The sequence below is a fragment of the Dama dama genome, chromosome 20, assembly GCF_033118175.1.
Source record: "Dama dama isolate Ldn47 chromosome 20, ASM3311817v1, whole genome shotgun sequence".
Lineage (NCBI taxonomy): Eukaryota > Metazoa > Chordata > Mammalia > Artiodactyla > Cervidae > Dama > Dama dama.
Window position 1 is genome coordinate 16,072,901 of NC_083700.1, and position 67,753 is coordinate 16,140,653.

At 49.4% G+C, this 67,753-nt stretch overlaps 5 protein-coding genes across 6 annotated transcripts in view; 3 read left to right on the forward strand and 2 right to left on the reverse strand.

The window, feature by feature from the left end:
* The first annotated feature begins 4,652 nt into the window (after nucleotides 1-4,652).
* Nucleotides 4,653-9,871, forward strand: MEX3A (mex-3 RNA binding family member A). The gene is made up of 2 exons (XM_061119854.1): nucleotides 4,653-5,106; nucleotides 8,706-9,871. Exons 1-2 carry the CDS (start codon nucleotides 4,653-4,655, stop codon nucleotides 9,812-9,814), a joined length of 1,563 nt encoding a protein of 520 aa, XP_060975837.1. The 3' UTR covers nucleotides 9,815-9,871.
* A 5,223-nt stretch (nucleotides 9,872-15,094) lies between these two features.
* RAB25 (RAB25, member RAS oncogene family) lies at nucleotides 15,095-21,744 on the reverse strand. Its single transcript, XM_061120577.1, has 5 exons — nucleotides 21,444-21,744; nucleotides 18,033-18,228; nucleotides 16,544-16,737; nucleotides 15,827-15,907; nucleotides 15,095-15,441 (listed from the first exon to the last, which is right to left on the reverse strand). The coding sequence occupies exons 1-5, from the start codon at nucleotides 21,484-21,486 to the stop codon at nucleotides 15,314-15,316; spliced, it is 642 nt and encodes a 213-aa protein (XP_060976560.1). The 5' UTR covers nucleotides 21,487-21,744; the 3' UTR covers nucleotides 15,095-15,313.
* Nucleotides 21,745-22,706: 962 nt separating this feature from the next.
* On the reverse strand, nucleotides 22,707-26,416 carry LAMTOR2 (late endosomal/lysosomal adaptor, MAPK and MTOR activator 2). Its single transcript, XM_061120578.1, has 4 exons — nucleotides 25,626-26,416; nucleotides 25,181-25,343; nucleotides 23,141-23,230; nucleotides 22,707-22,905 (listed from the first exon to the last, which is right to left on the reverse strand). The coding sequence occupies exons 1-4, from the start codon at nucleotides 25,691-25,693 to the stop codon at nucleotides 22,849-22,851; spliced, it is 378 nt and encodes a 125-aa protein (XP_060976561.1). The 5' UTR covers nucleotides 25,694-26,416; the 3' UTR covers nucleotides 22,707-22,848.
* Nucleotides 26,417-26,790: 374 nt separating this feature from the next.
* Nucleotides 26,791-42,335, forward strand: UBQLN4 (ubiquilin 4). Its single transcript, XM_061120579.1, has 11 exons — nucleotides 26,791-26,944; nucleotides 28,524-28,675; nucleotides 29,082-29,299; nucleotides 29,873-30,135; nucleotides 32,294-32,452; nucleotides 36,305-36,530; nucleotides 37,609-37,748; nucleotides 38,245-38,328; nucleotides 38,496-38,611; nucleotides 38,809-38,995; nucleotides 40,508-42,335. The coding sequence occupies exons 1-11, from the start codon at nucleotides 26,837-26,839 to the stop codon at nucleotides 40,658-40,660; spliced, it is 1,806 nt and encodes a 601-aa protein (XP_060976562.1). The 5' UTR covers nucleotides 26,791-26,836; the 3' UTR covers nucleotides 40,661-42,335.
* A 24,024-nt stretch (nucleotides 42,336-66,359) lies between these two features.
* SSR2 (signal sequence receptor subunit 2) overlaps nucleotides 66,360-67,753 on the forward strand; it is a 6,731-nt gene continuing 5,337 nt past the window's right edge. The window contains exons 1-2 of one of the 2 annotated variants that reach the window (XM_061120580.1): nucleotides 66,360-66,442; nucleotides 67,038-67,192. In XM_061120580.1, coding sequence (XP_060976563.1) covers nucleotides 66,434-66,442; nucleotides 67,038-67,192 — 164 coding nt within the window. In that variant the 5' untranslated portion in view covers nucleotides 66,360-66,433. Of the gene's footprint in view, nucleotides 66,443-66,469; nucleotides 66,517-67,037; nucleotides 67,193-67,753 lie in introns of those variants that run through there. The other variant, XM_061120581.1, reaches the window with a different exon arrangement.

The window sequence follows — 67,753 nt, forward strand, 5'->3', positions numbered from 1 at the left end:
AACATTGATTGAACATCTAAAATGAGCCAGACACTGTGCTAGGAACTTGGCTTATTATTTCCACTTGAAAGATGAGGAAATCGAAGAGCAGCAGTAATTGACTGCTCAAGAAGCATAACAGGGACTTCCCTGGTGGTGCAGTGGATAAGAATTCACCTGCCAATGCAGGGGACATGGGTTCGACCTCTGGTCCGTAAAGATTCCACATGCCATGGAGCATCTAAGCCCGTGTGCAGCCCCTACTGAGCCTGCACTCTTAAGCCCTCGAGCCACAACTACGGAGCCTGAGTGCTGCAATTACTGTGCTCCACAACAAGAGAAGCCACTGCAGTGAGAAGCCCGCAGACTGCAAGTAGAGTAGCCCCCACTCACTGCAACTGGAAAAAGCCCGTGTGCAGCAACGAAGACCCAGTGCAGCCAAAACCCAACAAATAAATAAAGAAGAAGCAGAACTAACAAGCAGCATGTTTGGCTCCAGAGGCCACCTCCTTCCTCTTACACCAGGATGCTTGGGATGTGCAGCTTCACTGACCACACCCTTACAGAGTTTCTGCTCTGAGCAGGGCTGTGTGCTGGACCCTGGGGGACCAGGGTGGGATACACTGACAAAGGGGAGACACACAGTCCTGTCCTCCAAGGTCCTGAAGGGGAGACACGCCGCCTCCCCACCTTTCCGGTCATAGGCAGAGCGAAGGGTGGGGAGGGGTGGGCGTAGCTATCTATTTCTAAGCAACATGTTTAAGTAAGGTCTTCAGTCCTCATGGCCATAATTCTAGATTGAGTAGGCAGGGACTTCCCTAGTGGCATAGTGGGTAAGAATCCACCTGCCAACGCAGGGGACACGGGTTTGACTCCTGGTCTGGGAAGATTCCACATCCACAGAGCAACTATGGCCATGGCCATGCTCGCGCTCTAAGACTACAAATACCAAGCCTGCGAGCTGCACCTACTGAAACCTGCTGGTGCTCCCCAACATGAGAAGTCACTGCAATGAGAAGCTTGGGCACTGCAATGAAGAGCAGCCCCCGCTTATCACAACCAGAGAGAGCCCATGAGCAGCAATGAAGATCCAGCGCAGCCCCCACCCGACCTGAAAATAATAATAATATAATAAATAGACTGGGTAGGCAGAGGGAGAAGAAAATGAGAGCTTGGCCAACGTGTCAGCGGATGAGGGGAGTCCCCTGAATAAAGGAAGCCACCCACTTCTGGAAGTGAGGAAAGAAAGAAAGTGGAAGTTTTAGTCTCTCAGTCACATCCAACTCTTTGCAACCCCATGGACTGTAGCTCGCCAGGCTTCTCTGTCCATGGACTTCTCCAGGCAAGAATACTGGAGTGGGTTGCCATTTCAAAAGTGAAGTCGCTCAGTCGTGTCCGACTCTTTGCGACCTCATGGATTGTATGTAGCTCACCAGGGTCCTCCATCCATGGGGTTCTCCAGGCAAGAACACTGGAGTAGGTTGCCATTTCCTTCTCCAGGGGATCTTCCCAACCCAGGGATTGAACCCGGGTCTCCCGCATTATAGGTAGACACTTTACCATCTAAGCCACCAAAGGACTCATCAAATAAGTTATTTAAAGGCTTCAGAATAGGGAACCCCCTGGCGGTCCACTGGTTAGGACTTGAGCTTTCACTGCCAAGGGCACAGGTTTGATCCCTAGTCAGGGAACTAAGTTCTCACAAGCCCCTCAGCCAAACAACAACAAAGCCCTCCCTCCTCAATGTGCACACCCCACCCCCTTCTGCTGCTGGGCACTCTGGCAGGTCCCCTGTAGGTGAATGTACCCCCACACAATTTGGAGGCGCACACCTCTGGTTGTACACCCGTGCCCCAGACCTAAGTGTGTTCACACACAGCCTGCCCTCCAGGTGCCAAGTGCCTCTCTTGCCTTGGATATTTGGAGTCAATGGGACCCTGAGGGTGGACCCATGGCACATGAATACACCCTGGGGGACTGATTAGTCCTTGTTGGATCAGTGAGAGGGGGTCCAGCAGGGACTGCCCCTTCCTCTACCCCCCATCCTTTAGTCCACCCCTTTGCATTCAGCAGCTGTCCCCTCCCCGCTCACATACCCTTGTTACTGTTCTTTGTTTTCCTCCCTGGCCAAATCCCCAAGGGCTTCTTTGGTCATTAACCTCCTGCTTTAGTTAGCTTAGTGGGGAGAAAAGTGGAAGCAGGGAAAATTCAGGAGTGGGTGTCTAGGGGGAATCTCATTTTAGTGGGGACAGGAAGGCTTCAACCAGCTGGTGACAAAAATGCTTGGCACACAGTCAGACCTACACAACTGTCTGCGATTTCTGACAGTGAAAAACAGTCCCCTGGTCCACGGAGCAGGAGGCATCCCCCACGGCTCCCAGGTCCCCCAACCTGGGTTCCCGGGGTAGGAGAGTGGACAAGAGCAGGGAACAGCCACTCTCAAAAGCTCTCATCTCTCCAATTCTTCCTCTCTCACTCTTGCCTAGAGGCGGGAGCACTCAATCCCACAAAAAGGTTTGTTGCTAACTTTGTTAAGTCCTTGGTCCAGAGGGCATCTCATCCCCAATTCTGGGGCCTTCCAGGGTTTCTCTGTCATGGCTTCCCTTCCCTGGATCTTCGCCCGGCAAAGCAAGAGACCCACGGTAAGCCAACTCCCATGCCCTCCTGAGATCCTCCACCCCGTCTCCCACCCTCCCCTTGGTGTGCAAATTTACTCTTTCCAAGAATCAATTTAGGGAACTGGGCTTCGCAGCTCAGCCCTCACGGCCTCACAGTGCCTGGTCTATGAGGTCATCTCCTCCGTCCTCCCATTCCCCCGCCTCCAAGCAGGACGTTACCTCACAAACTAGCTCAGATTTTTGGTTTCCAAGGCACTCCAGAAAAGAACACCCACCCATTCTTATCAAACTCTTTCGGGAAGTTCTTCTTAAAAGTCTGTCCTCAAGCCCTCAGGTTGCGGCGCCATCCTTTCTCCTCCCGGGAAAGACCCAGGCATAAAAAGAGTGACAAAAGAAATGCCAAAGCTACGGGATAAGGGGAGAAGAAAAGATTGCATTACACCCCAACTTCCACAAACTCCCCTAAAAATACCCAGCTCTCCAATTCATGGCTTAAAAACTGATTTGTACTTTCACCAAATTTCCAGAGTCAAAGGAGCTGAATCAGTGGGTTTTCAGTGCGGGGGAGGTGGGTGAGGCAAAGTGGAATGATGGTGACGGCTAAGGAACAGGGCACCCCCAAGCTAAACGGATGGCCCGGGCCTGAGGAAGTCTGGGTCTCCATTCCACCCGGTGTCTTCTTTCCTCCTTCCGTCGCACCCAAAGCTCGTGGCTCTCACCCGAAGCTGTTAACTCCTATCATGCCTTTAAGACTTCCCTGGCCGCCCCTCTCTCGGTCCCCTACCTCTCCCCACCCCTTCAGCCTCCTCACCTCATTTCCCCACAGCCCTCCCAGCTCCCCTCCACTGATCAGAAGGACGTTAACTAACTCACCTCCCAGTCGCTGCTGCTCTGATCTCCGGGACTGGGGGGAGGGAAGGGAGGAAGGGGGATGGCTTGCCGCTTGGGGAAGAGGGGACCCCGTCTTTTGCCAGGGGGTCCCACCCTCCAACCCGGCACCCCATCCCGGCCCCCCACCCCCGCCCCCCAGCGCGCAGAGCCGCGTTCTCCACGCATCGCCGCTGCGGGCTTTGTCTGCTCTGCGGAGAACCTCTGCCCGCGGCCGGGAGCCGGGATCGACTCTGGGAGAACGGGAGGGGGGAGCGGAGAGCGGAGAGGGAGCGCGGCAGGGAGGGGGAAGAGGGGAGAGAAAGCGAGAGAAAGCCGCAGTGACCCAGCCGGGACAGCTCCCCGCCCTCTCCCCCCGCCTCATTACCATAAGAAAGAGGGACCTAAGACTGGCCGGGATCGCGAAGGAGCCCGTTTTGGGAGGGGGACACACTCCATTAGCCTGTTTTCCACCCGTTCCGTTTCTGTACACTGACTCGTTTCCTCTTTAAAAATGAGGGACCTCGATCGCCTTCCCGCCCCCAGCTTCGCCTCCCAGCAGCGGGTAAAGACCGAAGGCACATCCCTATCTTCCTCGGGTCAAGGAATTCGTCCCCGCGCCCCCGAGGGCGGGAAACTACAACTCCCGGCATGCCCCGGGCGCCCCCGGCGCGCCCCCCTCCCGTCAGTTCCATGCTGCTCCATCCAGTTCATTTAAAACAAAAGAGTTTGAGCGCTGGAAGGGGCTGGGCTCTATTGGGGGCCACTGAGCGCCGCTCCTGGACTGGGGCTCGGTGCGGGAGCCTAAGGGGGGCGTCTGGACGGTGGGGTCTGGAGACTCCCGGGACCGAGGCGGGAGGGGTGGGGGCAGAGATCCCGCAGCCCCCCGCCCCCCCCCGTCACCCCCGGAGAGGAGAGGAGATCTGCTTTCTCGGTTTTGCTTCTCTATCCCCCCACCCCCACCCCGGGGGCTGGGGCGAGGGGAGTCGGGTTACAGGGTGTTTGGGGAGGGGGGCTTAGAGGGAGGGTCTATCTTTCTATCTCGCTTTCTTCCCCCCTCCCCAGTTCTTTGTTCCCCCCTCCCCACACACCCCCCTCCCCTCCTCTCCCCTCCCCTCCTCTCTCCCCTTTTCCCTTCCACCACCTCTCTCTCTCCCTCTCTCTCTCTCCCCCAGCTTTTGTTTCGCCATGCCTAGTCTAGTGGTATCTGGAATAATGGAAAGAAATGGGGGCTTTGGAGAACTAGGATGTTTCGGGGGAAGCGCTAAGGACCGAGGGCTGCTGGAAGACGAGCGCGCCCTTCAGCTGGCTCTCGATCAACTCTGCCTCCTGGGTTTGGGGGAGCCCCCCGCCCCCACGGCGGGCGAGGACGGGGGAGGTGGGGGGGGCGGCGCCCCCGCGCAGCCGGCCGCCCCCCCGCAGCCGGCCCCGCCGCCGCCGCCCGCGGCGCCCCCGGCCGCCCCGACGGCGGCCCCCGCGGCGCAGACGCCCCAGCCCCCCACCGCCCCCAAAGGGGCCAGCGACGCCAAGCTCTGCGCTCTCTACAAAGAGGCCGAGCTGCGCCTGAAGGGCAGCAGCAACACCACCGAGTGTGTACCAGTGCCCACCTCCGAGCACGTGGCAGAGATCGTGGGCAGGCAAGGTAAGCGGGCGCCGGGACCACGGAGAGGGACTGGAGTTGGGGGGCACCCCATCCCTAGCACGGAAAGTTCACTTCCTCCCTCCTTGCCCGCCTCTGGCTCAGTCCCTTCCCCACAAAGGGGGACCCGCCCCCTACCCTGATTTCGAAGTGCCTCAAAGTTCCCTGCTACCCCCCTAGTTGGAACTGTCCTCCAGATCCTTCCTTCCCTAGGGCTCTGCCCTTAGACAAAGAAATATCCTCTCTCCGAGAGAGGGAAAAGGGAGGGGGATCGGTTTTCCAATCCGGGGAGGCTGTCCGGAGGGGGTGTCCACTCGTAGCCGGAAAAACTGGCCGAATGTGTAAAAGAGTTACTCAGGAGCCCCAACTATGGCATCTGCTAGTGGTTTGGGGAGGGGGCACCCCTGGGACCCCCAGCCACCTGGAGTTACAGACTTTGGGGGAGACCTGGCCCGGGAAGGCAGACTGAGTATCTGTCTCTTTGTTGGGCTGAGTGTAGGAATGGAAGGGGGTGTGGCTCATGGGAGGGTCCCAGCCTGGGGGTGAGGTGGGGAAGGGGGGCTGCTGGGAGGAGGGAGTCCTGTGGTCACCCACACACCAAAGTTGGATGGTCTATGGGATTTTGGAAGGGGTGCCTCCAACGAAGTGCCACGTCCCGGTGTGGACCTCTTCTCCTCCCTCTCAAGCTTTTGTTCTGGGCTGGCCACGGCAAGGGGCCAGAGGCCTGGAGAGGGGTCTCTGGTAGTGAGAGAGTAGAACAGGGTGGGAAGGGGCGTGCTGAGGGGTGAGGAATCTTCACCTGGAGATTTGGTGGAGGGCATGGGTCTGGGTGTGTTGTTGGGGAGTGGGGGGGTGGGTACAGAATTAATCCAATGTAGAGTGTCTGATACCACACCCTCCTCTGCTCCAGCATCCCTGGGCGGGTGGGGGTGGGAATGTTGGTAAGGGTCCAGACTGAGCAGACGGGATCCTGGGGACCCTTCCCTCTCCCAGTTTCCCAAAGGGGAGTGTGGGGGGGGGGGCGGGATTTGGAAATTGCAAGGGGGCTGGACTGGGGAGGTGTGGGGTGGGGGAGGAGCAGGGGAGGAGCTGTCCCACAGTGGGGAACAATAGAGGAGCTGCATTCCGGCTGGGAGTGAAGGAGGAGGCCGGCTGCTGGCTGGGGAAGAGGGGAGGCAAGTCAGGGGGGCCCCTACTCCACATCACACCTCGTCTACCCAAAGTGTGGGGGGTTGGGGGGATTTTGCTGGGAGATCCAGAATGGAGGAGGGGAAGATGCCACTCCCCGGCGTAGCCCTCATCCCCCTGGGGCACCCCATCTCTTGAGATTTCTGGTTTTTAAAAGTTGGATTTCCTCTTGTTGTCAGAAACTAGGGACCCAGAGCCCTGGAATCGGGTGGGGACACTGTTATCTTTTCTTGGGTGCGGGGGTGGTCTTGGGAGGCCCCGGAATTTCATGGAGTCATTCTTTCCTCTTCTGCCTCCGCATCAGATGGGCCTGTCTCTCATAAAAGTAGGGGGATTTCTCCTATTCAGAGAAGACAAGCCTCCCCCTCACTCCTTAAGGAAATGGAAGTCCTTTCTCTTGTCTAACCTCCCTTCTCCTGCTGTAGTGTCAAGGCTGCTCTATTTGACCTCTAGGAAGGTGAAGCCAAGTGGGTCTTCCCTTCAAGAGATGCTTCTTCGGGGTTGGGAAACGTAGGACAAGATCCGCTACCAGTTCTGCATCTCTAGGCCTCTAGCTTTTCTCCTTACTTTTATACCTGGCCTGTTCTCCTCACCCCAATTCCAGTCCCCAAAGACACCTATAACAGCTCTCATGTAAGTTTAGGGACCCAAAACTTAGAGCCAGAACCCAGGTGCCTATCAGATGCCATGCAATTAGAAGTTGTAGGAGAAGGGTCTTCACTGTTCCTTCCCCCGCCCCCCGTGCCTCCCAAACAGAACAATCATTTACTGACATTAAAGCAGCAAGGATGTGGGCTTGACAACAGGTAGGACCTCTCAACTGCCAAGAGGTCTGAAGACAAAAAGGGAGGAGCAAATTCTCCTTCCTAAGGTCTCTTGAAGGTGAGGAGAGCTGCCCCCAACCCACTCTCTCCTCCCACATGCCAATCTGGTAGGTTTGGAGAAGAAGCCATCTGGAGTGGAGGAAGGAGAGGGAAAAAAAGATGAGCTCACCTCAGGCCTATGGTTGGAGGGTTAGGCAGAGTCAGAAAACTAGGACCACTGGCATTGGTTGGGGAGTGAGAAAGGGAACTGTGAATGTTTATATGGAGACGGGTATGAATGTCTAAATGTGAATGGGGGCAACAGTTGTGGGCAGGGGTGTATAGGAATGTGCTGCATGTGTCCTGGGAATGATGGGGATGGAAGAGTGGGCTGGATGAAAGGATGAAACACAGGGAATCCATGTGTATCAGGGAGAGGGGTATGTGAAAGTGTGCATTAGACTTGCACCGCAAATAACATTTAGATAAAGGTAAGCTGCATAGCGGCTCCTAGGTCCGTGTCTGTGTGTGCATGTACAAACACACACATGTAGCATGTGTGCTTTGAGGAAACATGTGAGTCTCTGAGGTTCTGTGTGAAGATAGGGGCAGGGATAGGGAATTGGAAAAGGAGGAGAGAGGTTTGTCCAGTCAGCCGTCAAGGTCCGCCACCTTTAGACTGCAGTCTGGCCATCCCAGCCTCCCTCACTTTTCTCTTTCCCTTTCTCCCTCTTTGTCTCTCTTTGTCTGGGCCATTCTCCTTTCTCTTCCTGCCTGTCTCCCCAGCCTCTCAGCTTTTACCCACTCCTTCTTCAAAGCAGGAGTATGGGTCTAGAACACCTTCTCCCCCACCCTACTCAGCCCGAGGCCCATCTTGGCTCTCCTGCCCCAGGGGACAGGGTGGCAGGAGTGTCCATGAGGTCAGGCACTGTGTCCCTCACACATCATTATCCTCCTTTCCTTCCTAAAACAGATTCTCAGACCCTTCCCGACCTCTCACACTCCATGAGTTGCTGAAAACTTGCTGTGAATTTGGGACCAGCTGAGACACTAATGGGTGGAAGGCATGGGAGCAGATGTGGGTCAGTCGTCCCAGTGTAGACTGGAAGACACTTCTAATGCACGGAGATCAAGTGAGGAGTCGACTGTAGGCTTCTGAGGCAAGATCAGGGTCAGTGACAGACTGGAGATCGCAGTTGCAGGGCAGGGCAGGTGATTGAGCGATTTGGAAGTTTGTGAGTAGCCAGAAATCAGTAGAGAAATTGGGGGAAACAGCTAATGGTTGTCGAGGAGTTAGTGAGTAGGTTAGCAGCTTGTCTGGGAAGGTCAGTGATTATTTCAGAATTTCAAAGAGTGCATGAATTTGGAGGTCCTATATGGAATTCAAGGGAAAGTTGTGACATTTTGCAGTCTGTGGTTGATAGATACATTGGATAGATTTAAGATACAGTAAGTGAATTGTTCTGGTTAGAGTTGGGGGGGGGGGGTTCCCTAAGGGTAGACAGAGGTTCCTGGTGGGCTGGGTATCAGAGTAGGAGCAGGAGCTTGTTGGCTCCAGCACAAACCTTCTTGCCTTGTGAGTTTATTTCTCTCTTCCCTTCCCTATCCCAGGCTGCAAGATTAAGGCTCTGAGGGCCAAGACCAACACCTACATCAAGACGCCCGTGCGAGGCGAGGAGCCAGTGTTCATGGTGACTGGGCGGCGGGAGGACGTGGCCACAGCCCGCCGGGAAATCATCTCAGCGGCCGAGCACTTCTCCATGATCCGCGCCTCACGCAACAAGTCGGGCGCCGCCTTTGGAGTGGCGCCTGCTCTGCCCGGCCAAGTGACAATTCGTGTGCGGGTGCCCTATCGCGTGGTGGGACTGGTGGTGGGCCCCAAGGGGGCAACCATCAAACGCATCCAGCAGCAGACCAACACGTACATTATCACGCCAAGCCGGGACCGCGACCCGGTGTTCGAGATCACCGGTGCCCCGGGGAACGTGGAGCGTGCGCGCGAGGAGATCGAAACGCACATCGCGGTCCGCACAGGCAAGATCCTCGAGTACAACAATGAAAACGACTTCCTGGCGGGGAGCCCCGACGCCGCGCTGGATAGCCGCTACTCTGAGGCCTGGCGGGTGCACCCTTCCGGCTGCAAGCCCCTCTCCACCTTCCGGCAGAACAGCTTGGGCTGCATCGGCGAGTGCGGAGTGGACTCTGGCTTTGAGGCCCCGCGCCTCGGCGAGCAGGGAGGGGACTTTGGCTATGGCGGGTACCTGTTCCCTGGCTATGGCGTGGGCAAGCAGGACGTGTACTACGGAGTGGCCGAGACTAGCCCCCCGCTCTGGGCGGGCCAGGAGAACGCCACGCCCACCTCGGTGCTCTTCTCTTCCGCCTCTTCTTCCTCCTCCTCTTCCGCCAAGGCCCGCGCTGGGCCCCCGGGAGCGCATCGCTCTCCTGCCGCCTCCGCGGGGCCCGAGCTGGCCGGACTCCCGAGACGCCCGCCGGGAGAGCCGCTCCAGGGCTTCTCTAAACTTGGGGGGGGCGGCCTGCGGAGCCCCGGCGGCGGGCGGGATTGCATGGTGTGCTTCGAGAGTGAGGTGACTGCCGCACTGGTGCCCTGCGGACACAACCTGTTCTGCATGGAGTGTGCAGTACGCATCTGTGAGAGGACGGACCCGGAGTGTCCCGTCTGCCACATCACAGCCACGCAAGCCATCCGAATATTTTCCTAAGCCCCTGGCCCCTGGCCTCCTGGGGCCGCTCACCAGGGGCCCTTCCTGGAGCTGTTTTCCACTGGGGCCTTTTGCAAATCAGTGATTTGAGGGGCAAGGTGCTTAGATACTCGTTTGCTGGGGAGGGGGGAGGGGAGGCGATGGTGGCTGGAGGGCGGGGCCGCTTTCAGAGCCTCTGGTCCCCCTGTCCTGGAAAGGTTGGGAGGGGGGCCAGGCCGGAAATTTTACTAGAGTTACAACTCTGATACCTCAACACACCCTTCAATCCGGAAGCAGCTAAGAGAAACTTGTTTTGCCAGAGGTGGCCGCTAAGGCATCCTGACTCCCTGCCCGCCCAACTCACACTACCCCTTCCTCTAGGGAGGGGACGGGGAACGGGAACGGGAGAGGGAGAATTACCATCTGTATCTAGAGGTGCTCCAACAATCCCCAAGCCTCTGGTCCTGACCTCTGACCTCCAACCACGACCCTTTAGACCCTCCACCACCTTGTATTCTGTTTGGGGATTTGTTCTGGGCTTCCAGCAGTCTGAGGGGGTTGGGGCCCTTTCAGGAGTCTGAATAGATTTTCTGAGGGGGAAGGGGAGGAAGTATGTCAATCAATAAAGGGCTCAGAACTCGCCGCTCCCCACAAAGCTGGGCTAGGGGAATCTGGAGAGGGGTGCTCCTCCGCTTTCCCTCCACTCTCTCCTCACCATCCTCCTTCCCTTTGGGTTTTCCTCTCTCCTTTGCTCTCTCCTCCAGCTCTTCTCTCTGCTTCCCCTTGCCAGCTGTCACAACCAGCCCTTGTCTTGCTCTTCCTCTTTCTTCCCTTCTCGCCTCTCCTTCCTGCTCCACCCAGCCCAGCTTTGGGGACATTATCCCCCTGGGGAGAGGCAGAGGGAAAAAACATTTTGATGGTCCCCTCAGTTCCTCTTTGTCATTCGGAGGCCCACTTTTCTCCTCCTCCAAAGAAACACCTCAAATTCTTGATAGAATGTATCCCTGTTCTCAGTGAATATTTGAAGAGGGGACTAATACTGGGGTACATAAAGGGTCAAACCTCCACCTTTATCATCTTTGGGCATTACATTTAGGGAGCAGTTTGGGGGCTGGATTTTCTGGTGGTGGGAGGGGGTGAGCCAGGGTAGTGTGTCTGCTCTTGGGGAGCAGGAGAGGCAGGAAGAGAGGCTGCTGGAGGGAGGGAGGGTTCCTCCTCCCTTGCAGTGCCCCATTCCCTGCGCCCCTCTCTGGACCTGACCTGAACCCTTGTTAACAAATTAATCATGAAGTCTCTTGTCTCACTCACTGAGGAGAGACCTTGTCTTCAGAGGGGTCACTCCAGAGCCAAGCAGGATTGGGGTGCAGCCGGGCCTGTTCTAAGAATCATGTATTATTATAGGCCTTGCATGCCCCTTTGCTGCCTCCCTACTGCTCACTTGGGGCAGTCACCAGCCTCCCACCCTCCTGGTTCCGCTGGCCGGGCTAGGAGGGGATGGGGGATGGGAGTCCCCCGGGGATCCTAGGAGATTCTTGTATATAGTAGGGTGGGACTGTTCTAAGTGATCTCTGAGCCTTGAGGCTCAGGAGTCCCATTCTTCCTGGATGGAGAGGGGGTGCAGGGATGGGGGCACAGAGGGGATTTCCTCCTCTCCTTCCTCCTGTTGTGAATTAACTCACCTCTCCTCAGCCTTCCCCTCCAGACCACCAGCCAGGGAGGGGAGCGGAAGGAGGTCACAGCCAGGAAAACTGGCCTGTGACAACTTCCCTCCTTCCCGCCAATGTGAGCCATCCTGAGATGTCTGTACATTAGAAACCAAACCAAATGGGCACCCCTCGGTCGCCGAGGGGGGGTGGGGGGGTGGGAAGATGGGATGTCTGTCTGTCGATCCCCTCCCCCCTCCACCTACCCACAAAGGCGGAAGACTGTTACGCTAGGGGGCTCGGAAAATACAATCCCACTCTTACTGATTGAGCCAAACCTAGAAACCAACGCAAAACACAGTGAGAGACAAAATAGAGGAGAGAAAGAGAGCATGAGAGGGAGCGAGATAGGCAACCAACACAGGAGAGAAAACAAAAATAGAAAAAAAAAAAGCAGTTCTTTATAATTTAATATTCTATTTTAATAAAGGCATTTATTACCGTATAAATGTAGCAAAGAACCTGGGCTAATATGAAAAAAAAAAAAGACTTTTTATTAGGTAATTTATTATATGAAAAGGATATTTTATTTTATGATAAAGTGATCCTTAAAAAAATAAAAAAACTTTAGAAGGTTTAGAATATATGTAGGGAAAGAAGAAGAAAAAAAAATACATTTGTATTCAGAGTTAAATCTTAAAAAAGTGTTTTTAATATATGTTCTGGTTTACGTTCCTTTTTTCCCCCACATTTTTTTGGGGAGGAATGTCGTTTGCTTTTCCGGGGGAGCATCCTGGGATGGCTTGTGGAGACAGGGGCTAGGGGAACCTGGTCCCTCTGGGGCCCTGCAAGTAGATTGGATTTCACCCCCATGGCTCCCCCTCCCTCTCCCCCTCCCCTTTGGGGGAGCCGGCAGAGCCACACAAAGAAAGGGATTAAGGAGAAAGGAAGAAGCAGTAGGACTGAGGATCCTGGGGTGTCCCCCCACTCGCTTCCCCTGTCCAGTCCCAGGGGCAAGTAAGGTGGGGAAGTCCAGAACTGAGGCCTAGCAGGCCTATGGGAACCCTCAGAGAGGTGTGAGATTTAAGAGAGATAGTTTTTTGTTTGTTTTTTTTTTTAACCAAAAATGAGAGAGAAGAAAAACCGAGGGGTTTAAAAGAAAAGAATACTACAAAATAATAATAATTAATAATAATAATAATTCAAATTTATTTCATATAATCCTAGAGACAAAGAGAAAGAATTACTAGTTACTTAGTAGACGATATTCAGATAGCTTAAAGTTTAGTAGCATTGAGGGCCCCTGGGTCCAGTAGAATGTATAAAAGTCATAATGAAAAGGAAAATAGAGGAGGGAAGTGGCTGAGTCCACCCTGAGCCCCCCCCACCCCATCTTCAGATATCAGGGTGGAGCAGGTTGCTAGTTATGGTTGGGAGCTTCCTTCCAGTCTGCTGGGGTTGATTCTAAGAATCCTTGGATTTTTAAATTATAGGACAAATAGATGAGGGGCTCAGTTCCCAGGGTCTTTGAAAGCATGAACACTGATCATTTCAACCAGAGGAGGGCTGGGCTAGGGACAGCTGAGGTGGGAAAGCATGGTTGGCTCCCTGTCTCTGGGCAGCCCTTATTCCAAACATGTCCTCTTGGGGCTTTCTGAGAGGAGGAAGACTGCCCAGCTTTAACCCTCTAGGGACAACTTCTCCCAGGCTTAACTGAGGAAGTCCTTCCTGAAGTATAACTGCAATCCACTCTACCTCTGATTAATTCAAGAGCCTGGTAGGTCATTCCACCAACAGACACACACACACACTTCTTACTTTCTCAGAGCTTCAAGGGGACTGGAGGGTATCTGTCCCCCATTCTTATTCCTACCCAATATTCACTTAGCTTCTGACCTCCATGGCAGCAGGTAGAAGAATGATCTCAATAATCAGTCTCCTTTAAAGCTGCACTGTGCTTTACAAATTTGCAGAAGTGCTCTATTATCTCTTAGATACCAGGGACTTGCCATCCACTGGGGTGGAATGGAGATACTGTCCTTGAAGGCCTGGGAGAACTGGCCCCTAAGGGTACAAACTCAGGGGGTGCAGCAGGGACTTTGGGTGACCCCTACCCTAACCATCTGTTTTAGTTCACCGCCATCTGTAAGAGTTCAGATAGAGGTCATCTGCTGTACCCTGACCCTCCCCACAGAAGGCTGGGGAGCTTGGCTTTTGCTTGTGAGAAATCAACTCGTTTTTTAAGCACTTGCCTTCTACCAACCCCAGCTTGTAATCAGGTTGGTCCCCCCACCCTCGCGCCTGTCCAAGGGGGTGTAGAGGCCTCTTGACTCTTGGCAAGAAGTTCCATGACCCTAATGACTCTGTCATGCCCCTCCCTGGCCCTAGACCCCAAACATATCTCCTCCCCAATTTACTCTTCTCACCCCACCCAGGGACAGACTTTTCCCCTGCTCTTTTTGTCCTAGGAACCCCGCTAGTTTGGGAAGGTAGCGTCTGGGTTGGGGAGGGCTTCCTCTTCCCTGCTCGAGGGTGCGGGTGGGGTAGGGTGGGTGGGGGGAGACAGCCCTGGGGCAGGGGGAATGGTCTCTCCACTGTAGAAGTAGAGTAGGATTGTGGTCAGACTTAATTTGAGGCATCTAGTGAAGACACGTTACAAGTCCACCAGGAAAACCATTTCAAAAGCAAAATAAAGGCGGGAAACAAAACGGACCCATGAATAATCAAGTCAAAGTGATGTTGCACAAAATGCAGAGAAACCAAGAAGGGGGAGGGTTAATGTATTAAATGTGCTATTAAGAACTTAATTTTATTAAAAGTATTATTACTTAAGGCTCAGGCTGCTTTCTTGACACGCTGGTCGGAACCACCTGAGGGTGAGTGGGGTTTTCTTTAATGTCAGTCCGGGCGACCTTGCTCACCTTGCATGAAGTGGATGGCTCCTTATCTGTCTGCTCTCCACAGCTCCCTACTTGGGTCTGCAAGTGCTCAACCCCTCTTTTCTCTCCATTTACCTCCTTCTGTTCCTTGGGGCATCAGGGGACCTCATTCGACCCTGCCTTGCAGAACAGGAGAAGGCTAGGCAGGTCCACCTAGACCTTGCCTGGAAAGCCAGCTTCTGAACTTGGAGAAAGGGCAGAGCTGAGAGCTTGACCCTCTCATCAATCCGCACCAGATTCAACCCATCCCTACACACCACATCTTCTCTTCAGGGTCAAGCAGAAACCTGGATGGAAGACAGGCCTTCCACCTCCCAGGCTTAAAATCCTTTCCCCAGCACACACAGACTGGGCTGGCCCTGACTCCCCCTTTACTTAAACATCTCCCCCTGCCTCCTCCCCTCACCCCTGGCATTGGAGTGACCTCAGCTCTTGGCACCAGGGCCCAGGGCACCAGATGGTACCCGCTGATGGTTTCCTTTGTCTCTCCTTCCAGATACCCCCTCTCTGCCATGCTGTCCTCCCTCTTCCACCTGCCCTGGGGGTTGGCAGAGGGAAGGGCGGGCACCTCCCACCCCCTTGGCACTGTCCCCAGACCACAAGACTCCAGAGACAGCTGGCCCTGGGGGGCAGTGAATATGGTGGGGAGGATGAGGGGAGGGGAAGGGGAACAAGGACTCAGAGGAGGGCCCAGAGATGCAGGAGAGGCAGCAGGATGGTCAGGGTTGATATAAAACACAGCTTTATTGGAGGGCCGTAGTCTGTGAGGGGGGTGACCGATAATGGAGGTCTGGGGGTGGGGAGGGCCACATTAAGACCTTAGAGCTCTGCAGGGCTGTGAACAGGGACTGGCCACTCTGACATCTGGACCAACAGGGCAGAGAAAGCTCCTGGAGCTGGGCAGGGCTGGGGGGGCGCCGGAACACAGTGGGGGCAGGTCAGAGGCTGATGCAACAGGCCCTCTTCTCCCCAGGACCCAGCTCCTGCCCAGCCGGGCCAGTGCCCAGGGTAACGGCATTGGTCCGGGTGTTGTTCTGCTTCTGCCTGGACACCTTGGCAAAGATCTCTGTGAGGGCAGAGGGCAGTGATCAGGTCAGACGAAGATTAGGAGCCCACCCTCCCCATGTACACTCTGCGTGCCCCTTTCTGAACACTGGGGGTTTTGCTGGAAGGAAGAGGAGTTTGGGCACCTGGGTCCCATCTACTTACGTGGGTGGAGCGGGACTAAGACTCAGCTCCCTGGGAGTGTGGTCTCCTGGTTCTTTCCCTAAGCTCCAGCTGACAGGGGTGGGGGTGTATGAGGGAGGCTCTGAGGAGGCTGGGGGGGCCCTCAGAGGGGATGAGGAATCGGCTGGCGTGGCTGAGGGCTGGGTGTCTACGTTCCTCCCACTGCCCGCGGAAGCCTCAGGGGTGGGATGGCGGTGCCTGCTGAATGGAGGCAGGGACTCTACCTTTGAGGACAGTTTCAAAGGCCAGCTCAACATTGGTGGAGTCCAGGGCCGAGGTCTCCAAGAAGAGCAGCCCATTGTTTTCTGACAGAAAGGAAACACACCATTAGTTGTGAAGGGTCAAGACAATAATATTTACTTCACGTTTTACCATGCACGTTTGTTACACGCTAAACCCTTGGCATGTGTAGCTCATTTAAACCTTAAAACAAACTGGAAGGTAGGTTGGAATACTATTCCTTTCTTTTAGAAGAGGAAACTGTAGCCTAAAAACAGAGAGAACGAACAAAGAACTTGCTTTGTGTCCCACATCTAGTCACTCACCAAGAGATGTGGGCTAGGCCATGGGACCCCACAGCCTACACCCTCACTGTCTCCTGCTGCCTCTAAACCCCAGAAAGCTGCTGGGGAGTGTGACAGGAGACAGTCAAGGGAAGCCCATCTGCCACACTTAGGATCTCTGAGCATGGCAGTGTGGGCTGCCTTAAAACCAACTAGGAATACTTACCCATAAAGACAGGGCAAATGGGGCGGGACATAACGGGGGACACAGGGTCACTGAGGGGAAGGGCTAGGAGATTCTGAGGCCGACAGAATGGAGGTAGGGGGACCCTGGGCAGGAAGTGCAGGCCCGAGCCCTACAGTGGGAGTGGGGGCTGGGATTGATTACATTGGCAGAGCAGCCGGAGGGGACCAGGCTGGGATGTGGTGGGCTCTCACCAGCAAACATGCGGGCTTCCTCAGTGGGCACCTCCCGGGACTGGCTGAGGTCACTTTTGTTACCAACAAGCATGACGACGATTGTGGCCTCAGCATGGTCGTAGAGCTCCTTCAGCCAGCGCTCCACCACGGCATAAGTCTGGTGCTTGGTTAGGTCAAACACCAGGAGGGCCCCCACAGCACCACGATAGTACCTGGGTGGGGGTCAGTGGGTGGACAGAGGCAAGGTCAGGGCCATTAAGCCTAACCTCAGAGCAGAGCTCTCAGGCCAAAAGCCAGAGATGAGCACCAGAGACAGGGAAATATGAAGATTACAGTCCAGAGACCCAAACCACACAGGGCAGCCCAGAGCTCCCATGTCTGATGCTGAAAGCCCTCCAAGGATACTGGTCTTGGAGTCTCTGAAGACTCACCTCCCTTCTCCAAAACCACTGGCTCCCTCCTCCCTCCTAACCCCTCTGTGGCCTCTGGTCTTTGTTCTGATGTTAGCCACAGCTATCCACGGATGTATACCAGGGCTCTGGTCAAACTAGCTTCCTGGATGCCCAACACCCCAAATGTCCCTCACATAGCTCCTTGACCCCCAGCGCTTCTCTCTCATGGCCATCATTCTAGAACTAGCTGAATCTCCCTGATCATCTGAGGCACCCTTACTAAGCATCCAGTCTCACTCTTGGAAGTTTGATAGCACTTCTTCAGACTGGTGGTATAAAATTATTCCCATTGTATCGATGAGTCAGCTGAGGCTTGTAAGAGTCAAGTGACCAGTCCAAGAGTGATGAATATGTATAAACAAAGCCACAAAGCCCCCAGCTCCTGCTTCCTGCCCCCTTGCAGGTGCTGCCCCCCACCCACCCACACCCACACACCCCCCCACACACACACATGCACAAGCACACACACCACCTTTGGCTGACACTGCCTGGGAGACGCTCTATGTCCAGTATCAAGAGGCTTATGTTCCTCTGTGTCCTCTGAGGTTTGTGAAATGTGGTTATGGGGTCCAGCCTTTCACCTTGCAGTTAGATAGTGAAGGTTGCCAAGTGCAAAGCACTGCAGAAGTGAGGGGGGGTGCTCTTGATCCTAGAGTATGTCCCCATCACAGCTGCACCCCAGTCTCACCTGCTTGAGACACAAACTTCTTATATCTAAAGAGGGATTAATGATAGCACCTTATTCCTGGGGCATTTGGAGGAGTACATAAAATGCCCAATGTAAAGTGTCTTGTACCTTCCCTGGCACATAGTAAAGACAAGTAAGTGGTGGTGGTGACTCTTGTTTTCAGTCCCAGCAGTCAGTATCATTGCTTCCTGTCTCAGACTGTTCGTAGCTCAGAGTACTCGTGTCTTCTCACCTGAGCCCCGTGGTCCCATTCAGGGAACTCCCTGCTGAGGTTCCTTGCCTCCTCTTCCTCCACTTCTCCTCCAGTGGTATACCCTGACTTCCCCAGCACCCCAGCACCCCAGTACATCCCCAGCCCGGGGCTCACGCCGACGTGATGGCTCGGTACCGCTCCAGGCCAGCCGTGTCCCAGATCTGGGCCTTGATAGCAGCGGTGCCCAGCATGACAGTGCGGGTGGAGAACTCAACCCCGATGGTGGTGCGGCTGTCGTGGCTGAACTCATTGCGAGTGAATCGGGACAGCAGGTTGGTCTTCCCCACTCCTGACTCGCCGATCAGCACCACTGGAGGGGTGGAGAGATAAGGACTGAACTTGGAGGGTCTGCCCATCAGAAAAGACTCAGAAAACTAAGGAGGGGGTCAGGCCTCCTGGCAGAGCCATGCATGCATGCCCAGTCGCGTCCTACTCTTTGCGACCCCATAGGCTGTGGACCACCAGGCTCCTCTGTCCATGGGATTCTCCAGACAAGAGTATTGGAGTGGGTTGCCATGTCCTCCTCCAGGGGATCTTCCCGATCCAGGGATCTAACCTGCATCTCTTAAGTCTCCTGCATTGGCAGGCGGGTTCTTTACCACTAGTGCCACGGGAAACCTGGCAGAGACAAGGGTCTCCAACTCTACATGATGCACCCACCCTGGGGCAGAAGGGATGAGAGCCTGAAGCAGGCTGAGGGGCTTCAAGGGTTCTAGGCCTGGCCTGTTGCAAAATGGCGGCAGAATCAGCCCATGAATTTGGTGAGAGAGTGATGTCTATGGGCTGTCTGTGGATAGTGGCGTTCAAGGGTTGTGAGGCAACAGGGAGGGTAAGGGGTCTGTGGGGAGGGTGCACATTTCTAGGCAAGAGAATATGAGAACATGTGCGTGTTTCTATGTAAACAAGCTGGAAGGAGAAGTGGGCAGTTTGTGTGTGTTTGTGAGGGGAGCAGAGGTGGAATAGCAATATGGGTGAGGAGAAAGTTTGGCAGCTGATACATCTGGGGGTGGGGGAAAGGTATGGGGGTATGTGTGCAAGAAATTAGGATCCCATTATCCCTAAGAAGGGGCAGTCTCGTATGCTTAAGACCATGGAACTGGATGTGGGACCAGTTATGCATGCCTTCAGCAACTTACTATTCTCTTTCTTATGAAAAAAATGGGAATAACAATTTTATCTATGAGTTGCTGCAAGAAGTTAAACAAGATATTGCCCTGGATATAGTGAGTGTGCAAAACTGTTACTGTTATTGCCGTTGGTGAAAAGTGAAAGCGTTTGTCACTCAGTCTTTGTGACCCCATGGACTGTACCTTGCCAGGCTCCTCTGTCCATGGGATTCTCCAGGCAAGAATACTAGAGTGGGTAGCTATGCCCTCCTCCAGTGGGTCTTCCTGACCCAAGGATAGAACCTGGGTCTCCTGTGTCTCCTACATTGCAGGTGGATTCTTCACCCACCGAGCCGCCTGGGAAGCCCATTGTTGTTGGTAGGCTGGTGCTTTTATCTTTAGGTTTTCACAGACAAGGATACACCAGAGGAGCCAGGAAGAGCCTTTGGGTTGAGGGGCAGGATCCAGGGCCGAGCCTTACGCACTGTGAGTGAGCTGCTATTGCTGCTATGAGTGAGCTAGGGGCTGGCATTAAAATGTAGGGGCTGATGTTAAATATAAGCCATAATCCACTGGCCCAGAGCTACCCAGGGTGGTTCTGGAAAGGCAGGCTGGTGCCCCAGGACTGGGCACTGCATAATCTGGGTACTGGTCCCCACTCAGCCTCTGACTAGCTATGTGACGATGAACAAGTGGCTCATCTTTTCTGGGTCCCAGTTTCCCTGTTTATAAAATCTACAAAACTCACTCCAACTTCAAAAATTCCTTATTTGTGTAGGGTAGGGAAGAGCTGGGAGCTGTGTGGATGTGTGTAGGTAAGAGGATTTATGGACATGTGTGTGTGTGTGTGTGTCTGCTATTGGGAACCGCATCCCCATCGCATCCCTCCCACTAGGTGGACTCTGAGCCAGGGCTTTGGAGTCAAACACTTGGGTTTGAGTACTGACTGGGTGACCCTTTGAAACTATTTGTTCTGTGTCTCATCCTCTGAAAAATGGAGATACTAATGGTTCACGTTTATTGAGCACCTACAGTATGCCCGGTACCCTCCTGAACGTCTGAACTCATTTACTCCTCACAACAATGCCACAAGGCAAGTACCACTATTAGGCTCACCCCATGTTTACAGGGGGTGGGCGTTCAATGGCCAGCGTGGTAAACGGGAGCTGTGCTGCCCACAGGAGCCTTCCAGGGAGGACTTGCCCCCTGCTGCAGGGAGTGCAGGCAGCACCCAGCCTTCAGCTGTTGTTCCTTCAGCATCTGCTTCTGATGTCGAGGCGGCCTCACCCAGGCTCATGCCTTTCCCTGGCAGCCGCACCCAGTGCCTTGGCAAGGACAGGGGAAACCCAGAGCTGCTTGCCCTTGGTCTAGGCTTTGTGTTCCTGCCTTGCAGTGTGACTTCTCCCTCTGCCCGATCCTGTGTCCTCCCTCTTCCTTTCACTGCTGTTGAGCCACAATAAACAGCTCACACCCCAAATGTCTCTGGGTCTGCTTCTAATGACCCTAAATTGCAGTAACTTGTAAGTGGCGGGGCTGAGATCTGAACTCAGTATTGCCCCATACTGAGGGGTCTACTGTGACCCCTCACCCTGTCTCCCTTCCTGGGAAAAATGCTGGGAGTACAGGTTTCCCAAGCCCTGGTCTCCTGAGAGTCCCAGCTCAAGTGAGGGCAGGGCTGAGGCTGGGAGGGTGGAGTGGCTGGACAGGGAATCATAGTGATGCCAGTCCACCCTGCCCTGAAGGAGGTGTGGAGGTGGGGGTAGGGAACACTAGACTGGCTAAACACAGGGGCAAGATAAAGGAGCTGGAAAGATACATGCAAACTTCCAGGGATAGCCTGGTTAAACCCAGTTCCTGGTATTTGAGCCCAGGGGGTCTGCCAAGGGACAGACCGACAAGGCTACAGTGCTGGGAGTTCTCCAGATTCTATTAGACCCTGGTCCCAATTCATATCTTCCCTGTGTCTTCCTCCAGCCCTGTGATGGCATAGATCTTCCCATCTCTCCTTTCCTGTACAGCTGCCCAGAAAGGCGACTTTCTTCCTCTTAAGTCTGCTTGTCCCTCCTTCTCAGGAGGAAATCCTCTCTGAAGTCTGACCTCCATTGCTAGTGCTGCAGTGGCTAATTCTTCCTGGGGACTGGGGCTTCCATTAGGAATGGGGCAGAAGAGCCTGACTTGCACCATTAAGGAGTGATCAACATTATTTACTTCCCTAGAGCATTCTGGCCGCTCCAGGACTTTTGCTCCTGTAAACAGACCCTCCCCCACTCCTTAAGCTTTCTTTCGGATCTGAAGGAATGATGAGCCCTGGGAGGGGGCCCTGCTAATTGATTCAAAAACAGGAAGGAGCCCTCTGGCTCTGTGGTTCTCTGCCTCCGTCTCTCCGGTGTTCCTCTTTCTTTATGGACCCCAGACTCACCCTTGAAGACAAAGTTATAATCTTCCTCGGCTCTGTTCCCCATCTTGGCTCCGCATGGAGGGCACAAGTGTCTTCGAGGGCAGAGGTGAAGGGTCTACGCGTTGGCTCAATGCCCTCAACCCTCAGCTCTCAAGACACCTGGATCCGCCCTTCCTCTCATTGAGAGTAGAGACTTCTGCAGTGAGAGGGATCAAGGGCCAACTTTAGGCTAGCCAGGGCCTAGGGAGCCTCAGTTCTGGCAGGTGGCAGAGCTGTTAGGAATCTGAGAGGACGGAAGCTGAGAACAGGAAGAGTGAGCGGCCGGAGACCGAGGGCCCAGGTGGGTGGAGAGATGATGACGTCAGACAGGTTAGACAGGTTGGGTGTCTGCTCTCAGCCTGGGCTCTTGCAAGCAGGTGAGCAGGCTCAAGGGAGTGACGGGCAGCTAGGACAGGGACAGGACCCTCGGAGAGCCAGCTGAGGGCTAAATGTGCGTTGCTAGGCTCCTGGGACCTGTGGCTAGGGGGGCCCGGCCACTAGTGAGTGAGAAATAGTCCCTCAGGGAGCAAGAAACTACACAGCCTTCTGCTATTCCCTGGAGCCTAGTAGGATAGGAAACTGGGGGCACCAGAGGAAGGGCTGTGGGGGGAAGGGCTGGGGTCACCCCACTGCAGGGCAGAGCTCTGGGAGGGGCATCTTGGATGCAGCAACTTCTGCCCCTCCCTGACAGCCCAGGACGTGGGATGGGCGGTTTCTCAACCTGGGTGGAGCTGGGCCTTGCAACCTACCAGCTTCCCTGGGATGAGTCCCTTCCTACAGCACTGGGAAAGATCCAGCCTTGCTCCAAGGACACCGGATCAGGGGGAGACCTGGGGCAGAAACAGCCAGGTGCAGGGATGGGTCTGACTGTTGGGCCAGGACTTCTTAATTTTTTCTACTCTTTCCCCAGGACCTGAAGCTTCAGGGCAGATACATTCTGTGTGCAAAGGACTTCCTGATCTGGAGAGGGGTCTGCGTAAGCTTGTGAATGCCCAGAGAAGAGGGAAGGGGTGGCCCTTGTAGGCCACTAGGGGGCACACTCCCAATCCCAAGAGTAGAAAAGGGGCCCCCCAAAGTTGGAACTGAAGGACACTAAACTCCCACAGCCTGTTCTCTCTTCGTCCAACATGACCCCCACCAGCCCTTTGTTCATCCTAGCTGAACGTGAAGAACATGATACACAATCCCTGCTCCTTCTTCTCTCCTCTGATTCCCCCCATCCAAGAAAACAGCCAAGACACAAGACAGCAGTTGAAGTTTATTCTTGGGAAGAACAAAGTCCCCCCACTCCAACCCCCTGCAACAGTCCAGGAAGGTCTCCCCAGGGAGCCCTGCCACACCACATGGTCATCTCACTCTTCTGAATCCCAGGTTCCACCAATGCCCATTATGATGCTGCTACTTGGGTGAGAGGCTCCTCCAAATACTGCACCAAGGCCTGGGCCTGTGGGAAAGGGAGAAGAATCCAGTCCCACAAGGCCTGCCACTCGAGGGATCTTAAATTCAGGTCTACTCCTACCGCTGAGCCCCCAGCTCCCAGCTGCTGCCTGTGAGCCCACCCCAGATGCTGACTGGGTGACATGAGAAAGACTCTGGGAAGATGGTGGGGATGGGAGTGGATACAGTGACAGAGCATGAAGGCGGAGCCCAGGATTGTACAAGAATGGACACATACACACCTTGGCCTTGAGCATTCCGAAGCCAACGGTCTCCTTGGCATACATGCACAGTAGAAGGTTGGCCACTCTTGTGATGGCTACACGGCCCTCCTGGTGGGGGTGATATCAGGGGATGTGATATCTGCTTGCACCCTTTGCCCCTTTTTTCCCCAAGGGCTCCTCTTGAGATGGTCTGTATCTTCCTTTCATGCCCCAGGCAGGGCAGGAGCTTCCACTGGGGGACTTTAGCCACGGCCCTGAACCTGAAGTCCTGAGCCCATTCCAGCCTCAGCACAGTCACCTACTAACCCAGTTACCCAAGAAAACTCCACCTCCCAGAAACTTTGTTTCTCTTTCTGTAATCCCTACCTCACTCCAGTTGGTGAGGATGCTAATACACAGCAAGGAGTCCGGTGTCTACAAAGGGCTGTCCAGATGGGTGATGTTATTAATATGGTTTCACCCCCAATGACACTGTAAGGGGAGACCACAACTCAACTTATAGTTCTCCTCGTTTCCCAAGGTAATATTTTTCAAACTGGCCCAGGCCCAGGGCTAACTAGCCCCAGATCAATTAAGAAGGTTGATCAGCATTAAAAGAGAAATAAAGTGTATTGCATACAGCAAAGGAAGTACTATTTCATGAAACTTTTGTTTTACTAGACTCTGACTGAAAATATATTTTTTATGGCTGGGTTGTGGTCAAGACATTTGAAAGCTATTGCACTTATGGTACCAGCTCTAGGCTAGGGACCCTAAGAATCATCAGTTGAATTGGCATCTGTGGTTAAGGAGGGAGTCAGGAAGAGGTAGGTGGCTGAGTTGCAGTGGAAATCCTTCCAGGAGAATTCACTCTTGGGGCCTTTTCAATTTGGTTCAGCAAATTTTCACTAAGTATCCAGCATGTGCTTGGAACCAGGTGTTGTACCCTCTGCCTCTCTGGCATCATCTACTAACCTCTCCCATTCTCATGCTACTCTAGCCACTTCAACCTTGTTATCTCTGACCAGGCATCATTCTGCCTCAGGGCCTTTGCATTTACTGTTCTATCAGAAATGTTCTTAACCCAGATAGCCACACGGCTTACCAGCTCCCTTTAGATGGATCTTTGATGAGGTGTCACCTTTTCAGCGATGTTGTCCCCGATACACACATCCTATCTTACTTCCTTGCTTTTTCTCGGTAGCATCTTCTTCTAATTTTTACATTATTTTTATTTTTTTGGTAACACCACATGGCTTGCAGGATCTTTGTTCCCTGACCAGGGGTCAAACCCGGGGGCCCCTGCAGTGAAAGCACCAGGTCCCAACCATGGGATCACCAGGGAAGTCCTCCCCTAGCATTTTCAATACCTAACATACTACTTTTTAAACTTACATAGATACGTTACAAAACATATTCATGAACTTATTTTACAGTAAGTTCATATGTAAGACTGTAAGCTTCATTAGGGTGGCAGCTTTTGTCTGTGTTGTTTCCTACTTTTCCCCAAGCCCTGAGAACATTGCAGGGACCTAAAAATATGTTAACTGGACAGATATAAAGATGTATGAGCCAGTTTCTGTTTCCAAGAAGTTCACAGTCTAATAGCCACTTCCCCTTTCTGGACTTCATGACCTTTCTCTGTAAAGTGAATGGACAGCAGGGTCTAGAGACTGGACCATGCTTCTGGGTCTGTTAATCTCAGATGACAACACTTTGTGTCTGCACATCGCTCTACAGTTTATATTCACCCTCTCCTTTGATCAGAATAACCCTGTGTGCACGGTATGGTGGAGGGGATTGTTTTCACCTTGGAAGTGTGGTCAGAAAGCTCAAAGAGGTTAAATCACTTACCCAACGTTTCACCAGTGCTAAAACCAGAACCCCGGCCAGACCTGGGTTCCAGAACTCCTTTCTCATCAATACATAGGGTCCTACCTATCATAAATGCTGTTGCAGACCAACTCTTAGTACTGTCTTCCAGACATCCTGTCCCTGGCCCTCCAACCATCCAGGATAGGATCCAGGTTGCCCTTTGGGATCCCCTTAGGGTCAGAGGAATGGATCCCTTCTTCATACCATGCAGTCCATGAGGATGAATTTGAGATTGTCTTCATTAAACGCTTGGTTTCCATTCCGGTCGTAGGCCGCCCAGATGTTACTGGCGATGGCCGCGGTGACCCGGGCGTCTGTATCCCCATAGCCGGAGTAGGCCAACAGAGATCCCTCGTTATTCAGCAGCCTGGTGAAGAATCAGAAGGGATATCAACGTGCTCAAGAGGGAGTCAAACTCCTCGGTACCCATCCCAATTCCCGCCACTGGGACTGAGTGTGTCCTGGGACGTGCCCAGGGCACGCAGCACGTCGGTTTCCTTTTCAAGAGGGGCTCTCCGTCATTTTCACCAAGTTGTTGCCCCCTCTGCCACCTCCTCCCTTCCCAGAGAGCCTTCCCCAGCCCTCCCTCGGAGAGTCGCGCGCGGCCCCACGCCAGTGCTCGCCACCCGGCTTCTCGGTCCGCACTCACAGGGTGCTCTGAACACCTCCAGTGTTGGCCTGGCTTAGCACCTGGGTCAAAGCCTTGGGACGCAGCATGCCTGAGGCTCCTAACCCTGGGTTTTTGCACCCAGAACCCAGAGTTTCCTATTGCTGGCCTCCGCCAGTCGCTTTCCGTAGTCCAGCTGCCTTGCTCCGGAACGCCCTGGGAGTTGTAGTTTCCGGGCCTGATTTTGTGGTTCCGACTCCACCCTGCCCCGCAGCGGCGAACGCTGGGAATTGTAGTTCTCCGCGGCTTCGCGAGGCACCCTGGGAACTATAGTTCGCCTTTCCAGTGCGACCACGCGGTTATGCGGGAAAAGAGCGGGAGTGAAAGGACAGTGGCAGTATTGGAAGGACATTTAATCCCCTCGGGCAGAGGAAAGTCATATCCGCATGACAAGTCACGATTCAGTAATTAAAAGAAAGTAAAATCCCTATATTTTTCAGGCACACCTTTGGTTACTTTTCAAAGCAGTTTTCTACATTATACAGTTAGGTGAGATGAGGCGAGAGAAACTATTGAGGAAACCAAGGTTCAGAAAGGCCGCGCAGGCAAAAGTCAGGTCTCTGGAACTGTACTTTGTAGACTTCGTGCAAGCCACTACTCGCAGGGAAATAAAGTCAGTCCCAGAGACGAGGTTTTAGGTGGACATCCAGAAGTAAAAAAATTCAACCTCAAAGTCGGAATAGGTCTCAGGCCTGGAAAGGATTTGGGCTTCCGGAGAAAGGCCAGTTATCACCGGGAACGGAGATAAAGCGGCGACACAGAAAGTCCTTTGTCCCGAAGCTGGAGTTACCCGCGGAGGGGCGGGGGCAGCTTTGGGCCCAGGGGGCACCTCGGCTCGGCTCCGGCGGGCTGCATCGGGCTGTGGTCTCTCGCGGGCAGTTCGGCCCCCGCCCCGCAGGGACGGACACGCCCCGCCCCCGCCCCGAACCCCTCCGGGGGCCGCAGCCTGGCAAGGCCCGGTCCAAGCAGCCCGACCCCGGGCTCGGCCCTGGGCGGACCCCGCTGCAGTGGCCCCCCCAGTCCGCCCGGGGCGCTGTGGCCGTGGCGGGTCCGGAGGGGGCGGTGAAGCCTTGGGGAGGGGAGGGGACAGGGCAGTGTTGGAGGCGCCGGAGCCGAGCCCGGCCGGCCGGGCGGGCGGGGAGGAGGAGGAGGAGCCGGGGCGGGCTGGCGGGCGGCCGGGTGGCGGCGGTGGCATGGCGGAGCCGAGCGGGGCCGAGACGAGGCCCCCCATTCGGGTCACCGTCAAGACCCCCAAGGACAAGGAGGAAATTGTGATCTGCGACCGAGCCTCGGTCAAAGAGGTAGTACGGGTGGCGGGGGTGGGGGTGAGCGCGGAGGAGGGGTCTGCGAAGAGGCGGGTGGCTCTGAGACTGTCGGGCGTGCAGGAGGGGTCTGCGAAGAGGCGGGTGGCTCTGAGACTGTCGGGCGTGCGGGAGGGCCGGGGAGTGGAGGGCGGGGGCCCAGCAGGCACTCGAGGAGCGGGAGGGAAGGGCAGGCGGGTAGGGGGCATCCTGCGAGGGTGATCTGGGGGGCCGTGGCGCGTGTTGGGGAAGGGAGGCCGGGGTTTGCCTTGTGGCCTGAGCTGGGGGCGTGGTGGAGAGTGGGAAGAGGACACCTTGCACTGGGAAGCGGGGAGGACCCTAGGTTTGAGGGGAGTGTTGGCCCCGGTTACTGGTCGGGGTTCGAGGCGCAGAGGCAGAGTGGGGGCCGGGCCAGCTGCTGAGCCCGGAGAGCGGGCGGCGGGGCGCAGGTTGGGGGGAACTCTGGGCGCCTACTGGGCGCCTCAGAGAACGCCCAGAATTCGGACGCCTGGTCTGTGCGGGAAGGATTTCCCTCTGCCCGGATCTTTCCTACTCTTTCAAATTAAAGTGGATACATTTGATTCTCAGCCCCTCTGGGATTTACACAGTGTGCAGTAGGTGCTTAGTAAAATGTGGTGAATGAGTGAATGAGGGAATATTGCCTGTGTTCACCACCCCCCTGTGGCTGCTCCCGAATTTCACAGAGGCGGAGCTTAAGATAGGCGTCTGGTTGGAAGGGAGGGGTCTGGAAGCTGCCTTTGCTTAGCAAGTGCACCCTCTACTTAGAGTATGTGTTTGATTTGCTTGGGTTGATGGGGGGCGGGGACGGTGTGTGTGATAGGTTTGAGGAGTCTAACTCTCCCCAGCCAGCCTTTATTGCCATCATTGCCCCCCCCCCACCTTATAAAATGATCACATTCCATAATTTAAATAATTTTTGCCTGCAAAGCTGAATTTGAAATCAGCTGTAATTGAGAGCTTCCCCCCACCCCCACCCCGCACCTTGTGTTTGGTTAAGAGGAGCCTGGGCTTTGATGTCAAGACCTGAGTTCCAGTTTGTCCAGGGCAAGTTATCTAACTTCTCTAATCCTCAGTTTTCTGGTCTCTGAAATGGAGGTAATAATTAACATGTATAGTTAGTGCTGTTATAAATAACTGGGACTTATTTGTTGTAGTTGTTACAAGAAAACTGGGAATAAAGAGAGAAAAGAGACTTGAAGTCTGGGGAGACAAGGCTGAAGGGAGACAGGGTTGGGCCAAGGAGTTTCCAGAGAGAACTGCCCAGGTAGTACCCTCAGGGGGAACTTGGGACTGAAGAGGGAGTGGCAAATAAAAGCAGGGCTTGGGAGGGTGAGAGACCCTGGAGTATTGCTGAGAGGAGCCCCACACTGGTCCAGCTCCCTTGGTTAAGAAAGGAGCCGCCTAATTTCAGCTGGAGGGATGGAGTCAAGACTGCTGAAAAGACTTCCCACGACTAGAGGTGGGAGCAAGGGAATGCAGAAGCTTTGAAGGAGAGGCAGGGTCCCTGGTTGGTGGAGCCCAAGCAGCCTCCACAGTGACTTTTGCCTCTTGATCACAGTTTAAAGAGGAAATCTCCCGGAGATTTAAGGCACAGCAGGATCAGCTGGTCCTGATCTTCGCAGGCAAGATCCTCAAGGATGGGGACACACTGAACCAGCATGGGATCAAGGATGGGCTCACTGTTCATCTGGTCATCAAGACCCCTCAGAAGTAAGTTCAGGAGAGGAGCAGGTCCAGCTTCAGATTGGGCTTTCTTTGTTTTTCCCCATCTGACACTTTCTCACCCATGATTCAAGCATACGTCTGTGGAAGGCCCGTGGAATACCAAGATCCAGGAAGGTGGCTCTTCGACAGGCTGCCAGAAGGCCCTGTGATCGGATCTGCAGGGCCAGGGAACCTGACTTACCTCACCCTAAATGACCTGGAGATAGAGGATGCTGACTCCTTTCTCCCTCTGTCCGATTTCCTGACTGCCCCGAGCGTCACCCTGCTCCAGCCTCAGGGTTACCTCGGAGGTGGTGTGGTGTGGTGTAGGACTGGAGCTGCACAGCACACGTAGAAATCATGGTCTTCCCTTTTGTGTCCACTTCAGTGAGGATTTTTCTTTCTTTCTCAGGGTTCAAGATCCAGCGACTGCCACTGCTTCTTCCCCTTCCACCCCAGACCCAGCCTCAGCCCCCTCCACCACCCCTGCTTCACCCGCCACGTCTGCCCAGCCCTCCACTTCTGGAAGTGCCACTTCAGATACAGGCAGTGGAAGCCGAAGGAGCAGTGGAGGGGGTACCTCCCCAGGGACTGGGGAGGGACCTCCCAGTGCCACTGCATCCATACTCTGTAAGCCTTTAGGGAGGAAGGCACCACACGGTTAGAGTCTGTAGAGTGGGGGAGAGGCCAGGAAGAGGGAAATATTGATCCCTGCTCCTGATCTGATGGGGATTGGGGCCCCTGAACATAGGGTTCCAGACACTGGTGCTTGAGCCAAGTGGGGAGGAAACCAATCTGTGAGGGCTTCCCAGAAGAGGGGAGCATGGTGAAATGTTAAGAGTAAAGGGAGAAATGGGGCTGGGGATGTAGAAAACCCTGGGAGAGGGTATTGGAGTTTGGGGAAAAGGTGGGCCCAACAGTAGCCAATTGGAGAATATTTATTTGCTCATTCAGGAGGCTGTCGCTGATTGTCCTCTCTGTGTTCAGTACCATGCCTGCCTGTCAGCCTCGGCCATCAAAGAGGTCTCGGTCTAGTAGGCTCCCATCTCTCTGCCAGCAACAGATCAGGACTGGGGCTGTGGAAATGATTGGGAAAGGGAGATGTGAGCAGCAGAAAGGGCCCATCCTGGTGACTTGATTTCAGTGGCTCTGGCCAGGTAGAAGAGTCGGGAGAAAGTGTGACTCTGCTTCCCTCCCCCACAGCTGGCTTTGGGGGCATCCTGGGCTTGGGCAGCCTGGGCTTGGGCTCTGCCAACTTCATGGAGCTGCAGCAGCAGATGCAGAGGCAGCTGATGTCCAATCCTGAGATGCTGTCGCAGATCATGGAGAACCCCCTGGTCCAGGACATGATGTCTAACCCTGACCTGATGCGCCACATGATCATGGCCAACCCCCAGATGCAGCAGCTGATGGAGCGGAACCCTGAGATCAGTCACATGCTCAACAACCCTGAGCTCATGAGGCAGGTGGGTCTGAGAGAAGGTTGGGGGGGCGTGGAGGACCCCGGGCACCCAGCTGTGCCCTGTCTTGCCTTTTCCTACCTTGTCCTACCTTGATTTGTTCATTCATTCATTCAACAGCCATGTTTTGAGCACTGGGGGTACAGTGATGGAAAGACATAGGCCTAGCTCTCCGGGAACTACTTCTTTTTTTTTTTTTAGATTTGTTTTATTTATTTATTTATTTTTGGCTGTGCTGGGTCTTTGTTGCTGTGTGGGCTTTCTCTAGTTGCTGCGAGTGGGGGCTCCTCTTTGTTGTGGCCTTCTCACTGTGGTGGCTTCTCTTGTTGCAGAGCACGGGCTCTAGGGCACACGGGCTTCAGTAGTTGCAGCTCGTGGGCTTGGTAGTTGTTGCTCTTGGGCTCTAGAGCTCAGGCTCAGTAGTAGTGGTGCACAGGCTTAGTTGTTCCATGGCATGTGGGATATTCCCAGACCAGGGATCTAACCCGTGTCCTCTCCATTGGCAGGCGGGTTCTTAACCACTGGACCACCAGGGAAGCCCCCCAGGAACTTCTGGTCTCAAAGGGAAGTAGGATAAGGAAGAAGGCATTTACAGTACAGCATGGATAGTAGTATCACAGAGATGGTCACAGGACCCCTTAGGAGCACGCAGAAGGGCTCCTGACCCTACCCTGGGGCTCACAGGGGGCCATAGAGGAAGTGTTGCCCAAGTAGAGACCCAAAAGAGGAGAATGAACCAGAGGAAAAAAAAAGAGAAGAGTATTCAGGGCTAAGGGACAGCAAGCACAAAGGCCTGGGAATGAAAAATAGGATCGGAGACCTTTGTGGCTGGGCAGGGCCAGGTGGATAAGGGAGGGTTGGGTGGGTAAAGAAGACCCAGGCAAGGGGGTTTGGTGTTGGTCTTCGGGGGCTCCATCTCATGGCCACCCACTAGGGGACGAGGGTAGATGATCTTAGCAGAATTGTGGACGCGAGTGCTAGACTCACCAGAGGGTAAGTCCCAGAAGGGCAAGTATTTGCAACTGTTTTGTTCATGCCTAGAACAGTGCCTGGTGTATAGTTACCACTCAATAAGTACTTAGTAAATGAATGACTTGTGGAATAAGAGATCAGAGGCTTATCATAGGCATAAAAGTGTCTTAGAAGAGGCCTGTATGGAGTAGATTTAGGAAGAAGGACGGGGAAAGCTTTCCAATGGATGGGAACAAGAAGCCGCTATGCTCATTTTCTGTGTTACGTGCTACTGTCCCCTCGTTATTGAGAGTAAGACATTGGCTCCCAAGTGAAAGCCCTTATCCTATTTCTCAAGATTCAGTGAGGCCAAAGACCTGTAGTGGGATCCAGAAGGTGCTGGTAGCATCGTCCCAGCTTGAATCCTTTCCCCCCACCAATTTGTGGTCATTTATCAGAAGCCGTAATCTAGTCTTGGTCAGACAGACCAACCTGGCCTTGAACCCAGTCTCCACCGCTAACTGACTGTGGGTCCTAGGCAGTGAGTCTCTGAGCCTATTTTCTTATCTGCTAAATAGGGACAGAAATACATACTTAGGATAGTTATCATGGGGATTAAGTGACTTGAATTCTGTAAATTACTTAGCTCAGTGCCTATATGTAGTAACTGTTCAGTAGATGTTAATTTTCTCTTTTGCGTTCTCCCTTTCTCATGTCCTTTCTTTCTTTCTTTTAATATTTATTTAGTTTATTTATTTGGCTGTGCTGGGTCTTCATGCAGGGTCTTCAGTTGTGGCATGTGGGATCTAGCTCCCTGAGCAGAGACTGAACCCAGGGCCCCCTGAGTTGGGAGCTTGGAGTCTTAGCCACTGGGCCACAAGGGAAGTCCCTCTCATGCCATTTCTTATGTAACTTCCTTGTGTTCCCTGATACTTCTGCAGACCCCCTGAACCTGAGGGAGGAGAGCTGCTGCCCTCCCCCATCTGGGATCGCTGTACCCCCAAAAGTCAACCAGAATGCCCACAGAGAGGCAGGGTCGGAGCCAAGATGACAATAGAGAAAGGAAATCCAGTTCACCCTCCTCACAGCCACTCTGGGTCGGTTCCTGGACCCTGGACCCTAGTCCTGGTCCCCCTCTTCAAGGCCCACTCTTTTTCAAGCTTGGTGACCCCTTGGTTCCAGAGCCATACTCTCTCTTTCCCTTTTCCGCCAGACAATGGAGCTTGCTCGAAATCCAGCCATGATGCAGGAGATGATGCGGAACCAGGACCGGGCCCTAAGCAACCTGGAGAGCATCCCTGGAGGGTATAATGCCCTCCGCCGCATGTACACGGACATCCAGGAGCCCATGTTTAGTGCTGCCAGGGAGCAGGTGGGGCCAGGGGCTGGGCTGTGGGAGGGCAGTCTGAACTCGGGATCACCCACCCCAGACCCAGGCAAGCCCGAGGCGCTCTCTGCTCCTCTTTCCTTCCCTAGTGCCCTGAGGGTAGGCCTTGGCTTGAAGGCGGTTTTCACAGCGCATAGCCAGGGACGGTCCATCTCGGCGTGGGACTGAAGCACTAGGGCAGAAGATAGCAGAGGTGCCTAGGGAGTGGGGGCAGTGTAGTATCCAAGGGCTCTGACATTGTTCCGACAGACTTCTTGCGCCGAGGGCTCCAAGGTTGTGGGGCAGGCCTGAGGTCAAAGAGCCCACCCTTCCACGGTGTGTCTCAAGTGTGGTCCACAGATCACCTGCGTCAGAAGCACCTGGGGTGCTTGTCAATCATGAGATTCCTGGTTCCTACCTTTGAGATACTTATTGAATCAATCTCTGGAATTAAGCCTTGGGAATATGTGCTTTCAAAAATGCTTTGTGAATTTTTTCCAAATATACAAAAAGTATAGCATTCTCTCATATTAAAGTTTAATTTACACTAAATACATTATGCATTTACCTGTTTCAAAACTCAGAAGTTACACAAAGTAAACAAAAGGATATTTAAAAAGTGTGGAAAGGTATACAAGCTTAATAAAAGTATACAAAAGGAAAAAAAAAAGTATACAAAAGGGATCCTTCTATTTCCATCTCCCGGCCCTCTCTTTTCTACCCTGGAGTTAATGAATGTTTTTAGTATTTTGTGTGTTTTCCTAGATATATTTAACATTAGCAAATAAGATATGAGACATAGAATTGCAGCCTTCACATACCCCTCCCCCAACTTATACCTCTCTTTCCCTCTTCGGAGCTAACTACCACCCTGAAGTTGGTGTTTGTCATTTTGATTCTTTTATTACCTATGTATGTATCCATAAATAATCTGTGGCATCATTTTGCATATTTTTTCAACCTTATAGAAGTGGTATGCTGTTTGTATAATTTTAGACTTGCTTTTTAAAAACATCTAAAATTGTTTCATTTGAAGAATAATATAGCTACAGAAAGGTGCACATATCCTAAGTGTTCAGCTTGATGGATTTTCACAAACTGAACAGCCTCCCCCACAACCTGCACCCAGGTAGGAGAGTGGGACCTCACATTGCTTTTTGTGGAAAGCATGTCCTGAGCAGTCCGTGCTGTCCCAACAGATTTCTTGTTCATGGCATCACTAGTAGTCGTGTTAGGCACTCAGTTGTGTCTGACTCTTTGTGGCCTCATGGACTGTAACCTGCCAGGGTCCTCTGTCCATGGGATTCTCCAGGCGAGAATACTGGAGTGGGTTGCCATGCCCTCCTCCAGGGGATCTTCCCGACCCAGGGGTCAAACCCAGGTCTCCTGTGCTGCAGGCAGATTCTTTAGTGCGTGTCTTGCTGGCTCTGTCCCTATGATGATACCACCTCGTCTTAATTAAGCCTGGGCATCAGGTAGGGTGACTCGCCCTTCCCCCCTGCAGCTTATTCTTCACCGTCATCTTGATGATTATTGGCATTGCTCTTTCAAATTTTAGAAAGTGCTTATAGGAATTGAAAGAAAGTGCTTATGAAGATTACCTGTGGGTTTTTAGTTTAAGTTTTATTTTACTGAAGTATTTAATTTAAAATGCATATCAAAGTAATGCATATACGTGGTTAAAAAAAATTCAAGTAGTTGAGCAAGGCTTATAACAAGCCTTCAGCTAATTCTGATGTACTTTAAGGTGTGAGAACCACTGGCTCAAGCTATAAGAACACAGTGGCAACAACAGGCCTGCATTCAAATACCTGCTCCACCATCCTTTAGTGGCGTGATTTTAAGTGAGTTGCTTAAGCCTCTCTGAGTCTTCTGCTGCCTCATTTTCAAAATGGAGACAATGTATTATAGCATAGTCCTCAATCATTTTGGTCTCTGGATCCCTTGTTTATTTATTAAAAAAAAATTTTTTTTTTGCCTTACTGCCCAGCATGTGGGATCTTAGTTCCCTCACCTGGGATCAAACCTGCACCCCTTGCAGTGGAAGCATGGAGACCTAACCACTAGATTACTAGGGAATTCCACTCTGGACCCCTTTATATAGTTAGCACCCCAAGGAGGTTTTGTTTTTGTGGGTTAGGTCTATTGATATTCACTGAATCTGAAATTAAAACTGAGAATTTAAAGAAATATTTATGAACTCATTTAAAAATAACAATAAACCCATTGCACATTAACATAACCAGCATACTCTTAAAAAATAACTTTATTTCCCAAAACAAAACTTTAGAGGAAAGAATGGCCTTGTTTGACATCTTTGCAGATCTCTTGAATATCTGGCTTGTGTACCTATGTTCTCAGATCAGATCTGCTTCTGCATTCAGTCCATTGCATTGTCACATGTTATGTAGCCTTTGGAAAACACCCCTGAATACTTATGAGAGAATGAGAGTGAAAAAGACAAATACCGTCTTGGGTTTTAAAAACTGTTTTCAGACCTTGCAGAGGTCCTAGGACCACACTTTGAGAACTGGTGTATTAGAGGGATATTATAAGCATTAGAATGAATGGGTCGGGCACATAGTAGGTGCTCAATAAATGGCAGTTGTTACCACTTTGGGGAGTTCTGGCAAAGAGATTTAGGACTTAGGGTGTAAGGGAAGAGCAAAGCAGGACCCAGAACTAGGAGGGGTTGGCTGCTAGGCGAGTTAGCAGAACAGGAAATCTGCAATGATGACAAAGGCTGAAACTGTGGTACATGATCCCTGGCCTGCAAACCCTATTACCTGAACAGGCATCTGGTAGGGCAAAGGAACCACAACTCAGAGCAGGAGCTGGTCCCCTGTTTGAATAAACAGGAAAAGTAACTAGATATGAAACTCCTTGGTGCGGTGAGGCTGAGGCTGCTCAGGTCCCTCCTGTATGGATAAGGCCTACCTGGGAACAGGAGAGGGAGGCTGAGCAAGGGGAGGAGGCCTGGGCTCCCTCAGCCATCACATGCCTCAGACAGAGCTCTTTCCTGGCTCTCAGCGGGTCCAGAGGGAGGAGGCTTGGGTGCCACCTTGGGCAGCCCATCATGTGGGGTGCAGACCCTGAGACGATCCTGGGTAACATCCTAGAGGGCCTGGTGCTAAGGGGGACTGTTTAGCTGAAGCAGCCAGTCTAAGAAGATAGGGGTGGAGAGGAGAAAGAAGAGATTACATGGAGGAAGCAACAGAGGAGGAGAAGACCTAGGGAAGCGTGTTCAGCCAGAGGTGTGCCCCTCTAAGGGGCTCCACTGTGATGTGCCTGGATGGACAGAATGCCACATGGGGGATCTGGGGGTGAGGAAGAAGGTTCAGTGGAGTTAGACTTGGACGGAGGTGGCTGGAAAAGGGAGAGCTGAAGGCAAATAGGGGTTGGAGTAGAGTCAGCTCCCATCAAGCCAATAGTTACCTATTGAGCACCTACTAGTGTCAGGGGCCAGGAGTGCAAAGGTGAATCTGACATTGTCTCTGCCCCTTAAGAGCTAAGGAAAACAAGCATCTCCACTTCTCAGTAGGAAAGGTGTGTGCAAAGTACTATAGAGCAGAGAAGATTAGAAACCAAATATTTCGAGCCACCAGGGGAGATGGAGATGTTTCCCATTATCTGAGGGGCTCAGTTATCCAGTCATTAGCGTCAGCCAACTCCCACCTTGCAGGGTGAGTATGAAGTTGCCCACTGTGAGGCCAGAAATTGACATGAGGGCCTCCACAGTTGTAGATCTCTCTCCCTTTCCTGGGGACGGGGAGGCTATTAGTTGAGAAGAAAGAAAGGGCCTAGCCCTTCTCCCTGATTTGTTTCAGTCCTTAACCCAAAACCTTTCCCTCCTCCCAGTTTGGCAACAACCCCTTCTCTTCCCTGGCCGGGAACTCCGACAGCTCATCCTCCCAGCCTCTGCGGACTGAGAATCGAGAGCCCCTCCCTAACCCCTGGAGCCCCTCGCCCCCCACCTCCCAGGCCCCCGGGTCCGGTGGGGAGGGCACCGGAGGATCGGGGACCAGCCAGGTGCACCCGACAGTCTCCAATCCCTTTGGGATCAATGCGGCTAGCCTGGGGTCAGGTATGTCCTAGGGTGGAAGGAGCTGAGTGGGGTCACCAGGGCAGTCCCTCTGCCCCAGGACTGAAGGGGGTTCACACTGCTCCAGAATGTTGAAGACAGAGGTGAGACTGTACTGAAGCCACTGGCAGGGCTCTCTGGCCTAGAGTAGTGGCTTCACCCCTCAGAGGGTGAGGCTGGGTTCTAGCCCTGTCCCAGTGTCCCCAAGAGCAACCTAAGTAAAGGCTCATGAGTAAACCAGGCCCCACTTTCTAAGCTCTTTCAACTCTGCTGGTATTATCCAGTGTAAATGGGTTAGACTGGGGATGAGGGTGTGTGAGAAGAATGAGGGGCAGGTAGATGTGAGGCTGGGCGAGAGGGATGCACAGAGCTGCCTTGTACAGAAGCGTAGGTTATGTACTGCACAACCCTGGGAGATGCCCCACTTATCAAGACTATGACTATAAATGGCCCTGGGGATGTCTGGTAGATGCCATGAATTCTCTGTACTCTGGGGAATATCTTGGTCGGGAATGTCCCTTCCCCTCTATATGCTTATTTCATAAATAAGGGACTTGAACCTGATCCATGGTTTCAGAATTATACTTCTGAGGCTTGAGGGGTCTGGACCATCACCAAGATGAGGAAAGACCATATGGGAAAGGCTCCAGGCCTTCTGCCCCAGCTCCAGCCAGACTGTTGACATACTTGGTTTCCAAGTGAGATTTGGTTTGAGGAAAGGGTCTCTATTGCTAGGACAAGTTTGAAAACCATTGATCTGGGTCATCTTTAGTCAAATCCTTTCCAACTCTAATGTTATCTGACCTGTGGCAGGAACAGAGGGATAAGAATCAAACCCAGTTTGTAACCGGCTTGATCATAGCAGAGCAGATGGTGAAGGAGCCAGCCCAAAGAAGGGCAAGATGACCTCAGAGTCAAGAGAGACTTGGACCCACTCCCTAGCACTTGGGTGCCCACTGTTGCCTTTCTGAGTTTTGTAACCACTCAGTGCCTGAAGTAAGGTAGACTGAAGTCAGGCATCTGGTTTCCATTTGGACCCCTTTCCTCTTGTTTTGTTTGTTTTTTTCCCTTCCTATCCTAGGGATGTTCAACAGCCCAGAAATGCAGGCCCTCCTCCAGCAGATCTCTGAGAACCCCCAGCTGATGCAGAACGTGATCTCAGCCCCCTACATGCGCAGCATGATGCAAACGCTTGCCCAGAACCCCGACTTTGCTGCTCAGGTATGGAACTGGCATGAGAGGGAGTGTGCTGGGGGCTGTGACTTGTGATGATCAAAATGCTCCAGAGCCAGACTGCCTGGGTTTCTGTATTGAGCTCTGCCGCTTCCTAGCTGCATGAGCCAGGCAAGTTATTTATCCCGTTTCCTCATCGGTAAAATGGTAATAACGGTAGTACCTGCCTTGGAGTTGTGAGGGTTAAGTGAGTTAATAACATAAAGTGCTGAGCACATGGCCTGGCGCAGAGTAAGCCCTGTGTACTCAGAAATGTTCGCTATTGTCATCCTCATCAGACTGGCTTCTGACTCTGGTCCTTGTCCAGAGTATAGTTCCAGTTCCTCTCACTGTCCCACCTAGGACGTCAGGATACTCTGAGATCCTTGGAAAAGCTGGCTGGCCCAGTTTCCTACAGTGGTGGGGTGCTGAGGGAGATGAGGCGGTGGGGACATTGTGCGGGTGGATAGGCCCAGGCCTCCCCCTGCTACCTTCACCCTGGCAGATGATGGTGAACGTGCCGCTCTTTGCGGGGAACCCGCAGCTGCAGGAGCAGCTCCGCCTGCAGCTCCCGGTCTTCCTGCAGCAGGTAAGTGAGGAGCCTGGACGGGTGGAGGTTGAGGGCCACGCGGGTAGACCCAGAGGCCCAGTGGGTGGAGCTTAAGGGAAGGGCTGCACTGGGCTCTGGACTCAGGGTCTAGGCCACCTCCTGTCTCCCATCACCTCCTGTCGCCTTTCCATGTTGTTTCCCACCAGATGCAGAACCCAGAGTCACTCTCCATTCTCACCAATCCCCGAGCCATGCAGGCGCTGCTGCAGATCCAGCAGGGACTGCAGACCTTGCAGACTGAAGCCCCAGGGCTGGTACCCAGGTGAGGGGCGGGGGCAAGTGGGCAACAGGGGTCTGGCTCCTCCTCCGCCTCAAGCCCTTTTCCTGCTGTTCTCAGCAGCCCTTATGTCCCTGAGGATCTGTTTTCCTGTTTCTTCCAACTGCTTTTCCTGCGGGATCTCACATTCCCACCCTTTTCTCAGAGGCCATCTCCCCCTCCTTGGTCTCTCCTGCCTGCAGCCTTGGCTCTTTTGGGATGGCCCGGCCCCCAGCATCCTCGGCAGGCAGCAACGCCGGGTCTGCGCCCGAGGCGCCCACCTCCTCGCCCGCCCTCCCAGTCACATCATCTCCAGCAGGGGCCTCCAGCGCTCAGCAGCAGCTCATGCAGCAGATGATCCAGCTTTTGGCTGGAAGCGGAAGTTCACAGGTACGCAGGGCAGCGGGCCTGGTGCTAGGGCCCTGCAGTAGTAAGGGTGGCGATCAAATGGAAGTAGCAGGCTGTGGAAGCAGCCAGCTCTGGCTATAGTTCCTGGTCTGCTACTTTCTAGCCTTAAGTAAGTAACTGATCTTCCACAAGTTTAGTTTCCACAGCTGTGACCTGGAGATGAGCATAGTAACAGCACTTACTGGGTCAGCTGAGTACTGGTCTATATGCCTTGTACGTAAGAGCTCACTTCCTTTATTCTTCACAGCAGCCTTATTCTTACTCCTTCTGTGTTACAAAAGGGGGAAACTAAATCCCAGAGAGGTTAAGTGGCTTTCTCAGAGTCACACAGTGAGTAAGTAATGAAACTAAAATTCAAACCGAGGCATATTGGCTCCAGAATTTACACTTTAACCACTGTGTTTTACTACTTCTACTGTATCAGAGGACTCTTTTGATAATTAAAGCAGCCTCTATTTGGGACTCCCCTGGCAGTCCAGTGGTTTAAGACTCCACATTTCCACTGCAGGGGGCACGGGTTCTATCCCTGGTCAGGGAACTAAGATCCCATATGCTATGTGGTGTGGCCAAAACAAAAATAAAAATAAATAAAGCAGCCTCTGTCTATGAGACTGGAGAAGAGGATCCTGGGAGGAGAGGTGACCAGAGCCCTGGGCTACAAAGTCTAGGCCTGGGGCTTGGGGGCAGAGCAGGGGATTATCTCAGGTAAGCCCCTGAACCTTTCTCCGACCTCTGTGACATCTGGGGAAAGCCTTTCAACAAAAATGGAAGTGTGCCCAGCTCTGTGCAAGGCACTGGGAGGGCTGGATGAAGGGCTCTCCAAGGCCCAGTCCAGTTGGATCTGGAGCCCAGTGTGGGTGGATTGTGATGAAAACATCCCAGAGTGGGAAAGGGCTCCTGTGCTGCGGGCTGGGGGCTCTGATTGCTGGGCTCCTTCCAACCCTGAGTCTTCTGTTCGTGATCTAGGCTATGGCTTCCTGAACATCCCTTGGGGAAAACATTTCCAGATGTGTTTTGGAGTGTCAGAAATGAAAAGCCTCCTCTTTTGTAAATAACTTTGTTTGTTGATGGTTAAACACAATTAAACAGGTTCGTGTTTTCCGGGGGCCCTTCTCTGACCTTTAATGTGTCTGTGTGTGTGACAGTTGCCAGGAGCAGGTTTGGAGGCAGTGTTTACTGACCACAGAACATTTGGCTTTTGGACTGCCTGTTAACATCTCCAGAGTGCTGATGAAAAGCAGTTAGGAATATCAGCTAATCTAGACCTATTTGTTACTTTGAAATTTCAAGAAAGATGCCCCCCCACCTTATGATGACACAGCTGTTTAGTGATTTGGGACGCCGGCTCCGCTGGCCTCTGTTTGCTGGTTATCGACCCCTGCCGCATTGGTTGACTCTGAGGAAGCCTTCATCTCTCCGTCAAAAACCCTCAGAATCAGCTAGGCCCTCTGGGGTTGGTTCTGATCCCACTTCACAAGGCTTGTCCCCCTCCAGGTGCAGACGCCAGAAGTGAGATTTCAGCAGCAGCTGGAGCAGCTCAACTCCATGGGCTTCATCAATCGTGAGGCCAACCTGCAGGCTCTGATCGCTACGGGAGGGGACATCAACGCAGCTATTGAGCGACTCCTGGGCTCTCAGCTCTCCTGATCCCTCAGCCCGGGCCTCTTGCGTCTCCCTTCCCTTGATGCCGCGTGTGGTTCCTCTGTCGGCCTGACCCTCTGCAGCTTGTCATCCCTTCTGTTCTCCTCCCTTGTTCTCTTCAGACAGCAGGGTGACTTTAGAGGGGTGGCCCCAGCCTCGTGGTCTGAGAATTCCAGTTTTACTTCACCTCTTGTAGAACCTTCTCTCCTGGTCCTGCCTGCCTGAGCAGAGCCATTTAAACAGTTTTCAGTTTTTGTTGACTGGCCCCACCCCCTTACCCCACCACCGTCTTTTGCAGCCTTCACACGTCTCAGTGGCAGTGCAGCGTTGAAGGAGGAACCCGCTCTCTGCTTTATTAGAACAGGGTCTTCTGTCTCTACCACTAGGATTTTTCTTGTCTTATGTTTACTTTTGGTAACTCTTCCTCCTCTCTTTCCCCTCATCCCCTCCCACCTCCAGCCTACCCAGTGCTAGACTTCCATCCTCTGAAGGAGGGGCAGGTGAAGCAGGCTGTGATTTTCCTCCTCACCCCCTGTTCTGATCACTTTCATGGGGTCTGTTGGGACTCCCAGTGGAAGGAAGATGCTTGTTCCCCCTATCTGAAGGGAGACGTGAGATGCAGCCCCCTGGAGCAGGAGTAACAAACCGTGGACCAGCCCAATAAGGGGATGAGGGAGTGAGACTTCCTAGAGGAAGGGAATGGGGGAAACAGCCTGAGCAGAGGACTTGGAAGTTGGAATTGACAGGGAATGGAAACACTAATAGTTCTTTTAGTCCACAGAGTCCAGACTTTGGCCTGGCAAAGGAGACTTAGAGATGGTAATGAAATTTGAGTTGAAGAAAAGGGTTCAGTGAAGCTAAACTGTATGGCTCACAAGGGATTATATTGGTTCCGTTTCCTCAAACACACCTGCTTCTGTACATTCACACACATTTCCATGAACCCAGGACCTGCCTGCATCTCCAGGTACCAGTGATTTAAGCCCCGCTCAGAAGACATGAAGAGGACTGGGGTCTGTCTCAGCAGTGGGGGTGTGTGTGGGTGGGGTGGGTGCATGAATGCATGCACGCACACATGTGCATGTGAGTTGAGTGGGAGGGTGGACACCTTATTGATTTCTGGTTTAGAGTTTTATCCCACCAGACAGAAATAGGCAGAAGGGCCTGTCTAGGAAAGGAATATATACACCCTGGAGAGCTAGGTCCCCTAGGCCTCTGGATGCCTGGGTAGCGTGGGTACCCCTTCTGAAGCTCTCAGGGCTGTGACCGGCACCCTTAATTACGCCTCCTCTCATTGCTTTCGGGCCATAGTAGGGGAGGAGTCTTTCTCTCTAGAACCCCTGGCCGCTCCTGCCCTTGAGTTTTCACTGTTTCCCTCCAGGCCAGAAAGTTCTATTTGAGGAAGGAAAGGAGAGGGCAGCAATGATGCCTTTGATCTGGAATTGGACTTTACTCTAGTGGAGCACAGAGGAGGCTCAAAATCACCTCCTCTCTCTGCTGCTAAGCCCAGCTGCTTGGAGGACCCGTTACTGAGAATACGGAGGCAAGAGGAACTGAGTTTTCTCCCAAGTGGGAAAGGGTCCCAAGCAATCCAGAGAGGATGTCTGTATGGCTTTCCCTCCCTACCTCCCCCAACTCCCACACTGGCCTTTGTAAATAAATGATATGGTCTTTGTTGTGAGGGTGTCTTGGTGTTTGTTTCCTGGGGTAAAGGAGGCTGGCTGAAGACACTTCTTGGTTTTAGAGGGTTTTTGTAAAGCCGTATCTAGACCAGTGGTTAAGAATCTGCCTTACAATGCAGAGGAAGCGGGTTCCGTCCCTGGTTGGGGAACTAAGATCCCACATGCTGCAAGCAACAGCCCATGTGCTCCGCAACTACTGAAGCCTGCTCGTTCTAGAGCCGAAGCGCCACAGCAAAAGGTCTCCACATGACGCAAGCAAAGTCCCGCATGCTGCAACTAAGACCTAACACAACCAAATAAAATATTTAAAAGAAAGTGTTCAGAATCACTGAAGGTAAAGGGATAACTGGTCACAGCTATCTGTAATCTGTGATTTAGGAATGGAAAGGATCATTCTCTTCCATTCGTGATTGCCAAACCATATAAGTTATCAGATCCCACCCCACCCACCACTCCTATAAGTCAGGGCTGGGAGAGGAATGTATGAAAAGTGCTAGGAATATGGCTAAGTCCTTGCTTTCATCCTCTGATCTTTTGGCAAGACTATCCTCTCCTTACCCCAGGTAAAAAGGTCAAAACAAACCCTTACATCCAGATTTTATGAAAGGGGAGTTTAGCAGTTATTAATTAGTCTTAAACTCTGAGGCTAAAAGTTCTACGACTGCTGCTGCTGCTAAGTCTCCAGTCGTGTCTTACTCTGTGACCCTATGGATGGTAGCCCACCAGGCTCCTCTGTCCATAGGCAAGAATACTGGAGTGGGTTGCTATGCCCTCCTCCAGGGGATCTTCCCGACCCAGGGATCGAACCCAGGTCTCCATGTCTCCTGCCTTGGGAGGTGGATTCTTTACTGCTAGTGCCAGCTGGGAATCCTTGCTCTACAACTAATCAGTGTGAGCCTAAGGAAATCTTCATATGTCTACAGTTTTATCTTTTGTATTGTGAGGTTATGGGCTAGAGTTCTGTGATATCTGGAATAAAGTGAGTGGGAGGTTCCACTTCTAATAATGGTAGGCTGGATGTTTCAGACCAGCCCTCAGAAATTTTAAATATGAAAAGTATCAAAAATCAAAGGACTAACGAAGATTGACTGGGAATCCAGAGAGAAAAGAAGACTCCAGGGCTGCCTTTGCCCAGGGGGCTTTTCCAATTGGGAAACGGCTTCTGAGAGGCTGAGCTATGCTTTTGAGGGCCTTGAAGGATGAGAGCTAGAGGAAGAAAAAAATTCAGAATCAGATAGCTAAATATAGGGATGCTGGTAAAGATCCACCCAGACTAGGAACCCCTAAGGATGAATCAGAAGGAAACCAGTTGTATTCTGCAGCCTGGAGTCCCACCATTCTGGGTGGTCCAGAGACTTTCAAGTCTCGAACTTGGAATAAGATGATCCATATGTGTTGCATCTCCAGATGCTTGGGAGAAGCAAGCAGAAATCTCAAGGAACTTAACACCAGTCTAGACCTCAAAAGTATTATAATTAATAATTTTTCAAATATAACATCAACCACAATGAGAATTAGTCAAGAGCCTGAAGAAAGCAAACCTGAAATGACACCCTTAAAAGGAAATGAGAGACAATAAATAGACAATTCCATGTACTGGAGTTATGCAGAAATAAATGTACAACAGTTAAGATAAAAGCAAGGCTTGGAAATTTGAGCAGATACCTGAAACTACACAAACAGACATAGCACAATTGGAAAAGGACCAAATAGAAATTTTAGCTAGAAAAATAAATGAAATTAAGGTCTCAATAGATGGGTTTAATAGCAGACTAGACATAGCTGAGGAGAGAATTGGTAGATTATAGAAACAGAATGAAACTTGAAAAATAAGGATGGAAAATACAGAAGAGATAGGAAGTTGGGCTAAATTATGTTTAATTGGAGTCCAAGGAGAGGAGAGAAATGGAAAAAAGCAATCTGAAGAAGTAATGTCAGAATTATCTACAATTGATGAAAGCCATCAATTCACAGATTCAGGAAACCCAATGACTTAAACTCTGCAAAAAGGGGAAAGAAAAAAGAAACATCCTGAAGAAACTAAGGAATAAAGATGGTTTATCCTCAAAGGAACAACAGACAACTGCTTACATGTCAACTGCAAAACTGCAAGGCAGAAGAGTGAAATGCATCTTCCCTATGTTTAAAGAAGGTAGGCGCCCAGAGAAAACATCTTTCAAAAAATGAAAATAAAACAAAGATATTTTCAGACAAACGAAAACAGTCCACCACCAGCAGTCTCACACTACGGGAAATTCTGAAGGGTAATAATCTTTAGTCATAATAAAAAGGAAAAAAAGGAATAAAAGGAAAAAACAACCTATAATGATGGGTGCATGCCAAAGGGACACAAGAGCCAAATGAAAGAGCTCCCAATGGCCAAAGCTAGAACAATTTAAGCAGCAAAATAAATAAGTATAAAATAAATGCTCTTGAATCTGTACTGATGCAAATAAATAATTGAATGAGTAAATGAGTGAGAAGACACAAACCTGTGTAGAAAAATTGCAAACAACGTATGTAAATGTTCTGTCCTCAAGGAGAGGAACAGAATACCCATTCCTCACTTGTGGGCTGTACATGCCTACCTAACAGAACAGTGTGGAAAGGGGTGGGGTGGGGAGCATCAGAGTGGGGGAACACCGCTTCAGTCAGGTGATCAAGGTCAGTGATAAGGCAGGTTAGTATGTAGTCTTGAGATGATGTGAGGAAAGCTACATTTTACCTCTGTTCTCTTCCTCCTCCAAACTTATAACCTTAGTCTAATCATGAGAAAAACAAACAAGTTACAACTGGGGACATTCTACAAAATATCTACCCAGTACTCCTGAAAACTCTCAAGGTCATCAAAAACAAGGAAAAGCTGAAAAATTGTTACAGCCAAGAGAAGCCTTAGGAGAATGGAGTAAATGTAATGTCTAATGACATAATGTTCCAGGATAGAACCCGGAACAGTAAAAGGATATTAAGTAAAACAAACCTGAATAAAGTATAGACTTTGTTAATAATAATGTATCAGTAGTGGTTCATTAATTGTAAAAATGTCCTATACTAATATAAGGTGATAATAATAGGGGAAACCAGGTGTGGGTATATAGGAACTCTTTTACTGTCTTTACAATCATTCTGTAAATCTAAAATTAGTCAAACTGAAAAGTTTAAATAAGACAAAACCAGAGAAAATAGAAGATACAAAATAGAAATTCCACATAATATGGCAGATTTAAACTTTAATATATAAGAAATTTTATTAAATGTAAATGGATTAAATGCTTCCATTAAAAGTCAAAGTTTGGGACTGGTGGTCCAGTGGTTGGGAATCCGGCTTGCAATGCCCAGGACTCAGGTTTATCCCTGGCTCAGGAACTAATATCCTGAACACTAGTTGCTGTCTAGTCATTAAGTTGTGTCCAACTGTTGTGCCACCCCATGAACTGTAGACCACCAGGCTCCTCTGTCCATGGGATTTTCCCGGCAAGAATACTGGAGTAGGTTGCCATTTCCTTCTCCAGGGGATCTTCCCAACCCCGAGATCAAACCCATGTCTCCTGCTTAGCAGGCGAATTTTTTACCACCAGGCCAATAGGAAAGACCATCCTGAATGCTATGTAGCAACTAAGTCTGCACAGCTTAGAAAAAAGAACTCAAAGATTGTCAGGTTGGATTAATAAAATAAAAATCTAACTACAAGGCCCTGAAAAGCTTGCAAATGGATGCTCTAATGTAAGCCTGCAGGACAGCCCAATCTGCATCCTACCCTACATCTACTGGGGACCCAGAGGCCAAGTCCAGAAGGCCCCAGGCCCACTGGTGGTCTACCTCTGCAGGGAGGGGAGGCACTGAACCTGCCCTGACGCTGAGCAGGGGTCAAGACACCCCAAGGGCACTCACTGAGCCCATGGTGGGTAGCACCCAAACCAGCTGCTTTGTGGGGAGGAGCAACCTTTCATCCCCAGAGACCTTGCCACCACCTGGGTCATAGCCTTCTTTGCAGAATGATGGGGGAGGAGAGACAAGGCCTAGCCTCAAAGAGAAGCTGATGTCCAAGAGAAGACACGTAAAGGTCTGGTTTTAATCACTCATCTTCATTTTTCTTTCTTTCTTTTTTAAATAATTTTTTTTATTTATTGGCTGTGCTGGGTTTTTGCTGCTGTGCAGGCTTTTTTTCTAGTTGTGGTGAGTGGGGGTTACTATTTGCTGTGATGTGCAGGCTTCTCAGTTTGGTGACTTCTTTTGCTGTGGAACATAGGCTTCGATAGTTGCAGCATGTGGGTTCACACATGGGCTTAGTTGCTCTGCGGTAAGTGGAATCCTCCAGGACCAGGGATCGAACCAGTGTCTCCTGCATTGGCAGGCAGATTCTTTACCACTGAGCCACCAGGGAAGCCAACCACTCACCTTTAAATGAAACATTCTGAATTCCTCAGTGGGTGGAGCTGGGGGTAAGGGATACAAGCTAACTGTATCCTGACCATGAGACATTTATTGAACGTAAGAAAATAGAAAAATTCAAAGTAACAGTTTGGAAAAAGATAAACTGTATCAACACAAACCAGAAGAAAATTAGGATAGCCATATTAATAATAAACTAGCTAGAATTTCAGGCAGAAAGTAACACTTAAAGAGATAAGAGTTAATTCATAATGTTGAAAGGTAACATTCACCAGAAAAATATATAACATCTTAAATATTAATATTTATGCATATAATAACATGGCCTTAATATTTAAAAAGAAAAAAATTGAGAGCACTACAAAGAGAATTAAAAAAACTCCCAATCATAGATTTCAATATACCTATTTCTATAATTGATACAACAGGCAGGGGAAAAGTATCAATGTTAATTAACTCTAAGATACAGATTTTTTCACATTTTGGTATCTGATAGGAAGGGTTTTTTGGTTCCTTGTTTCTTTTAAACTGTTGGTATCCTGGTATTGAGTTATAGTTTAATCGGTAGCGTTTTTTTAAACTGATAACATTTTAAAGCTTTTTGATAGTAAGTAAAGTAACAACGTGTTATATATTGGACTGTGTCTTTCAAAAAGTCATATGTTAAAGTCATAACCCTCAGTACCTCAGAATGTGACGGACTTGGAGGGCGGGGTGGGGGGGGGGGTATTGCAGGTGAAATTGATTAAGATGAGGTCATACCCGGAGTAGGGCTTCCCCCCGTGACTCAGCAGTAAAGAATCGCCTGCAATGCAGGAGATGCAGGAGACTCGGGTTCAGTCCCTGGGTCAAGACGGTCTCCTGGAGGAGGAGCCAGAGTCAGACTCAACTGAGCGACTAAGCGCAGCACATACTGATGCTAAAAATTAGCAGCAAACCATCCGATGCTAGGGGAGAGGTATGGAACAGATTCTTCCTCCAGCCTTCCAAGGAACAGATACTGCCAGCACCTTGGTCTCACCCTTCTATCCTCCAGAACTGTGAGACAATAAATTTCTATTGTTAGAGCCCTCTGTTTTGTGGGACTTTTTTAAGGCAACCCTAGCAAAAGAAAAAATACTGGGTGCATCTTAATTTCAACGAAAAGCAATCCATATAATACTACATCCAATAAACTATAGAATGTACATGTATATATATTTTTTCAAGCATACATGGAACATCTACAAACACTGAACATATGCTGGGAAATATAGCAATTTTCAATGAATTTTAAAGGATAGAAATAATACAAAATATCAAGACTTCCCTGGTGGTCCAGTGGTTATGACTCTGGGGTGTAGGTTCGATCCCTGCTTGGAGAACCAAGATCCCACCTGCTACTCTGCCAAAAATTATAAAATTATAATATAAAGTATGATCTCTAATCTTAATACAGTTTTCTAGAACTCAAGATTTTTGGAAATAATGAAATATACTACTAATTAAACCATCGGTCAAGAAAGACATAACAATGTGAATTATTATGCAATATTTAAAAACTAAATAATGACAAAAAATTACCTGTAGAAACTGATGGGATGAGCTTTCCTGGTGGCTCTGTGGTGAAAAATTCTGCCTGCCAATGCAGGAGACACCGGTTTGATCCCTTATCTGGGAAAATCCCACATGCCTCAGAGCAACTAAGCCTGTGAGCTGCAACTATTGAACCTGCGCTTTAGAGCTTGCAAGTTGCAGCTACTGAGCCTACACCCCAAAACTACTAAAGCCTGCATACTCTAGGACCTTCAAGCCACAACTAATGAGCCCCCATGCAGCAACTACTGAAGCCCACGTGCCTAGAGCCCCTGCTCCACAACAAGAGAAGTTATCACAGTGAGACTGAGCACCGTAACTAGAGTAGCGCATGTGCAGCAAGGAAGACTCAGTGCAAACAAAAATAAATAAACAAATATTGTAGTGTGCATATGTCATTTTTTTAAATTAAAAATAGAATTACATTATGATCCAGCAATCCCACTTCTGGGTATATACCCCAAAGAACAGAAAGCAGGGTCTTAAAGAGGTATTTGTACACCTATGTTTGTAGCAGCATAATTCACAATAGCTAAGACGTGGAAGCAACCCAAGAGTCCACTGGTGGAGGAATGGATATACAAAATGTATATAAATGCATACAATAGGGAGCGGGGAGGGGGGGGGGGCCCGGGGCCATGGGCTCTGTGTCAAACCACCAGCTTGCAGGTGGCTGCACCAAGCTGCCAGAGGAGGCGCTCGAGGAGCCCCAGGTACTGCAGTGCTGGTTTCTATAAAAAACGTGAGTTGGTAAAGATAGGTTGTAAGAGCAATGCCTCTGTACCCATTTTGTGCTGCCCAGGGATGGATACATGAAGCAAGGACAAGATCCTTAACCTTAAACAATCCTGGGAGTTTCCTGCTTGGCTTCCAGGGAGACCATCAGCTATGGCTTCTTTGTGGTTCCCAGATCCATGGTCCTGCCCTGCTGCAGAAGTGATTAGTATCATGGGAGCTAAAGGAAAAAAAGGGAGTTTCATTTACATGCTGTGAGATCACTGCAAACCCACCTCATTGTGTTGTGATGGGGCAAATGCAATAGCATGCATTGGGTGAAGTGGGTCTGAGCCTGGGTTCTTGTCTCCCCCAACTGCTACTCCCCCTCTAGTTATAACATTTGTCTGCGCTTTGTAGGACCTCACAAGTAGCTGATTTGGTGATTGCTGGGTGGTTTAGTTTGTGTAAATATAATGTGTTGGTCTTCTCCATGTTCTTTGGGGGTTTTATTGTTTACAAACTTCTTTTCATTTTGAGAAAAATAGCCAAAGCATCTTTGACAAAAGGTTTTGCACCAGGCAAAAAAGATCTGAAACATAAGTGTGGGGGCCCCTCTTCTTGAAGTGGGACATCTTGGACCACACTTTCTTTTGTCTTCCCCTTCCCCTATTTCCTATTTCGAACAAGATTATCTGTCCTAAAAAGTAGATTCATACCCCCTCTTATATCCACCTTTGTGTCCCCTAAAATAGCCCATATACCTGTATATTTAATTTATGGGGTGCCTGAGATTAAATGATTGTGCAAAAATCCTGAAGAAGCTAGGAACTCTCCATCCCTTGTTCCCAGTCTCCTGAGTCATGACCATTCCTTGATGAGATTCGTGCTAAACAACAGACTGCTGTCTTTGGGTGGATTAAAACCTATTTTAATCTCAAGTCTGAGGGTAGACAGGAGCAATGAGGGGTTCTTCCATGTAGAGAGTGGGGTCAGGAGACCACAAAAGGAAAGATGAATGTATATTCAAGTCACGTCGGAACTTTTATGCAGGCGCAAGAAACTGGTGTCCAATAGGCCACAAGATTGTTTAATAGAAGATGGATGAATATAACTCCATGTTTACTGCTAGAAGCCATAGCTTTGTGTGAGATCTTGAATTTATGAGGAGGGAGGGAGGGTAGAAAAGCATGTACCCATCTGTTCTTTCCCTCATCCCTTCCTCTCATTCCCAAACTACAGGAGACATAACCCTCTTGGGCTTTGGCAACCCCATCTGGGCAGTGTTTATTTGATGGTTGATTTTGTTGAGCCGGGTACTTCCTTTCCCACTTGCTATCATTTTGTAACACACATTCTGACCCTTTTCCCTTTCCCTTCCTTTCCTTGGGAATGTATAAAGACTGAATGAACAAAGACTCATTCAGTTCAGTTCAGTTCAGTCGCTCAGTTGTGTCCTACTCTTTGCAACCCCATGAACCGCAGCATGCCAGGCCTCCCTGTCCATCACCAACTCCCGGTGATGCCATACAACCATCTCATCCTCTGTTGTCTCCTTCTTCTCCTGCCCTCAATCTTTACCAGCATCAGGATCTTTTCCAATGAGTCAGCTTTTCGCATCAGGTGGCCAAAGTATTGGAGTTTCAGCCTCAGCATCAGTCCTTCCAATGAACACCCAGGACTGATCTCCCTTAGAATGGACTGGTTGGATCTCCTTGCAGTCCAAGGGACTCTCAAGAGTCTTCTCCAACACCACAGTTCAAAAGCATCAATTCTTCGGTGCTCAGCTTTCTTTATGGTCCAACTCTCACATCCATACATGACTACTGGAAACACCATAGCCTTGACTAGACGGACCTTTATTAAAAAAGTAATGTCTCTGCTTTTTAATAGGCTGTCTAGGTTAGTCATAACTTTCCTTCCAAGGAGTAAGCATCTTTTGATTTCATGGCTGCAATCACCATCTGCAGTGGTTTTGGAGCCCCTCAAAATAAAGGCAGCCACAGTTTCCACTGTTTCCCCATCTATTTGCCATGAAGTGATGGGACCAGATGCCATGATCTTTGTTTTCTGAATGTTGAGCTTTAAGCCAATTTTTTCACTCTCCTCTTTCACTTTCATCAAGAGGCTTTTCAGTTACTCTTTGCTTTCTGCCATAAGGGTGGTGTCATCTGCATATCCGAAGTTATTGATATTTCTCCCAGCAATCTTGATACCAGCTTGTGCTTCCTCTAGCCCAGCGTTTCTCATGATGTACTCTGCATATAAATTAAATAAGCAGGGTGACAATATACAGCCTTGACGTACTCCTTTTCCTACTTGGAACCAGTCTGTTGGTCCATGTCCAGTTCTAACTGTTGCTTCCTGACCTGCATACAGGTTTCTCAAGAGTCAGGTCAGGTGGTCTGGTGTTCCCATCTCTTTCAGAATTTTCCACAGTTTATTGTGATCCACACCGTCAAAGGCTTTGGCATAGTCAATAAAGCAGAAATAGATGTTTTTTCTGGAACTCGCTTGCTTTTTGATGATTCAGCGGATGTTGGCAATTTGATCTCTGGTTCCTCTGCCTTTTCTAAAACCAGCTTGAACATATGGAAGTTCATGGTTTATGTATTGCTGAAGCCTGGCTTGGAGAATTTTGAGCATTACTTTACTAGCATGTGAAATGAATGCAATTGTGCAGTAGTTTGAGCATTCTTTGGCATTTCCTTTCTTTGGGATTGGAATGAAAATTGATCTTTTCCAGTCCTGTGGCCACTGTTGAGTTTTCCAAATTTGCTGACATATTGAGTGCAGCACTTTCACAGCATCATCTTTTAGGATTTGAAATAGCTCAACTGGAATTCCATCACCTCCACCAGCTTTGTTCATAGTGATGCTTCCTAAGGCCCACTTGACTTCACAGTCCAGGATGTCTAGCTCTAGGTGTGTGATCACACCATCGTGATTAACTGGGTCATGAAGATCTTCTTTGTACAGTTCTTCTGTGTCTTCTTGCCACCTCTTCTTAATATCTTCTGCTTCTTTCAGGTCGATACCATTTCTGTCCTTTATTGTGCCCATCTTTGCATGAAATATTCCCTTGGTATCCGTAATTTTCTTGACGCGATCTCTAGTCTTTCCTATTCTATTGTTTTCCTCTATTTCTTTGCACTGATCACTGAGGAAGTCTTTCTTATCTCTCCTTGCTATTCTTTGGAATTCTGCATTCAAATGGGTATATATTTTATTTTCTTCTTTGCTTTTCGCTTCTCTTCTTTTCACAGCTATTTATAAGGCCTCCTCAGACAGCCATTTTGCTTTTTTGCATTTCTTTTTCCTGGGGATGGTCTCGATCCCTGTCTCCTATACGATGTCATGAACCTCTGTCCATAGTTCATCAGGTACTCTTTCTATCAAATCTAGTCCCTTAAATCTATTTCTCACTTCTACTATATAATCATAAGGGATTTGATTTAGATCATACCTGAATGGTTTAATGATTCTCCCTACTTTCTTCAATTGAAGTCTGAATTTGGCAATAAGAAGCTCATGCTCTGAGCCACAGTCTGCTCCCAGGCTTGTTTTTGCTGACTGTATAGAGCTTCTTCATCTTTGGCTGCAAAGAATATAATCAATCTGATTTTGGTGTTGGCCATCTGGTGATGTCTATGTGTAGAGTCTTCTTCTTGAGTTGTTGGAAGAGGGTGTTTGCTATGACCAGTGCATTCTCGGTAAAACTCTACTAGCCTTTGCCCTGCTTCATTCTGTACTCCAAGGCCAAATTTGCCTGTTACTCCAGGTGTTTCTTGACTTCCTACTTTTGCATTCCAGTCCCCTATAATGAAAAGGACATCTTTTTTGGGTGTTAGTTCTAAAAGGTCTTGTAGGTCTTCATAGAACCATTCAACTTCAGCTTCTTCAGCATTACTGTTCGGGGCATAGATTTAGATTACCGTGAGATTGAATGGTTTGCCTTGGAAACGAACAGAGATCATTCTGTCATTTTTGAGATTGCATCCAAGTACTGAATTTTGGACTCTTTTGTTGACTATGATGGCTACTCCATTTCTTCTAAGGGATTCCTGCCCACAGTAGTAGATATAATGGTCATCTGAGTTAAATTCACCCATTCCAGTCCATTTTAGTTCACTGATTCCTAGCGTGTTGACATTCACTCTTGCCATCTCCTGTTTGACCACTTCCAATTTACCTTGATTCATGGACCTAACATTCAGGTTCCTATGCAATATTGCTCTTTACAGCATTGGACCTTGAAGTAATTACCATAAAATTCACCACAGTGGTGACCTCCATGGGAAGTAAGAAGCTGTGATTAGGAAGGAGGACATGAGGATAATTCAAGGGTACTGATAATGTCCTATTTCTCAAACTGAGGATTGATTACTATGATTTCTTAGAATGAGCATTTATTTATGTTTTGTTTTGAAATAATTTTGTTCTTATTTCTCCTTGCTTTACCAGAGGTCATGTATGGATTTGAGAGTTGGACCATAAAGAAAACTGAGTGCCGAAGAATTGATGCTTTTGAACTGTGGCGTTGGAGAAGACTCTTGAGAGTCCCTTGGACTGCAAGGAGATCCAACCAGTCCATCCTAAGGGAGACCAGTCCTGAGTGTTCATTGGAAGGACTGATGTTGAGGCTGAAACTCCAATATTTTGGCCACCTGATGCGAAGAGCTGACTCATTTGAAAAGACCCTGATGCTGGGAAGGATTGAGGGCAGAGGGAGAAGGGGACGACAGAGGATGAGATGGTTGGATGACATCACTGACTCAATGGACTTGGATCTGGGTGGACTCCGGGAGTTGGTGATGGACAAGGAGGCCTGGCGTGCTACGGTTCATGGGGTCACAGAGTCGGACACGACTGAGTGACTGAACTGAACTATTTCTCCTTACAGTTCTTCTGTAAGGAGAAAGACTTACAGAAAAATTACAAAAATAATACAAATATTCTTCACCCAGCTTCTCTTATTGTTTGTATCTTGCATGCATTCATGCACACTAAGTCGCTTCAGTCGTGTCTGACTCTGTGATTTCCCTGTGTGTGTCTGTGTGTGTATTAGTTGCTCAATTGTGTCTGACTCTTTGTGACCCTATGGACTGTAGCCTACCAGGCTCCTCTGTCTGTGGGATTCTCCAAGCAAGAATACTGGAGTGGGCTGTCATTTCCTCCTCCAGGGGCCCTTCCCAACAGGAATCCAACACACACCTCCAACATTGGCAGGCAGGTTCTTTAACAGTGTGGCACCTGGAAAGCCCAGTATCTTGCATAATCACAGTAAAATTACCAAAATGAATTAACATTGATATGATAACATGAGCTAAACTACAGACTTTATTTGACTTTTACCGCTTTGTCCTTTTTTTCTGTTTCAGGATCCAATCCAGAATCTCACATTGTATTTATTAACAAATGTCCAGTTTCCTTAGTCTCCATTACTATGTGAAAGTCTTTCAGAGCCTTGGCACCCTTTTTTTGGGGTGGTGGTGAACATTTTTTAAAATTCATTAATTAGGAACTTTACTAGCTGTCTAGTGGTTATGACTCCCCCCTTCCAAAAAAAAAAAAAAAACCAGAAGTTCTGCCCTCCCACTGCAGGTTGGTACAGTTTCAATCTCTGGTTGGGACTAAGATCCCATATGCTATGCGGCATGCTAAAAATATTTTTTAAATTATTTTTTTAACTTATGTTTTGAAGTATAGTTGATTTACAATATTTTGTTAGCTTCTGATGTACAGCAAAGTGGTCACTTTCATATATATATATATATATTTTAATATTATTTTCCATTATGGCTTAATACAGGATATTGAATATAGTTCCCTGTGCTATACAGTAGGACCTTGCTGTTTATGCATTCTATATATAATTGTTTGCATCTGCTAATCCTAAACTGCCAATCTATTCCTCCCTCATCCGGCCTTCCCCTTGACAACCATAAATCTATTTGAGCCTTGGCCCTTTTGAAGAGTATTGGTCAATCATTTTGTGCAATGTCTCTCAATTTGGTGGTTTGTCTGATATTTCTCATGCTTAGATGGAGGGTATGTATTTTGACATGTGTGTCTTCTCAGCACATCGTATCAGGGGTACACAATGTCAATATGTCTTATCATTGGCAACGTTAACCTTGATAACTTAGTTAAGAGGAGGTGAGATCTAGTGTGTTTCTGCTTGTAAAGTTATTATTTTGATCTATGTAATTAATAAATACCTTGAAGGAGATACTTCAAGACTGCACAAGTACCCTGTTTCTCCTCAATTTTTTACCCACTAATCTCACCTTCCATGGTTGGGTGTTGCTCCAACAAGTATGACTCTTGGTGTTTTAATAGTGGTTTTCTATCTCTTGTGTTCATTGCAGTTCTTCTGTAAGGACAGCTGCTCTTTCTCCATTTTTATGTTAACTTTTATGCACTTTCCTGTAATACATATTTCAAGTGCACCTGGGACATTTACAGAAATTAAGTATATCCTGGGAAACACATGAATTTCAATGAATTACAGAATTACGCTGCCCAGATTTCCTTTATGGGGCCACCCACCCATTTCCAGCTGCTGTGGAGTTGATGGCTGACAGCTCACAGTCCTTCACCAAAGAACTGCCTTCAGTCAGCCTACCTCACTGGGGAACTTCGAGCAGTCCTCAGTGACTGACTGACACAAGCTTACAAAAGGCCAGCCCTCTGCCTCAAAAGTGCAACCAGTTTTGAGATGTAACTCCTACTTCAGAGCTCCTTGGGATCAGGTGGACACAGACTTAACTGTTAACTCTTAACAAACCCTGCCTAGCTTTCTGCCCTGCCCTAATCTGCTTCCCCCATCCACCTTCCTTCTCCTGAGAGCATTCTCTCAATAAAACCCTTGCACAAGAACCTCCATCTCAGGCTCAGCTTCTAGGGAATCTGCCCTGAGATATTTTCCTGATTTCTAAGATTCCTTCTGAGTGATTAGTGAATATGTGGGAAAGGGAGAAGATAGATCCTGGAGGGAAAGGGCCCCTTTTTTTCCTCCTTTACTCAAGCTAAGGAATGAAAAGTGAGATGGCAATATAAATTTGGGAGCTAGTCTTAAACTGTGTTGCCATGATGGCAATCTTGAAAATGGCTTCGAGAATCCCTTCGGGCAGTTTTTTTCTGGTCTTCTTATTTGCTACAATCAGAAGCTCAAAAGTTTTGCTATACAGAGCTGAGAGTTAGGAGGGAGAAAATGAGACAAGTCTGGAGTTCAAACCTGGAAAGCCAGGCCTTGGAGCCTCCCTCATCAGTTACCTCAAGACTCTTCTCTTCAGATTGTTCTTCACCTTCTTGGAGTTGCAGGCCTCAAGCGTTTCAAAAGCCTCCTGACCCCTCTCCAAGTCTCACCCACCCATGCACTAGCCCCACGTCTTAGAGATGGAAATGCATATAGTATTAGAAAGGATGAGAAGATGTTCAGAGAGATGAAAGGGGAGGAGCTGGAGGAAGAAAGTGGATACATCTACAAAAATAATTGAGAAAGATGAAAATCTGTGATCATCAATCAGGTTCCTACATACCATCCATAAAAATAAAATTTGCTTTATTTACAAGTTGAAGGATTACACTCTCTGTTCTCCTGGCTTTTGCCCGGAACTTCCCCTGGAGTTCCTTCAGGAGCCTGTTCCCTCCCTTGCTCATTAACAGAAACTGCGCCTCCATTCTCCTTTTCATTGGGGTTTCTTCTTTCTTTAGAATCCGATGCTTTGTTCTCCTCCACTAACTTCTGCTGAGTTCGGCAGCACATACACAAGTATTGCCAGAACTCCATCATACTCCAGGGAGATGACTTGGTATTGGAGGCGGTCGTGCTCAAGTTATTTTCCAGGACACCTGAAATCTTCTTTTGCTTCGGTTGGCGGGTCTTTGAGTATGCGTGTTGCTTCCGTCTCACCCTAGGAGAGCGCCTGGCCTCGTCCTCTTCATCCTCCTTGTCATTCTCATCTTCCTCCTTCACCTTATTTCTCCTCATCCGGAAAATGGCAATCTTATTCCGCTTCTGTCTCTTGCCTGGAACAAGGCTGGGGTCTTCTTCCTTGAAGAATCCGAGAGCAAGGAATGAAGCGTGCTCTCCACTGACCCATCCCATTACATATGGGACTTCGAGTCTAAGGGGGGGAAGTGAGGCAGAGAAGGACTGAGATCAGAGGGAAAGATTAAGCCAAGCACCCACCTGCTTGTGAGTACAGCGCGGGAAGCACAGCTTTAGACTGCCCTGCCCAGGGGAGACATGCGCTTAAAATGACCAAAGAGAAGTTACAAAGCAGTATCAGCAAAGGATACACAGGCATATTCTAAGCGCGTCAGATGAGAGCTCATTATTTTAAAAAGGATTCAAATACTTTGGTTAAAGAATCCCTTTAGAAGTTAGGTAATAACCCTCTAATATATCTGTTCTAGAAATCCAGGCAGTTCCTATTTGAAGGTGATGGATCTGTTTATTATCTTGATTGTGGTGATGGTTTTGCAAGTATATACATTGCCAAAACATCAAGTTGTACACTTTAAATATGTATAGTTGTATTGTGTGTCAATTATAGCTCAATAACAAAATTACAGCTAGCATTTAAACCCTCCCCCAAATAAACAAGCAAGTAAGTTCATATATCAAGTGTGTTCAACAGCACATAAATGTTGAGAGGGTACAATGGAGGACACTCATAAAGATGGAGCAGCTAGCCAGGAGGCAGTTCTGTGTATGAGATCCTGAGTCAAACAAACTGAGCTCAAACTCTAGCATCTTTTAGGCAATCTTGGGAGAGTTACTTAACTTACCTTTGTCTCCATTTCTTCATCTGAAAAATGGGGATAGTAATAGTATTGACCATACAGGGTTCTTATGAAGTTTAAATGACAGATAAATTCTCATAAAATGGCATGTTGTAAGTATTCAATGGATATAAGCTGAGACTACTATTACTGTTGGTATTTTTTCCTGGAAGGAGTCAATTTGAGCCATGTTTAGTAAAAATGTGAATTGGAAGGACATAGACAAGATATGGACGGTGGCCACAGAACAACAAAGGGGAGGTCAGTGACCTAAGATGCCCATACGGTGGTAGAGCAAGGGGTGGGAGACCCCGGAGGAGGGGTACTCACGCTGGTCAGGTCCTGGCTCCCTTGATAGCCTAGGTCATCGGTGAAGCTGTGGATGGGTGTCAAGGATATATCAATGGTGTTAAAGGAGGGGTTTTCTACCCTTGGGGATCCCCAAGCTTCTTTAACCACCTAAGGGGAAGAAGAGGAGAGGTTAGTTAGAAGTGGAACTGCTCACACAAGGCAGAACTTCAGGAGTCACCCTGCCCTTGCACCTGCTGTGTCCCATCCTGCCCCCCTACTTCGAGATTCGAAGGCAGAGACATATTATCTCTCTTCTTCATTATCATAAAGTTCTAAGATCACTAATGCATTGAGACTCTGGTGTGTTCCCTCTGTAACCCCATACTCAATTCTTTACTCCCTATGTCCTCATAGAGGCGGTTGTCATAGCAATAGAAGGCTGGGGTCCCAGGCTCATAGGTTCAAGGAGGGCTCCTCTGAGGGATGTTGAGAGCGTGCACATGCACACGCGCACACATTCACACCCTTCCTTCTCCTTCACTCTCAGCAAGAAGAGGCTGTATTTGCTCATCCCCCTTCCCCCAGCCCCCACCAGGGCTCCAAGTAAGAAGATGAGCTTAAGAAGAAACCCTGTGGACTTCCCTGGTAGTCTAGTGGGGAAGAATCCACCGCCAATGCAGGGGACATAGGTTCCATCCCTTGCCTGGGAAAATTCCACATGCCGTGGGTCAACTAAGCTTGTGTGCCAAAACTACCAAGCCCATACTTTAGAGGCCAGGAGCTTAAGCTACTGAAGCCCATGCACCTACAGCCCATGCTCCACAACGGGAGAGGCCACCACAAGGAGAAGCCCGTGTGTCTCAACTAGAGAGTAGCCCCTGTTCCCTGCAACTAAAGAAAACCCATGCACAGCAACAAAGATCCAAAGAAAATAAAGAAATAAGAAAAAAATATTGTAACTCTATGGCTGATTCATATCAATGTATGACAAAACCCACTGAAATGTTGTGAAGTAATTAGCCTCCAACTAATAAAAAAATAAAATAAAATAAAATGGAAAAAAAAAAAGAAAAAAATACTGACCAAATCTTAAAAAGTGGGACCAAACCCCAAAGGGCATCAAGACATGGAAGACATAGATCCCAGAATCCACCTTGGAATCTGCATGTGCTAGAGAGAAATTTGGCCTGGAGCAGAATACTCCACGACCCACTTTGGGTGGCCAGGCCTGTCTGAGATCTTCAGGGATCCAAGGACTCAGTAGGAGACCCTTCAATGTCTGTTTCAAGAGCCTGCGCTCTGACTGAGCCTTCTCTCCTTTTTCTCCCGCCATCCTCTTAGTCTCTGAAGGTAGTAACCAAAGCTCTATCTTTCGTGCATTTCTCTTCTCTGTGCACAACTCTCCCTGGGAGAAACTCATTTCATTGAATTGGCACACATTTATTGATTAAAAGCAATGCTGCAAAGTTGATTGTTGATAGGATCCTAGATTTCTTTTTTTGTCTTAAAGAGCATTTTGGCAAAAACTGCATATGGATTCTAAACCTGAAAATAGTGTGTTATCAGTGTCAAACCTGTTTGGGGTCACTGGGTTTATGGAAAAGAATATTCCTGCTCTTGGGGGATACAAGCTAACATACACTGGGATGGAGTGTCATGATATGCAATTGACTCTTGAATGGTTAAAAAAATGTATAGGTGAATGTATAGCACATGTGTATGCACACATATGTTAATTTATATGTAGAGAGAGAAAACAAATGGAGAAAATGTTGGCAGCTGGTAAATGTTAAGTGAAAGGTACGTTGTTGATTAGCCGCCAAGTCACGTCTGACTCTTTTGTGACCCCATGGACTGTAGCCCGCCAGGCTCCTCTGTCCATGGGATTCTCCAGGCAAGAATACTGGTGTGTGTTGCCATGCCCTCCTCCAGGGCATGGGACTGGAAGCCATGATCTTAGTTTTTTGTATGTTGAGTTTCAAGCCAGCTCTTTCACTTTCATCAAGAGGCTCGTCAGTTCCTCTTTGCTTTCTGCCATAAGAGTGGTATCATCTGCATATCTGAGGTTACTGATATTTCTCCCGGCATTCTTGATTCCAGTTTGTGCTTCATCCAGCCTGGCATTCTGCATGATGTACTCTGCATATAAGTTAAATAAGCAGTGTGACAATATACAACCTTGACATACTCTTGTCCCAATTTGGAACCAGTCCATTGTTCTATGTCTAGTTCTAACTGTTGCTTCTTGACCTGCACACAGATTTCTCAGGAGGCAGGTAAGGTAGTCTGGTATTCCCATCTCTTAAGGAATTTTCCACAGTGAGTCAAGCCATGTCTTTTTCGGAATGTGGCATCTGTAAACCAACCAACCAACAAGCTGCTCTCTTGCTCATAGAGACCATCTCTCAGAGCACAAGAGTGATCTGCTTTGATGCTAAAATAGCTCCTCATTCCTAGAGATGAGGGTAGCGGGGAATAAAAGGGTGAAGGGGCTAAGGGGGAAAGAGGAATCCTTCATACCGAGCTCTCCTGTTGGCTCTCTTCAGCCCTCCTAAGGAAGTCCTGTTTCCTTCCCTCTTGATGAACTGGGAGCCAGGGGGGCAGGAAGGGGAGCACTCTGTGCTGTGTGCACCGGGAGCATCCACCGCAAGTAAGGCATCTTTCCTGGGTTCAGGCAGTCAGTGGACTCCCCAGTGATGGGGAGAGGTTTCAGAAGAAAAGCAGAGAAAAGGTTTGCTGAGAGTCAAAACCCTGGCCTTTTGGATTTCAAAGCCAGAGTTCAGAGAGATGTCAGTATATAAGGACTGTGCTTCTAATATACTAACCACATGTGACTGTTTCACACTTTAGTTGAAATTAGTTAAAATGGAGACTTCCCTGATGGTCCGGTGGTTAAGAATCCTCCTTCTAATGCAGGGGACACAGGTTCGATCCCCGGTTGGGGAACTAAGATCCCACATGCCATGGGGCAACGTGGCCTGCAAACTCCAACTAGAGAAGCCCCTGATCCTCCAAAAAGACCCAGTGTAGCCAATAATAATAATGATGATGTGACAATAATAAAGTCATCATTGTAAAAAAAATAAAATTATTTAAAATGAAATAAAGCTAAAAAATTCAGTTCTCCAGTCTGGATTTCAAGTGTTCCATAGCCACACGTGACTGGTGGCTAACATATTGGACAGTGGAGCTATCATAGAAGACTTCCATTTTCACCAAAAGTTCTATTGGACAGTGACTCATTAGCAAGAAAGGCATGGCATTCTGTATGACTTATTACTATTATTATTATTCTGTCTCTTTGGAGAGACAGGCAGAGTTTTTGTCTGTTTTGTCCACTGCTGTTGCTCAGAAAACTGCCTAGCACTCTGGAGAATGATCAGGAAATTTTTGTTGAGGAAATACTACAGGAGTTAGAACCAGTTTTTCATGACTTCTATCCCCTCACCCAACTGATCTCATCTAGAATGAGTTCATCCAGACTGGGGAGGAAGACAAGAAAGAGAGAACAGGACAGAGGGGGTCTTAGACATTTGTGGCTAAGTCCCTCAGAAGAGGTCTGAGGCTCTGCGGGCTCTGACTTTACACAATCTGGAATTTGGAGAGGATGGCAAAGAAAAAACCCAGATAAGCTGGTGAGTCCAAGAGTAACAGGAATCTTGCACTTGCTCCCCAAAATGCACATTGTGCCCAGAGAGTGGGTCTGGGCCACTCTGAGATTTCTGCTCACCCCAGGTCTCAGCCTGGTTTGTGGAACTGAGGAGTGACTTACTAGCAAGTGAAGGGCAAGAGAGGGCCCAGCTGAGCTCCGTATAGCTCCAGAGAGGCATGACACACAGAGGGAGGGAGGGAATTCCCCTGTGGTCCAGTGGTTAGGACTCAGAGTTTTCACTGCTGGGGCCTGGATTCAGTCCCTGGGCAGAGAACTAGGATCCTGCGAGGTGAGTGGTGTGGCCAAAAAGAAAAAGAAAAAAGCAGAGGGAGGAAAAGGAAGAGGGAGAGAGAGGAGAACTGTGCCTGTGGAGGTCTGGGATAAGCCAGAGGGGGATGACCTCTGCCCTGTGTGAGCTCACACCCGAGAACAGACAGGCTCGGGAAGTCTCAGTGGATGCCAAAGAGGACAAGTGTTGATGACCAAACACCAGAAGTATTTGATCCCCTCTCTCCATGCCTGTAGCACATCGGGAGCCCTCTAGAAAATTAGAGGCACCTCTGGAGAGAATGGCTGGGTAGTCCCTGCAGGAACAAAGATTTAAGTCCTTGCTACCTAATGGAACAGGGGCTGGAAGAAGAAATTGGGTTTGATTGTAGAAAACTAAGGAAGTTAACAAGTCTTAAACATCTGAGTTTGCATCCTGAATATTTATATCCACTATTTTTATACCCACTATTTCATTATTGTTTGATTTTTCTAAAATAAGAATATAAACCTATAATATTTGTGTAAATTAAAAATGATTTTAAAAAATGATTCCATTTACATGGGGTACCTAGACTAGTCAAATTCATAGAGACAGAAAGAAGAATAGTAATTGCCAGGGGCTGGGGACAGGAGAAAGGGAGTTAGTATTGAGTTATTTATTTTTGCCTACATTGGGTCTTCATCGCTACGTGCAGGCTTTCCTCTAGTTGTGGTAAGCGGGGTCTACTCTCTAGTTGTGGTGTGTGGGCTCATCTTGTTGCAGAGCATGGGTTCTAGGCACTTGGGCTTCAGTAGTTGTGGCATGGGGCTTAACTGCTCTGTGATATGTGGGATCTTAACTACCCAACCAGGGATCGAACCCATGTCCCCTGCATTGCAATGTGGAGTCTTAACCACTGAACCACCAGGGAAGCCCCGGGAGTTAGTGTTGAATGCGTATGGAGTTTCAGTTTGGGAAGATGAAAATTTCTGGTGATGGATGGTAGTGATGGCTGTACAATAATGTGAGTGTAAATGTACATGTAAATGGTTAAAACGGTAAACTTCATATTATGTGTATTTATTACAATCAAAAAAGAATGTAAAAGTAAAAAAAAAAAGAGATTGCTGCAAATTTACTGTAACAACTTTGATTCTGGATATTTCTTGAAAACTGGCGTGTTTCATATTCACTCCATTACCACTTACAGAGTGCCCTTCCAGCTAACTTTATGCCCGTTGCAGGCCCCTAGGTTTGACAGCAAGGCTCTATTTCTGAGTGCTTGCCTAGCTACCAGCTGGAAAGTGGTTTGCCACTTCCTTCTCAGCTTGGTCACACATTCTCTTGATGGCCCTCTTGTTGCAGATCCCAAAAGAGAAGTCAGTGGGCAGCTTGGGCTCTGTCTTAAACACCAAGAAACAGGACATAAAGCCAGTGACACCATCCTGGGGGCATAGTAAGCACCCTAGGTAGCCTGACGCTGGCTCTGCACTCCTCTGTTCCTAGCACACAGTTCCCTGAACATCTAACAAAGTTCTACTCAAGCTCTTGGTTTGGGGTCCCCATGAGGATGGCAAGAAAAAATTGTATTCTTTTGGAAGTCTTTCAACAGAAACATCTCCCTTAGCAACTGACTCTCTCTCTCTCTTTTGGCCATACTGTGTGGATCGAATCTGGGTCCCCTCCAGTGGAAGCATGGAGTCCTATGGGATGCCAGGGAATTCCCAGCAATCGACTCTCAAAACCTCTCCTGTAGTCAGAATAGATTTCAATAGGGAGACTGTAAACAGAAATGATGAAGATTCCTCCAATCAGCAGATATTTCTTGAGCACCTCCGTGTGTTCAGCATTGCTGTAGGACCTTTGGATAAGTGTTTACTAGACAAATTGCATCTAATCATGAAGGTGAACGTTCCAGATCAGAAACAATAAGAAAACAAACAAAAACCTACAGCAAGTCACTGTGGTGCTGTAAAAGAGCAATGCAGCCTGGCAAGCCAAGGAAAGCTTGCCAGAGGGGATGAGACTAGGGCGAGGCCCTGAAGAAGGGGTTGGGTTTGAATAGAAAAGAGAGGCAACAGAGAATTTTTTGAGGGAAGCCACACACAAAGGAAGTAGGAGGTTGTGTGTAGAGAATTTGTTGTTAAGTCATTCCTGAAGTACATCCTGTGTGCTGAGGCATGACATGAAGCAATGGGAAACAGACCACCTGTCCTCAAGGAGCTCTAGTCTGGGAAATGGTGAATGGAGGGGCTACTAACACAAATACAGGTGATGTGTATTCGTCTACAAGAATGTTAAGCCCCTAGAAAGTAGAAACCTTACCTGTTCTGTTCATCACTGTATCCTCAGTACCTAGAACAGTGCCAGGCACAAATTATGTGCCCGATAATTGCATACTGAATGAACTCACGCTGCAATGGAGATGTATAATAGCAATACTGATAGTTACCATTTATGGAGCACACACATGTGCCAGACAATATTCTAAGACTTTTACATACATCATCCTATTTTATCCACCAGCACTTTGAGAGTACTATAATTATCTCATTTCACAGACTTGGAAACCAAGGCTTATAGAAGTTAGCACTTGCCTCAAGGTTACCTAAACTCTTAAGTGACAGAACAGAGATTTGAAGTCATGAATTCAAAATTACCTAACTTCACCATCCATCCTCTGAACATAGAGTCAAAATGCTGTTTGGGGAAGTTTGTCTACTAGCTGACTGAAATATGCAGAGAAAGACTCAAGAAAGTGAAACTATTACAATGAAAAAAATAGCAATAGCAACGGGTATAAACTAAAGCAGTTACAGTAGGAAAGACGAAAGGATCTACTTTCAGGGGATTTCAGTTCAGTTTAGTAGCTATGTTGTGTCTGACACTTTGCAACCTCATGGACTACTGCATGCCAGGCTTCCCTGTCCATTACCAACTCCTGGAGCTCTTTTTCTTGGGGATGGTTTTGATCACTGCCTCCTGTACAATGTTAGAAACCTCAGCCCATAGTTCTTCAGGCACTCTGTCAATCAGATCTAATCCCTTGAATCTATTTGTCATTTCCACTGTATAATCAGAAGGGATTTGATACAGAGCATACCTGAATGGTTTAGTGATTTCCCCCACTTTCTTCAATTTAAGTATGAATTTGGCAATAAGGAGTTCATGATCTGAGCCACATTCCTCTCCCAGTCTTGTTTTTGCTGACTGTATAGAGCTTTTCCATCTTCGGCTGCAAAGAATATAATCAATCTGATTTCAGTATTGATTATCTGGTGATGTCCATGTGTAGAGTCATCTCTTGTGTTGTGGGAAGGGGGTGTTTACTGTGACCAGTGCGTTCTCTTGGCAAAACTCTGTTAACCTTTGCCCTGCTTCATTTTGTACTCCAAGGCCAAACTTGCCTGTTACTCCAGGAATTTACTGATTTCCTACTTTTGCATTTTAGTACTGTATGATGAAAAGGACATCTTTTTTGGATGTTAATTCTAGAAGGTCTTGTAGGTCATCATAGAACCATTTAGCTTCAGCTTCTTCAGCATTAGTGGTTGGGGCATAGACTTGGATTACTGATATTGAGTGATTTGCCTTGGAAATGAACATAGATCATTCTGTCGTTTTTGAGCTTACACTCAAGTACTTAACTGCACTTCAGACTCTTTTGTTGACTATGAGGGCTTCTTCATTTCTTCTAAGGGATTCTTGTCCACAGTAGTATATATAATGGTCATCTGAATTAAATTCTCCTATTCCCGTCCATTCTAGTACATTAATTCCTAAAATGTCAGTGTTCACTCTTGCAGTCTCCTGTTTGACCACTTCCAATTTGTCTTGATTCACGGACCTAACATTCCAGGTTCCTACGCAGCCCTTTGAAATCCCCTTCAAAGGGCTTCTAAGGAAAGTTCAGGGCTTGATGACTTATTTGATATATGGGCTGATCAAATTTCTCGACTGGAAATACAAAGAACGGTGGCAGCCCCAAGAGAAATAGCTTTTCTGTAATTCCCAGTTCGACAGTACACTCTATAGATAGATTTTAGACAGATGACCCTAATCTCTAGATTTGTCAGTTCCACAAAACACTTAGTCAGGTGCTGGGTGTCCACAGTAACGGCAAGTCAGATTGAAAAGTCATTCTGGAGGGCAGAATGATAAAAGCGAGAAAGAAAGAAATGAAAGAAGGCGGGGCGGGGGGGGGGGGGGCGGGCAACGAGAGCGAGGGTGCACAGACAACTCTTTTCTAGGAGCGGTCGCATCCCAGAGACCAGCGGGCACTACAAAGGGAAAGGAGGGGCTTGTCTAAGAACTACAACTCCCGGTAGGCATCGGTCAGAGCAACCAAGCTTCCGGCCACAGCTTATTTCCGGTCTTTCGGGTGCTGACGCTCTCTTCCGGTTTTGACGGTTCCTGAAAGGCTTTGGGGGATGTGCAGGGTGAGTCCCGAGGCACTGGGGTCGCGAGTGGGAGCAGGGGAATCTTGTGTCCGCACTACACCCAGCGGCTCAAAGTTAGCTCCGGGAGGTCAGGGAGGAGAGAGGGCATGCTGGCGGGAGGACGTGTAATCTTGGCAAGAATGGGGGAGGGGACTGGGGCCACGGAGGGCCCCAGAAAGGGATGTGGAGGGCGAGGACGAATGGGATCCCGGGGAAAGGCTGGAGGGTGGGATGCAAGAGCGTGGGGGGTACCCCGCGAGCGCGCCGTGGGATCCCAGGGGAGCTAGTGGAGGAGGCCAGAGGGAAGGTAGCAACCGTGGGGTGCTTCTGCGTGAAGGAAAGCTAGAGGCTGCTGTGGGTCCGAGATCGGCCGAATCCGGCAGCCCAGAGCGTGGGCACGTGGAGTCCTCTCAGAAAATCCTGCCAGTTAGGGAGCATCCAGGGCCCAGGTGGCTTAGAGACCGCTATGTTGGAAGGGGCTGCCTCCTTGACAAACTCAAAAGGGCTTTGACAGAGTTTGAAGAAAGAGCTGTCAGGAAGCTTTTGGTGGTTTTCGTGCTTGGATTGACTGCTCGCTTTGCTTTTTTCTCCAAAGATGAGGCTGCTGGCGTTCGCGGTGTTGGCTCTGTTTGCTGTCACTCAAGCAGAGGAAGGAGCCAGGCTTTTGGCCTCCAAATCACTGCTGAACAGATACGCTGTGGAGGGGCGAGACCTGACCTTACAGTACAACATTTACAATGTTGGCTCGAGGTAAGGAGGTACTGGAACTATAGGTTGGGCCCTTTTCAGGTTTTTTAAATTTCCTAGCTGGGAACAGACACCAGCAGTGATTTATCTTTGGGAAATTTTCAGCAGCAGATATCATGAGTGAATGAATGAATATACTGCTGGATCTGCTTTTGGAAGAGGAGGACATATTATCTAAGCTACAAGAAACCATCTTCCACTTTTTTTGACGTGAACGGGTTTCAGGGTGGGGAAGAAGCAAGAATTGTGGTGAAATAGAAGAAAATGAGAAGGCAGAAAATGTATGATCCTTTGTTACCTTAGGGATTTAGTTTCAGCTTTCTTTCTTAGATTGGCATTTTTGTTATCTTTCACGGTTTTAAAAAAGTAGACCTTTTATTTTGTTTGGTTGGGTTTTGGGGTTGTGTTTTTTTTTTTTTTTTTTTCTTTTTTTTTTTTCCACACTGTGGGCCATGTGGAATCTTAGTTCCTTGAGCAGGGATCAAACCTGAGTGTTCCACATTGGAAGCACAGAGTCATAACCACTGGACTGCCAGAGAAGTTCCTTTTTGTTTATTTATTTGG

What these genes read in the sequence shown, in the direction of transcription:
- MEX3A (XM_061119854.1), top strand. Translation starts at nt 4,653, where the DNA reads ATGCCTAGTCTAGTGGTATCTGGAATAATGGAAAGAAATGGGGGCTTT. An exon ending in AGAGATCGTGGGCAGGCAAG is followed by an intron (nt 5,107 to 8,705) that starts GTAAGCGGGCGC and finishes TCCCTATCCCAG; the next exon opens with GCTGCAAGATTAAGGCTCTG.
- RAB25 (XM_061120577.1), bottom strand. Translation starts at nt 21,486, where the DNA reads ATGGGGAACAGAGCCGAGGAAGATTATAACTTTGTCTTCAAGG. An exon ending in GGAAGCCCGCATGTTTGCTG is followed by an intron (nt 15,908 to 16,543) that starts GTGAGAGCCCAC and finishes CCTTTCTGTCAG; the next exon opens with AAAACAATGGGCTGCTCTTC. An exon ending in CTTTGAAACTGTCCTCAAAG is followed by an intron (nt 15,442 to 15,826) that starts GTAGAGTCCCTG and finishes CTGCCCTCACAG; the next exon opens with AGATCTTTGCCAAGGTGTCC.
- LAMTOR2 (XM_061120578.1), bottom strand. Translation starts at nt 25,693, where the DNA reads ATGCTGCGTCCCAAGGCTTTGACCCAGGTGCTAAGCCAGGCCAACACT. An exon ending in GGAGGTGTTCAGAGCACCCT is followed by an intron (nt 25,344 to 25,625) that starts GTGAGTGCGGAC and finishes ATTCTTCACCAG; the next exon opens with GCTGCTGAATAACGAGGGAT. An exon ending in TCATCCTCATGGACTGCATG is followed by an intron (nt 23,231 to 25,180) that starts GTATGAAGAAGG and finishes CACCCCCACCAG; the next exon opens with GAGGGCCGTGTAGCCATCAC.
- UBQLN4 (XM_061120579.1), top strand. Translation starts at nt 26,837, where the DNA reads ATGGCGGAGCCGAGCGGGGCCGAGACGAGGCCCCCCATTCGGGTCACC. An exon ending in ACCCTGAGCTCATGAGGCAG is followed by an intron (nt 30,136 to 32,293) that starts GTGGGTCTGAGA and finishes CTTTTCCGCCAG; the next exon opens with ACAATGGAGCTTGCTCGAAA. An exon ending in TTAGTGCTGCCAGGGAGCAG is followed by an intron (nt 32,453 to 36,304) that starts GTGGGGCCAGGG and finishes CCCTCCTCCCAG; the next exon opens with TTTGGCAACAACCCCTTCTC.